The sequence below is a fragment of the Oryctolagus cuniculus genome, chromosome 1 (assembly GCF_051225735.1).
Source record: "Oryctolagus cuniculus isolate XC-2025 breed Fujian yellow rabbit chromosome 1, ASM5122573v1, whole genome shotgun sequence".
NCBI lineage: Eukaryota > Metazoa > Chordata > Mammalia > Lagomorpha > Leporidae > Oryctolagus > Oryctolagus cuniculus.
Window position 1 is genome coordinate 114,302,851 of NC_142867.1, and position 72,089 is coordinate 114,374,939.

The 72,089-nt window shown below is 43.2% G+C and overlaps 1 pseudogene; it reads right to left on the reverse strand.

The window, feature by feature from the left end:
* Positions 1 to 2,163: 2,163 nt before the first annotated feature.
* LOC100338874 (THO complex subunit 1-like) lies at positions 2,164 to 58,153 on the reverse strand (annotated as a pseudogene).
* Between the last annotated feature and the right edge of the window lie 13,936 nt (positions 58,154 to 72,089).

Sequence of the window (72,089 nt, forward strand, 5' to 3'; positions counted from 1 at the left end):
CCAGTAGCCAGGAGACAATCAAGCACCTGGGATGGAAGAAGATGGGGCGTCGCCGTAGAAATTCTCCACGGATATAGCAATGGGGTTGGGGGGGAAGGAAGGAAGTGCATTAATACAGGAAAGGGCGGGGAAAGTGTCAGATATCCTCTTCTTCCTTGCCTTCCACCTTTCTTGGACAAAGTAGGCAGGCATTTACCCCATATCTTCAACAAACACAACAGAAGGATGCAAGCAAAACAAAACTTTATTTTGTTTCCCAATCAAAATGCATTCAGTAGGGGTAGTTTCCCAGCCTTGAGTAGAGCTGAGTCCTATAACTTTAAAAATCTTTTTATTAAAGTGTGGTTTATATAGAGGGTCTTCAAAATGCATGGGAAATGCAAATGATGGAAAATTATGCATGGATTTCAAATTTTTTTACCTAAACAAACTTACCTTTTTGTTATTTTAAAGAATGTATTCATTTGATTTATTTGAAAAGCAGAAAGACAGAGAGGGAGAGAGGCAGACAGTGCCCCCATGCTCTGGTTCACGCCCTCAAAAGCCTGCAACCGTTAGTGCTGAGCCAGGCTGAAACCAGGTCTGAGCCTCCCAGGTGGCTGGCACCTGCTGCCTCCCAGACTGCACATTACCTGGACGCTGGAATTGGGAGAGGAGCTGGGACTTGAACCTCGGTACCCTGATAAGGAATGTGAGCATCCCAGGTGGTGTCTTGGCTGCCAGATCAAATACCCAATGCCCACCCCTAACCTTACCTTTGAATTCCCCTTCCACAAGTTTTTAAAACTCCCTCCTACATGGACACACTGATCTTCAGTGTTGAGTGTGTTGAGCTCAATAGTTGTATACACCTGTGAAACTGTCGTCCAAAAGAAGCTATGAAGCATTTCCATTACCCCAGAAAGCAGCATCACTACTCTTTCCATTATTTCACTTTCACACCAACTGTAAGCTCCTCTCCATCGCCTGCCAGACATAACCACTCTTCTGACTTTTCTCACATCACGCTCATTTTGTCTGCTCCAGAATTCAAATAAAAGGAATTGTACAATGTGTGCTCTTTTGTGTCTGCATTATTTTGCTCCACATAATGTTTTCAAGATCCACCGTCATGATTTGTATTCAGTAGTAGTTTGTTGCTTTTTTATCTCTAAACAGTATTCTATTTTATGACTATGCCACAATCTGTTTATCCATTTACCTATTAATTAACATTTGGGTTGTCTCCAGGTTTTATGAATAAGCCTGCTATAAATACATTCATGTACGTCTTTTTGAGAAACGGGTTTTCATTTATTTTGGGTGAGCACCTACGAGTAGAATTGTGGGATCAGAGAGGAGTTGTATAGGTGATGAAAAATACACCATTAGGAAGTTGATCCTCAGAGCATTAGAACCATTTGATCAAATGTACTCATGTCATTGGTGCTCCATGCGAGCATCAGCTTCCTGTGAACTCTTTGCTAACAGGATTGTTGTAACCTAAATCCTCACGTCACCAGCCATTTGTCTGCTTTTATTCACAGAGACTCTGAGAAGGATCTGGGTGATTAATAAACTTGACACTGTTTCTTACTTATCCATGCAGGTGTCTTTAAAAGGTGTTGAGGGAGAGTGGATGTTTGGTGCGGCAGTGGATTTGTCGCTCTGGATGCCTATGTTTCATATTGGAGTGGTTGGGTTCAAGTGTCAGCTCCACCCCTGTTTCTAGCTAGCTGCCTTTGGGCATCCTGGGAGGTAGCAGGCGATGGCTTTAAGTAGTTGGGTCTTTGCCACCAATGTGAGCAAACCAGAAGGAGTTCTGGGCTCCTGGCTTCTGCCTGCCCCAGCCCTGGCTGTTTAAGTCATCTGGGGAATGAACCAGTAAGTGGAAGATCTGTCTTTGTGTCTTTCCAACGTATAAAGATGTTGAGATGCTGTAGACATCAGTACACTTTGTAAGACCTCCATGAGCCCGAGACAGATACAAAGTGCCCACTTCACAGCTGGAGACCTGGAGGTAATTTTTTTTTTTTTACTGTTACAAAAATGTTTATTGGTTACCAAAACCAGTGGACCTCATCAAATGCTGCTTGGTAACAAAATCTTATCCCAATTTTAACAAAAAGAGAAAAAAGAAAGAAGCTACCTCTTTGTCTCATTGTCATTAGACTTTCTGCAAGGTCACGGTCCAGACTTGCTCAGAGCATTAATCAGGTGTTGCATGCACCCCATCTTGATCTTGCCAGGCAGCTAGGAGCTGCTGCCTCGCTCTCCTCTTCACATCGTCACTGTCACACCCAATCTGTCTAATTCTTGAGTCTTTCATTTCCAAGTGGGGAGCTAGAATCTTCCGCGGTTCACCCAGCTGGTTGGCGAATGTCCCTGTTTGTTCCCCTGTTACAGGTTTGTCTCACTAAACGTCAGGACTTTGGTTTTCCTTCAGTAAAGCATCATTATCTTCCTGGCCTTCGTCTTCACCTCTTTTTATTTCTTCAGAAGGAGGTGGCAATTCCTTGATTGCCATGTTTTCGAGATATTCTGGTGAGCTTTTAAACTGCTGGTTGCCTGGAAGAAGCGAGGGCTTTTCCTTGCTGACCGTCTCAGGCTTTTCAACTGTAATTTGAATGGTCCACAGCCTTGTCCTCATTTTCAACCACGTTTTCAGGGTCTGCCTGTTTAGTAACTTTTTCCAAGGATTCCTCCAAAGTCGGCGTGTATTCTCTTGTCTCAGATTTACAGGCTTCCATATGATCAGGACAGCGATTCCAAAGCCTTGTTAACGCCTCACTTCCCGTAAGAATTTTTTTGTTGGGTCCTCTTGCTAGGAAGTCCCCTGGAGTTGTTCTCATCCATACTGCTTTTGTGGGCTTGGTTTTCGATGTTCTTGCTTTCACAAATCTTGGGCAGCCTTAGTTTTTCCATGAGTTCCAGTTTTATTCTTCAGTGTTTGATATATGTTCTACCATCTTTGAAAATCTTCCGTCATCCACCAGGGAGTTTTCAGATAGTAGTTGATAGCCCGGTTTTGTAGTATCTTCAACCCAGAGTGATTGCTCCTCAGTTAAAACATAGTTTGAACTTCTGAATCTGCCATGCCCCTGGAGATATTGGAATAAAATGAGATACTGTATCAGGATGTGTCAACAAAAGTTACCGTCACTCAGTGGTAAATCCATCAACTTTTCACAGGTTAAAAATTTTGGAAAATACACATGTTCTCTTCCTGTTTTCAATTCTTCCATCTTTTTCCTTGAGGCCTGAATATCATCTCATTTATAACTTCTAAAAATTGCTAAAATTTCTTCAGAACACTTAAGAAAAATTTTCCATGAAATCTTTTCACAGCATTGCCCAGGGTTCCTGATGGAATCCTGAGGTGACCAGAATCTTTGATTCAGGTTGTAATCAATTAGAATGGAGCAAGTGGTTGGAGCTTCACCATCTCCCATTTCACCTTCTATATCCGTTCCCTCTTCTCTATCCTCTGAGTGCTTTTGATCCAGGGTGCTTTTCTGTTCATTGATATTGAAAACAGTAACATTTTCCAGGTTAAACTGACTCTGCAGGTTAAGACCTGATTTCTCAGAGGAAAAAGCCTGGCTAGTAAGAGTTGAACTTGTCCCAGAATACTGTATTCTGAGAGTTAGATAATCTTCTTGGGAGATCATTATACATAAGCAGTATACCTGTAGGTCTACACAGTAAATCGATACAGAAGTTGTTGTATATGCAGGGAAAGAATTAATTGCCCTATGGAATAGAATCATAGGCAAAAAATTCAGTGTCAATAAATTTTAAAGAAAGAGATTGCAAAGCATTTTCTTTGAATACAATAAGATGAAATTAAAAATCAATAATAGAAGAAGAACTGGAAAATTCAGATTTGTGGCAATTAAACCATACATTCTTTTTGTTTTTAAAAAAAGATTTATTTGAAAGAGTTACAGAGAGAGGTAGAGACACAGAGAGAGAGAGAGGTCATCCATCCACTGGTTCACTCCCCAGATGGCCGGAGCTGCGCCAATCCGAAGCCAGGAGCCAGGAGCTTCTTCTGGGTCTCCCACACGGGTGCAGGGGCCCAAGGACTTGGGCCATCTTCTACTGCTTTCCCAGGCCACAGCAGAGAGCTGGATCGGAAGTGGAGCAGCAGGGACTCGAACCGGTGCCCATAAAGGATGCCAGCGCTTCAGGCCAGGGCATTAACCTGCTGCGCCACAGCGCCTGCCCCTAAACCACACACTCTTAAACAAGTGGATAAAAGAATAAATCACTTAGAAAATCTCTTGGAGTAAATGAAAATGAAAACACAATACACCGAAACTTTATAGGGAAATTTATATTTATGTAAGCATTTACATTAAAAGGGCAGAAAGATCTCAAATCAACAACCTAAGAAGAACAACTTAAACCTAGAACTAGAAGAAATAAATACTCAGGATTCAAGATAAATGAAATAGAGAATAGAAAAATAGAGAAAATTAACAAAGCCAAAAGTTAGTCCCTTAAAATTATAAACAAAAGTGACAAAGCTTTAGCTATATTGAATTAAAAACAGGAGATTCAAATCACTAAAATCAGAAATTTTAGTGGGCACATTGTTATCAATATGAGAAAAATATTATGAGAGTCCCATAAACAGTTTGTGCCTTCAAATTAAGTAGTCTAGACAAAATGGAGAAATTCTGAGAAACACAAAATGTACAAGGACTAATTTATGAGGAAATTGAAATACAGATTAGAACTATATCTAGTAAAATGATTGAATCGATAATCAAAAACCTCTCAACAAAGAAAAATACTGGGCCTCATGACTTCATCAGTGAGTTCTACCAAACACTAAAGGAAAAACTGACACCAACCCTTCTCAAATAGTTCCACATAACTGGAGAGAAATGAATGCTGTCCAGCTCATTCTTTATTTATTTATTTATTTATTTATTTATTTTTTTGACAGGCAGAGTGGACAGTGAGAGAGAGAGACAGAGAGAAAGGTCTTCCTTTGCCGTTGGTTCACCCTCCAATGGCCGCCGCGGCCGGCGCGCTGCGGCTAGCACACCGCGCTGATCCGATGGCAGGAGCCAGGAGCCAGGTGCTTTTCCTGGTCTCCCATGGGGTGCAGGGCCCAAGCACCTGGGCCATCCTCCACTGCACTCCCTGGCCACAGCAGAGAGCTGGCTTGGAAGAGGGGCAACCGAGACAGAATCCGGCACCCGAACTGGGACTAGAACCCGGTGTGCCGGCGCCGCTAAGCGGAGGATTAGCCTAGTGAGCCACGGCGCCGGCCCCAGCTCATTCTTGAATGGTGGTATCGCCCAGATACCAGAGCTAGACAAAGAGCTACAAACAACAGAATATTACAGACCAATATCCCTAACCAACACTGAAACAAAAATCCTCAACAAAATGTGAACTAAATTTAGCAGGTTATTAAAAGGATTATGCACCATGACCAAGTAGGATTTATTCCTGGAATGAAGAATAATTCAAGCTATGAAAACTGATCATTGTAATAAAACATATTAACAGAATGAAGGGAGAAATGTTTTAAAAATCATATAACCATTTAAAATAATGAATAACATAATTTTACAAAATTCAGTATCTGATTTACAATCAAAACAAACTAGTACTAACAGAAAACTATTTCAACATAAGAAAAGCTGTTTATGAAAAACCTACAGTGAACATTACGCCTAACAGAAAAGCTAAGAGATTTTCCCCTAAGATCAAGAACAAGACAAAAACACCCACTTTTGCCAATTTTATTCAATAAAGTACTGGAAGTTCTAGATAATTAGTCAAGAAAATGAAATAAAAGTCATTCAGATTGAAAAATAAGAAGTAAAATGATCTGTTTGCAGATGATACGATCTTATTTGGAGAAAATCCTAAAAATTTCAACCACACACAAACACACACATCCACACACAAATGTTAGAACTAATAAACATATTCAGCAAAATAGCAGAATATAAAGCCAACACACAAAACTCTGTGCATTTATATACATTAACAACAAGTCATCTGAAAAGGAAATTAAGAAAAACATTTGTAATAGCACCAGAAGAATAAAATATTTAGGAATTACCTTAGCCATGGAGATGAATGGATTACACAATGGAAAGTATAAAACATGGCTGAAAGAATTTGAAGAAGACATAAGTGAAAAAAGATACTATTTTCAATGATTAGAAGACATATTATAGTTAAGATGTCAATATTATCCAAAATGATCTATAAATTCCTATAAAAATTTCAACAATGTTGTACCAGTAATAGAAAAATTCTCCATTGCAAACCATTAACTGTACTTTGAAAATTTATATTTACTAAATAAAAAATTAAAAAAAAAGAAAAATTCTTCTTAAAATTCATATGGAATCTCAAGTGACCCCAAAAAGCCAAAACAATCTTGAAAAATTTCAACAATGTTGTACCAGTAATAGAAAAATTCTTCTTAAAATTCATATGGAATCTCAAGTGACCCCAAACAGCCAAAACAATCTTGAAAAAGAGAGCAGTGGAGGCCTGCGCCATGGCTCACTTGGTTAATCCTCTGCCTGTGGCGCCGGATCCCATATGGGTGCTGGGTTCTAGTACCGATTGCTCCTCTTCCAGTCCAGCTCTCTGCTGTGGCCCAGGAGGGCAGTGGAGGATGGCCCAAGAGACCAGGAAGAATCACCTGGCTCCTGGCTTCGGATTGGCGCAGTGCAGGCCGTAGTGGCCATTTGGGGAGTGAACCAACAGAAGGAAGACCTTTCTTTCTGTCTCTCTCACTGTCTATGACTTTACCTGTCAAATAAATAAAAATTAAAAAAAAAAAGAAAAATAGAGCAATGGTAGAAGACTTACACATTTTGATTTAAAAACTTCTCTCAAACTACAGATAATCAAAATAGTTTGATACAAGCATAAAGATTTATTTCAAGCAATAATATTCATAGGACTAAAGATGTATATTTAGGCCAATAGAAAAGACTGTAGAACCCAGAAATAAACCCACATATATTTGACCAAATGATGTTCAGAATTGCTAATGCCACCCAATGTGAGGAAAGATGGTTTTCAACAAAAGTGCTGGAAAAACTAGATAAAAAATGTAAAAGAATAAAGTTGTACATTGCCTAACATTCAACACAAAAATTAACTCAAAATTTATCAAAGCCTAAATGTAAAAGCTAAAACTGTAAAACTTAGAAGAAAACATAGGACAAAGGCTTTCCAACATTGGGTTTGGTAATAGTTTCCTGGATATAACACTAGAGGCACATGAAATAAAATAAAAACAGACAAATTAGATTTCATGAAAATTAAAAACTTTTGTGCATCAAAGACACTATTAACAATAAACAGCAACCCATAGAATGAGAAGAATAAATTGAAATCATAAATATGATAATAGATTAATATCCAGAATATATGGAGAACTCCTAAAATTCAATGACAACAAAACCTAATTCAAAAATGGGTAAAAGAATTGAGTGGACTTTGCTCCAAAGATATACAAATGTCCAGTAAACACAAGAAAAGATATTCAACATTGCTAATCCTTGGGGATATGCAAATCAAAATTACAATGATATACCACTTCACATCCAATAGGATGACTGTCGTTCACAAACAACATAAAATAAGTGCTGTTGAGGATATGGAGAAGAGGAAATGCTTGCACACTGTTGGTGTGAATATAGATGGGTGCAGCCATTACAAAACAACACAGAGAGTCCTTAAAACATTAAAAATTCTGTTACCATATGATTCAGCAATTCCACTTTTGGGTATATAGAACAAAAAAAAAAAAATGAAAACAGGATGTCGGAGAGATTTTTACACCTGAGCTCACAGCAGCATTATTCACAAAAGCTATAATACTCAATCCAAGTATCCACTGACCGTTGAACAAATACATACAATGAATAATTATCTGTTTTTAAAAGGAAGGGAATTACAATATATGTTAAAATATGGATGAACTTGGAGTATCTTATGCTAAGTGAAAGGCACAAAAAAAAGCCAAGTGCTTTGTGACTGAGCTTTTGTGAAGCACCTCAAGTAGGAAAATTCTTTCAGACAGAAAATAGAATGATGGGTTGTCTGGATTGGGGGAGGGGAGAATGAGTGGCTCTTATCTAGTGGCTATATAGTTTTAGTTTCACAAGGTCAAAAGAGTTCTAGAGATGGATGGTGACAATGGTTTCACAATGGCATAAATATATATATATATACACACATATATATTATCATTGAACTGTACACTTAAAGGACCAAAATGGCCATTTTATGTTATATATGTATTTTTACCTCCTTCCCCCCTCTCTCCCACAATGCTCCTCCTTCCTTCCTTTCACATTTTTTTTTAATTTTTGCAAAAGCATAATTTCAATCCACTCTATATCATAGGCTTACTTCACCACTAACCATAATACTCAACAAGTAAAATGTGTGAAGAAAACCATTGCACTGGTGCATAAACAAGGGCTAAAAACTACAATCCTATCTTAGGATGCTTGTTTCAATACTATATTTTTTTGCATTCTATATTAACTGCCACATATCAGAGAAAACATATGATATTTGTCTTTTTGGGACTGGCTTATTTTCATTGTGATAAAATGTTATATGTATTTTATCACAATGAAAAATTGTTATTAGAAATAAACAAGTAATAAAAACTTAGTGGATGAGTTCAAGAGAATAGAGGAAGCAGAGGGAAGAAAAGAGTGAACTGGAAGACAGAATAGAAATTACCCAATCTGAGCATGGAGAAAAGAGATGGAGAGAAACCAAACAGAGCTACAGGAACTTGTGAGACAGTATAAAGGTAATATTTCTAGCATCTCAGTCCTAGAAAGAGAGGAAAAACAGAGTGGAGCTTAAAATGTACTCAAAGAAATAATGTTTGGGAGGTATATGACACGGTGGTTAAGACACCACTGGGGGTGACCATGTCCCGTACTGGAGTTCCTGGTTCCAACTTCCTACTGCTGAACCCCCTGGGAGGCAGCAGCTGACAGCTCAAGTGGCTGGGGCCCTGCCACCCATGTGTGTAAGACTGATTGAGCTCCTAGCTCCTGGCTTCAGCTTGGCCTAACCGCAGCTATTATAGGCATTTGAGGCATTATACCCATCAGATGAGATCAACCTCTTTCTCTCTCTCTCTCTCTCTCTCTCTCTCTCTCTCCCCCCACACCCCCCCCCCCTTCAGATAAGTATAAAAATTTTTTTTTGAAGTCATGGCTAAAATTCTCCAAGTTTGTCAAGAAACAAATTCAAGAAGCTGAAAGAGTCAAGAAGCTAAAAAAAAAAATCCAGATAGGGAAAATCCAAATAAAATCAAAGACATATCATAGTCAAATTGAAAAAAAAAAAAAGAGAAAAAAATCTTGAAAAGCAGTGAGACTGAAATGACATTGCATCAATAGAAGAAATACTATTTGAATGGCAGTATACTTCTTACCAGAAACCAGAGACTAGGAGGAAGTGGCACATTTTCAAATGCTGAAAGGAAAGAATTGCTATGTCAAAATTCTATACCCAGTGAAAAGGTCCTTCGGGGATGAAAGAGAACACGATATGCTCAGATGAAAGACATTTAAGAGCATAAAGAGCACCCACAACCAACCAGATCCAGCTTCCTAGAAAAAATTCATGAAGAATCACGTGTACCTCCAATCATGAAGTAAACTGAAAATAGACATTTGTAAAAATTAAGAGTGGGAATGGGGGAGGGAGGAGGCAGAAGGGTTGGAGCTTGGGTGGGAGGGAGGGTAGGGTGAGATGTATCATTGTGTTTCTAGATCTGTATATATGAAATGCATGAAACTTGTATCGCTTAAATAAATTTTTTTTAAAAAATCATGTCTGCCTCAACCATTCAGGCATAGCTACCATTTAATGCTCAGGCATATACATCCAAAGTTTGAAAAATCTTTCTGAGCATGAATGATTTCAATAGAAGTGACCTTATACTTTATCTTCTCTCTAGGTAAATTATTGTACTTTAGAAATCCCTTCTAGAATGTTCTGATGCCATTTTTGCTCCACATCAGAATCACCAAGCCTCCTTCCTCAAAAATTGTATCAATTTCCTCAAATATTCCTCATCTAAATGTGGAAAAGACAAAAATTCTGCCTTTTTTTTTTTTGGAAGCAGTGAAATCATATAAGTGAGGCGAAGCTGTAGTTCTTGTCTATAGTCCAAAGGTACTTCAAAAAGTTCATCAAAAAATAGAATTAAAAGACAAGCTTATTTTGGTGCAATATTTTTTTGCAGCATGTATGTTCCATGAATTTGTTGAACACCCGACATATTTTTCAACCAAACGCTCTATATCTGGAATATACCACAAGAACATTACTAAGTGGCAGCACCAAGGTGACCCTCAAGGACATAGCATGCCAGTTCTGTGTTGTCCAAGGTGAGTGATGAGGTAGGGCAGGAAAGTGACAGTGCATGCACATGTAGTCAGACATGGTGCTTAAGTGGTTGTTAACTTGCTTTTGTGATGAACATCTCAGTCTGGGTGATACAGACTGGTATCAAATGGGATGCCAGCACCACAGGCGGAGGCTTAGCCTACTACACCACAGTGCCAGCCCCAGGAGTTTTTATTTTGGTGCCGGTGCTGTGGCATAGCGGGTAAAGCCGCCACCTACAGTGCCAGTATCCCATAAGGGCATGGGTTCTAGTCCTGAATGCTCCACTTCCGATCCAGCTCTCTACTGTAACCTGGGAAAGCAGTGGAAGACGGCCCCAAATCCTTGGGCCCCTGCACCTTCATGGGAGACCTGGAAGAAGCTCCTGTGTCCTGGTTTCAGATCAACCCAGCTCCAGTCACTGTGGCCATTTGGGGAGTGAACAAGAGGATGGAAGCCCTCTCTCTCTCTCTCTCTCTCTCTCTCTCTCTCTCCCTCTCTGTAACTCTGCCTTTCAGACAAATAAATAAATCTGTAGGGAAAAAAGAGTTTTTATTTTAATTATTTCATTTTCAGCCCTGAAATTTCCTTTTGGTTCTTTTATATGTCTTCTATTCTTTGCTGAGGCTTTCTTCATTCATTTAAATTATGTTTGTAGTTGTTTGTTGAAGCATTTTTATCATGGCTCCTTTAAATCCTTGTCATATAATGCTAACATTTCTATCATTTTGATGTTGGTGTTGACACTGACTGCTTTTTTCTTCATTCAGTTTGAAATCCTTCTGGGTCTATCATGAAGACACATTTTCTATTGAAACCTGTATAATTCTTGTGTTATGTTATGGTATACTGATATTATTTAAACATTCTGTTTTAGCTGGCTTCTTCTGCCACTTCTCTAATAGGGGGCACAGGGGACCTCTTTTTATCCTGCCTGGCGGAGGAAGCTGGCCTGGTTCTTCTCTGAGCTTCCGTTGACAGCAAGGGGGGCTTCTCGTGACGGCTGGGTGTGGATGGGATGTTGGCTCGTCCCAGAGCGCCACAGGTGCTTCCCAGGCTGCGAGGGGTGCGAGCCCCTTGCCGCTGCTCCCCATGCGCCGGCACTGACACCGTGAGGTAGAGGTGTTCTTGGTGAAGTTGGGTGCCGGGGAAAGTTCTGGTATTCCTCTGGTCCTCTCTGGTATTACCCAGTGAGGAGAGGGAGCAGTGCCTCACAGCTGGCTGGGTGGGAGTGGAAATCTGGTTTCGGCATGGGGTCACCACTGACACTGTGGGAACAGGGTGGCTACTGCAACTATGAAGTTCAAGCTGCTTACCTGGCCTCCTCTGACCCCACCTGCTGGGAATTTTGTGGTTGCTCATTACAGCTTGGCCAGCGTAGAAATGTAGGCTCCTCCTTTGCCTTTGCTGGCGTGGGTGGGGCAGGGACCCAGTGTTTTCTGTGTTTTTGAGTGGAAACAGAATGGTTATCATCTAGGTTTTCAGCTTGCTAGGATACTGCTTTTGTGGTCCTGTAAGAGAGATTTGTTGAGGCTACTTTTAATCTGTGCCCACTGACTTCTCCAGGTTGCTGGCTTCTTACGCTCCAAGTGTTGTATAGATGAAGCAAAAACAAGATACAGGGAGCTCAATGCTGTTATTTGGAATCTGAGATCCTTACACTTAGTAGACAGACTAGGGAAAGTTATGTTGACTCTTCTTCCTGGAAGCAGAAGTAGATCCATGCATTACATTTATCATTAGAAAAACAACCCATAGGTATCTTAGTAAAAGAAAACGCAAGGAGACAAATTGCAGCTCAAAGTACATGGGTAAATCAAGAGGTACTTGTCCGAGGAGATCCAGAGAGTGTGAGTTTGTGACCACAGCAGCCGTGCTGAGCACATGCTGTGGTTTGCGTATGTATCCATTTGTATTAGTCACAGCAAACTCGTGGGGCCCCCCATGGTTCCCATTTTACAGCGAAGTTAACTGAGGTACAGATAGTGAGAAAGCTTTTCCATGTTATACTCTAATCAGTGAGTCCTCAGGGGCTCAGACCCCAGCCTCTGTTAATCTAGAACCCACGCTGTTCATCCCTATGTTTCTCTACCTCTGTGGACTTCCTCTTGAACAGCGAAGACTGAACGTGTTTAATGTCCTCCTGCAGAGAACAGGAAAGACAGAATGCGACCGAGCAGCCTCCCTTTCCCTGGTTATGTAGCAAACATTTAGAGTCCCCTTGAAGGAAGCTATTTCTGCCTAGACTCCCGATGACATTTCTGTAGCGTGTGCATTTTACATCACTTCCTTACAAGAACCTTGAGGTGTAGGTGGAAGCCAGACTCCCTGTGGAACAGACGGGGAAGCTGTAGCCCAGAGAGGTGGAGGGACTTGCCTAAGACCATATGGTGTGGAAGGCTGGAAGCAGCCTCCAGCCAGGAGCCAGCGAACCTTCCAGCGGCCCCCAGAGCTGCCCGCGGCTCGCTCTCTTCACCATTGCTTTGTTCTTAGCAAGCAGAGTTGTGGTTTCGGCAGAGCAGGGCCTCTACTGCTGTGGCCTCCCGACTTGCGCCGGTTTGCAGGCTGTCTCTGATGGAAACCTTATGTGGAACAAGAAACAAACCTGGAAACCGGGCCCATCTCCGTATCTCCGTCCGCTGGATAAACATCTCCAAGACCGACGCACAGGGAGGCCAGCTTCCCTTTGCCAAGTGTTTAACCTAAAGGTTGGAAGCGGCTTTCATTTTCCATAGAGCAGTAAACTATTTTCATTCCTTTTCCAGTGAATGACTCCTTATGGGGTGATAATTTACTTTTAACCTCTCTTTCAGGAACTCAGGGTTTTGCCTTCTTGCCTGAAAGGAGTTGTAGGTTAAAAGAAAAGACCCACTTCTGGAAGTTTGCTTTTTTTCCCATCTTTCCTTTCGCCGCTTTTGAAAGCCTGCTATGTTTGTGTCGGGGCTTTGGGAGTCTTTGGAGCCTTGCCTCTTTATTCGGCGAGAACTTGGCTCCCTCATGGTGCCCCCATTCCTCTGCTGAATCTAATCTGACTGTTCTATTTATAATTCTTGAACAAGATGAATCTAGTCTTTGTGTTTCTTTCTGAGCAACCGCGTCCCCTCCCTAGGACTTGAGCCATTTAACCTCTGCAAGAATCTCTTTAATTTCTCTGCAAATTGCCAGAAAGCAGGCAGCTGAAATTCTATCAGGTCCTGGATCATATCAGACCTGCTTTAAACTGGCACCCTCCTCCATCCCCCAATCTCCTGGGACTTGATTTAGGAACAGGGCTGCGTAGAGAAATTCCCAGCAGCACTCTGGCGACGCCAGCGCTGTCTGGGAAGTCTGACAGGGAGGGGCCCGCTCTCTGGAGGCTCTGAGATAGAAACCCTACCCACTCCGAGTCGTGCCTCGGCTCCTCCCAAGTCCCTCAAGGCTTATATATACATTATGTACTGTTTCCCCTTAAACTGAGATTCATCTAGTTATTTTGCCTGGAAATCAAAATATTATTTTGCCTGGAAATCTGGCCTCAGCGTCTCATTTCACAGAGAAGAAGATGGAGATGAAGAGAAGGAACTGATTCATAGTCACACACGCTTGCCCAAGAGTCCTTGCTAGTGTGCACTCTCCCACCTTATACGTCCATGAACTTGTGGAGCTATTCTTCTGATTTCACACACAAGAAACTGCTTTGATTCAATGCTTTCTTTTTATGTGTTTCTTCCTTCTTCTCTTGATTCCTGTCTTTCATTCACATTTTCCCAGTCCCTTCTCCTAAGCCCAGGACAACTCTGGGTGTTCTCAGGGGTCTTGATAATCTCATGAGAATGCAACTTGTACAGCTATTGTTTGTGAGTTGGTGATGAGCCCCAGAATTGCACGACAGAGTGCAGAGTGGACAGATAATTAAGTCCACGATGACGTCTAGAGCTATGGAGCGGCTTTCTCGGGTTGCACAGCAAGTTAGTGACCAAGTGGATTTAGAGCTGGGGAATTTTTTTTTTTTCCCATCCAGTGTGTCCGTTTTACACAAAACTGCTTTCTTTGCATGGAGCCTGACTCTGATCTGGGTCTGGAATGCCTGCATAGAGCACGCCTTTCAGTTAGGGCTCACTCTGACCCTCCTGGCTTCTACCCTTCCATTCGCTTTTAGTGGGAGCGTGTTCTGTCATACCTTCAAATCCAATCACACTTAACCTCCTTTGCCATGAGTGTCCTTGTGAGATTAAATAAGAGTCAACATATTTACTTGGACCTCCATAACATAATGGTCTATTTTGCTAGAAAAACAAAACAAGATGATCTTTAATTTTTTTAAGATTTTATTTATTTATATGAGAAGCAGAGTCACAGAGACAGAGAAAGGTCTTCCACTGTTGGTTCATTCCTTAAATGACCACAACAGCCGGTGTTGGGCCAGTCTGAAGCCAGGAGCCAGGAGCTTCTTCTGGGTCTCTTACATGCATGCAGGGGCCCAAGCACTTGGGTCATCTTCTATTGCTTTCCCAAGCCATTAGGAGAGAACTGGATCAGAAGAGGAGCAGCTGGGACACGAAGCAGTGCCCTTTACGGGATGCCGGCGCTGCAGGTGGAAGCTTAGCCTACCATGCCACAGCGCTGGCCCTGATGATCTTTACATTTCTAAGGATCCAGAATCAGTGTGTTCTTCTGCACATATAAATACACATTTACCCTTTAAAGCTACAGAGGCCCATTTCAATATAACACAGATGCTGCTTTATTCATTTTTAAGAAAATCTATTATTTATTTGTTTTTATTTGAAGGAGGAAAGAGAAATGGGGAGACACACACACACACACTCACACACACACAGATCTTCCATCCATTGGTTCATTTCCCCAATGCCCACAATAACTAAAGCTAGGCCAGGCTGTAGTCAAGAACCCTGGAATTCCACCCAGGTCTCCAGGTGGAAGGAAGGGATCCAAGTACTTGAACCATCACCTGCTGCTTCCCAGGGTGTGCATAAGCAGGAAGCTGGATCAGAGCTTCCTGAACACGGGCACTACTGTGTTCAGGCACTCTAGTAGGGGATGTGGGCATCCCAAACCATGGCACCGAGTGCCCATCTGTTTATTTTTAAATTTTTGACACATGGTAATTGTACATTTATGGGATCTGGTGGGGCAGTTCAATATATGCATACAAGGTGTAATTATCAAATTAGGCTAAGTGGTTCATCTATCACCTCAGAAATTTACCATTGCTTTATGTTGGGGATATTCAAACTTCTCTTTACTAGCTATTTTGAAGTATACAATTAATTAATGTCAATCATAGTGATCATACTGTGCCCTAGAACTTCAGAAGTTATTCCTCCAATGCAACTGCAGCTCTGTACCGGTTAGCCGTCCTCTCCCTCACCCTCATCCCAGTCTCCAATTTACTCTCCACTTCTGGGAGATCAACTTCTTAGCTTCTATGTATAAGTAAGTACATGGGGTATTTGCTTTTCTGTGCCTAACTTATTTCATTTAACATCATGTCCTCCAATTTCATCTATACCGCTGTAAATGACAGGATTCCATACTTGTCTGTGACTGATTAATATTCTGTTATGTGTATATATATAGCATATTCTCTTTATCTACTCATTGGTCAATGGACACTTTGGTTGACTCCACTTCTTATCTATTGTCAATAAAGCTCCATTGTGCATGTGAGTGTAGATATTTCTTCAATAGATTGATTTCATTTCATTTGGATATATACCCCAGTGGCACAACTGGATGATATGGTAGTTCTATTTCTATTTTTTGGAGGAATATTCATACCACTTTCCATAGTTGTATACCCACCAGTAGGGTATGAAGAGTTTGCTTTTCTCCACATCCTGGCCAGCAATTGTTGTTTTTGCCTTTTTAAAAATAGCCATTGTAACTGGGATGAGATGATATTTCATTGTGGCTTTGATTTGCATTTCTTTGATGAGTAGCGATGTTAAGCGATTTTTTTGTATACCTGTTGGCTATTTTGTATACCTGTTGAGAATTGCTGTGTGGCTGGAGCAAGACTTGACCCTCAAATTCATATTAGCCGGCGCCATGGCTCAATAGGCTAATCCTCCGCCTGCGGCGCTGGCACACCAGGTTCTAGTCCCAGTTGGGGCGCCGGATTCTGTCCCGGTTGCCCCTCTTCCAGTCCAGCTCTCTGCTGTGGCCTGGGAGGGCAGTGGAGGATGGCCCAAGTGCTTGGGCCCTGTACCCATATGGGAGACCAGGAGAAGCACCTGGCTCCTGGCTTTGGATCAGAGTAGTGCGCTGGCTCCAGTGGCCACTGGGGGGTGAACCAACCAAAAAAGGAAGACCTTTCTCTCTGTCTCTCTCTCTCTCACTGTCCACTCTGTCTGTCAAAAAACAAACAAACAAACAAAAAACCTCCAAAGTCATATTTAAAAGTACCAAGAGGGCAGAAACAAGCCAATCAAGGTGATTAGAGGTGGGCCACAGTATAACAGGTCCTCGGGGCTGGGAGAAGCTTGGGGCAGGCCCTGCAGCCCTCTGCTTCCTGGCTTGCTGTGTGTTTGTTCCTCGGCACAAACTCTGCCATTACCATCCTCTGGGCGCATATGTTCTGGATATTAAATGCCTCGTTGCCTGAATAGTTCACAAATCTTTCTCTCATTCTGTGGGAAACAGAAACACCTTGTTGGTTGTGTTCTTCATTGAGCAGGAACTCTTTAGTTTGATACAATCCCATTGATTGTTTTTTTCTTTGATTGCCTGTGCTTTTGGAGTCATCCCAAAAAAACTTTGCCCAGATCAACGTCCTGAGGAGTTTTGTAGTTAAAGCCATTTTTTTTTAAAGATCTATTTATTTATTTGAAAGTCAGAGTTACAGACAGAGAAGGAGAAGCAGAGAGAGAGAGAGAGGGCTTCCATCCACTAGTTCACTCCCCAGTTGGCCATAACGGCCGGAGCTGCACCAATCTGAAGCCAGGAGCTTCTTCTAGGTCTCTCACATGGGTGCAGGGCCCCAAGGACTAGAGCCATCTTCCACTGCCTTACCAGGCCATAGCAGAGAGCTGGATGGGAAGTGGAGCAACCGGGACTCGATCTGGCATCCATGTAGGATGCCGGCGCTGCAGGTGGTGGCTTTACCTGCTATGCCACAGTGCTGGCCCCAGTTGAAAGTCTTGCATTTAGGTTTTTGCCCCACAGATGCTACTTGCTTAGCTTAAACCAAATACTGTTCTATGTAACTCACATTGAGACCCAGGTGGAAGACAGGCTGTCAAAATGGCTTCTAAGCTTGTAGTTGTCTTGGGAACCTTGCCTCCTCCCTCTTTCCATGACATAACTTTTGCTTCTGGTTCAAACTTTTTTGGACTGTGTGTTTGGGGAGGGTGGCTTAGTGGATATTTTGGAGAGCCCCAGATGAAGGGGAACAGAGAGACACAACTGCCTTCATTGTAGGCTCCAGGCTTGATTAAAATCAAGGAACTACGTTCAGCCAGTTTAGGAAATGATCATTCGTTTAGTACACAGAGACAGGGAATAATGTGCCATGCTACCTTTTTCACAAACATGTTTGTTTGTTTATTCATAGGTGGACAGGTATTGTTATGCCCATTTCAATAGTGGGGCAATTAAAACACAGAGAGATTTAAATAATTGTTCTTAAGTCAGCTCAGAGAACAGGTGGTTTGGTCAGGTCTTTGACTCCAGAATCAGCTAACCTTTGTATTTGTTTTCCCATGGATATTGTAGGTGTGAGAATTTCATGGGTAGAAATGGCATGGCTGGGGCCTGAAGAGTGTACATCTTCAACGTTGTGAAATATTGCCACATTGTTCTCTAGTGATTGTATTCATGCATACTTTCCTCAGAAGTATTTAAGAATTCTTGTTATTGGGCCTGGCATTGTGGCGCAGTGGATTAAGCTGCCCCTTGCAACACCAGCATCCCTTGTTAGAGTGCCGACTGCAGTCCCAGACGCTCCTCTTCCAACCTTACTTCCTGCTAATGCATCTGTGAAAGCAGCAGAAGATGGCCCAAGTAGTTGGATCCTTGCCACTCATGTAGAAGACCTGAACGGAATTTCTGCCTCCTGGCTTCAGCCTGGCTTACCTCTGACAGTTGTGGTCATTTGGGGAGTGAACCAACAGATGCTTTTCCAGGCACATTAGCAAGACGTTGAATCAGAAGTGAGCAGCTGGGACTTGAATTGGTGCTCTGAGATGGCAACCTGGCATTGCAGACAGCCGCTTAGCTCGCTGCACCACCATGCCAGCCCCTTGTTCATAATTGTTGTCACCTCAACTTCTTTAAAATTTGTCACTTCCCCTATTTCTGATTGACTTGTTAAGAGTGTGTGTTTTTATTCACAAACATATGCATTCTGGATCTTAATCCCATGATTAAATAAATTCCAAGTATCTTTTCCCAATCTGTAACTTGACTTTTAACTTTTTCAATGATGCTTTAAAAGAAAATACAACAAAATCAGCTTTATTGAGGTATAATTTGCATACCAAAATTCTCCTCATAGTAAGTAACAGATTGGTATTTTTTACGAGTTTACGTGACAATGACAACTGTCATTGTTTGAATGCCTACTCCAAAACTCCTGTTGAAATGTGCTTGCTGTCATGATGGAATTGGGAAGTGTGGCCTTTAAGCAGGGATTAGGTCACAGAGGGCTGCACCCCTATGAATGGATTCATGCCTGACTGTGGAGTGGGCTAGTTATCACAGGAGTGGCTTTGTTATAAAAGCATGCTCTCTGCTTCCTGCAGACTCATTTGCTTTTCCATCTTGGAGGACACAGCACCTAGGCCTTCATCAGAGGCTGACACCTTGATCTTGGAATCTGCTAGAAATAGATGCCTTGTCTTTATAAACTACCCAGCCCCAGGTATTCTGTCATAGCATCATACAACAGATGGAGATAGCGCTCATTGTCACAATTCAATTTTAGGATATTGTTATTATCACTAGAGGCTCCCTCTTGCCTATTTTCAGTCCATTTCTGCTCCTATTTCCATCTGTAGCCAACCACTGGACTGCTTTGCCTTTTCTAGAAATGCCTTATAAACAGGCATACAATATGTAGTCTTTTGTGTCTGTTTTCTTTCATTCAGCATAGTATTTTATCGGTTCTTCCATGATGTTCCATGAGACAATTTGTGCCTTATGACAGGGTGGCATGGTTGTAACACATTCTGTTTATCTACTCACAAGTTGATGGCCATTTGCTTTTTTTCTAGCTTTTAATTATTAAGAATAATGTTGCTATGAGCACTTATGTGCATGTTTTTGGAATTATACATGTTTTGATGCTTTTTGGGTGGAGGTATGGAGCAGAATTGCTGGGCAGTGTGCTAATTCTATGCCTAACTTTTAAAGAAACTACCAAGTTACTTTTCAAAATGATTGTACCATTTTTCATTTCTACCAGCAGTATGCACATTTTTTAAAATAGGCAAATGATTGGAATGGACATTTTACTAATGAAGAAATAGGGAAATATGAATGGCTAGTAAGAACATGGAAAAGTGCCCACCATCATTAGTCAATAAGGAATGTATATTAAGGCTACAATGTCATAACACTAAATGTCCACCAAAATATGGCTATAATAAAATGGGTTAACAATATGAAGCACTGGTGTTGATGTAGAGAAACTGTTTCCCCTAAGATGTTTAGACACTATCTACTCAAGTTTTAACTTTTGTTCTTTCTTATTAAGGGTCACCCCAGTGTCTCCACAGCTTAGTGGTCAGACAATGACTTGGGTGGGGTTTGCATTTACTTTGATAAGGCTTTTACTCTGAGTTGATTGATCTGTGTGTGAACTTCAAGGTCATTCAGCCTTCCTCAGCTTTCTTGGGTCTCCCCAGTATACATCTATTTTCCAGTCACCAATGTACATATGGAAAGTTATTTTAGCTCTCCTATAGTTTTTGTATTTCTAGAGCTTCCCCATTAAATTTATTATGGCTGGTGTATCATCACAAATGGGGTTGCAATCTTGGACTAGCAGGTGGTTGGAGTTTTACCCCATTTATTTCATATAGAATCGACCACTTTTTTGAAGAAAAGATTTATTCATTTATTTTAAAGGCAGATTGACACATAGGGAGAGCCAGAGAAATGGGGGCGGGGGTAGAGAGAGAGAGACCTTCCCTCCACTGCTCACTCCCCACATGGCTGCACCAGTCAGTTCTGCTCCAGGCTGAAGCCAAGAACTAGGAACTCCATCCTGATCACCCATGTGAGTGGCAGGGGCCAAGTATCTGAACTATCATTCACTACCTTCCCAGGTGCATTAGCAGGGAGCTGGATTGGAAGTGGAGCTGCCGGGACTCAAATCGGCCCTCCGCTAAGAGCTGCCAGAGTCATGCTTAACCTGCTGCACCACGATGCTGGCCCCCAAACTTCACCACTGTTAGCTAGAAAAGCCCTGGGTTGTTGCTTGTCATTCCAGTCTCCATGATGCATTGAGTTGGTCCCTTTTGGTAGCATAGCTCCTGATGTTGCAGCTAGCTCAGCCCTGACAAAAATAAAGTTCTACTAATGGAACTGAGGCAAGGAATGAAAGCTGCTTCAGGCAAACAGACCAGAGACCCCCTGCTGTTCTTTCCCAAAGCTCTAACAATTTCAGAACAAATGCTTCCAAATTTGGTGTTGGCCTTTGATTTTCAGAGCCTTGGAATGGTTGATTTTGACAGTTTCATCCCTTGTGATAGCTATTTTTAAGGAGCTGATTTCTCTATCCTGCCCAAACTCAAAGTCCCTTTAATGATGTCTTTCAGTACACAGACCACTTTCATTTTAATGTTGCTAAATATATCAACTTTCTCTTTTATGGTGCTATGGTTTGAGTGTTTTTGTCCTCTAAAATTCATGTTGAAACTTCACTCCCAAGGTAACAGTATGGAAAGGTGTGGTCTTCGGAGCTGGTTGAATCATGAGGGATACACCCCCATGAGTGGAATTAGATGCCCTAATACCAAAGCTTGACAGACAGTTCACCCCCTTTCCCTTCCACCTTCTGCCATGTGAGCATTCTTCACCTGCAGAGAACATAGAATTCAAGGCATCATCATGTAGGCAGAAAGACTGCGTCTTCACAAGCTGGTGCTTTGATCTTGACCATCTTAGCTTTCAGAACTGTAAGAAACAAATTTCTGTTCTTTATAAATTACTCCATCTGTGGTATTTTGTAGTAGAGCACAAACAGACCAAGACATGTGGTTTTTATGTTTTGATTCTTTAAGAAATCCTTCTTCATCTCAAAGTCATAAATAAATTCTGTAATTACTCCCAAACTTTAAAAGATTTTGCTTATTTATTTGAGAGTCAGAGAGGGAGAGGGAGAGGGAGAGAGAGAGGACTCCCATCTACTAGTCCACTCCTCAGACACCCACAATGGCCAGGGCTAGACTGGGTCACAGTCAAGAACTGGGAAATGAATCCAGGTCCCACATGTGGATGGTAGGAACCCAATTACTTGTGTTATTGGCACTTCCCACTGGGGTGTGAGAAACTGGAGTTTGATCTTGGGCCCAGGTTCTCTGATGTGGGATGATAAGTGTCTTAACCACAAGGTTAAATGCTCACCCCTAATTCCAAAAATTTTAATGTTTCTAAGTTTGCTTCTTTGAGATTGATTTTTTTAAAAAATACTTATTTATTTATTTGAGAGGCAGAGCTACAGAGAGAGAAGGAGAGGCAGAGAGAGAGAGAGAGATCCATTTGCTGGTTTACTCCCCAAATGCTGGCAACAGCTGGGGATGGGCCAGGCTAAAACCACGAGACCAGAACTCATTCCAGGTGTCCCTAGTGGATGACTCAAGTACTTGAACCAATATCTGTGCCTTCCCAAGATGAGCATTATCAGGAAGCTGGACTGGAGGCAGAAGTGGGACTCGATTCCAGGCTCTCTGATACTGGATTTGGGCATCCCAAACAACAACCTGCTTGCTGTACCGTAACTTTGCTCTGTAGCCTTTTTCTCCTTTGCCCATCTCCTTTCTAAGTCCACAGTGCTGTTAGTATTGAAGTCTTGTGGAGCAATTCTTTTCCAGTGTTTTGGACTTTCCTTGGCCCTTTGCTTTTTCATATCATTATAGAATTTGGCTACTTAAGTTCCATGAAAAATTCTATCAGGAATTTGGTTTGAATTGCTTTGATTGTATGGGTTAATTTGAGAACAATGAGCATAGATAAGATATTGAATCTTCTAATCCATGAACATGGTAATCTTTCTATCTGTTTAGGTGTTTTTAATATTTTTCAACAATATTTTATCATCTTATCCTTAAAGGTTTTGTGTATTGTCTGTGAGATTAATTACTTGGTACTGTTATGGTTTGGATAGTTTGGGTATCCTCCAAAGGCCCAGGCTTTAAGGGCTTGATCCCAAGAATCTTATGGCACTATACTCAGGATGGAACCTAATCTAATTATGGTGTCTGAAGGTGAGGACTGGAAGGAGTCTAGATTGGATGAGTTTGGGAGGGTGAAAGCCCCATACTTGAATCATGGCTGTTTTATACGAAGAGGGCACACAGAGGGGGTAGACAGTAAGCATGTTCCTTGTCCTTCCCAACTCGCTATATGATCTTCGTCTACGTACCTTCCACTCTCCATTACCCTCACCAAATGCCAGACTACTGGGGCTGCCTAAGATTTGAACTATGACCCTCCAAAATCAAGAACTGAAATAAGCTTTCTTCCTTCATAAGCAGCTTTTCTCAGGTATTTCAGGTATTTTAGTTAAAGTAACACAAAGCTAATTAATACCATACCTTATATTGCGTGTTCTAAGTGCCATTTTAAAAATTACATGTAACTTTTTATTTGATTTAAACGAGAATGCAGCTGAGTTTTGTCTTTATGCTCTATCCAACCCTCTTAGTCAATGTTCTTACTAATTCTATTTTTTTCTGCAGATGAATCTGTTTTATTGTTCCAGCTAGGAAATTGTATGAACTTTAAAATGAATAATTTTGTTCTTCTTTTAACTCTTAAACGTGTTGTTTTGTTGACTCGTTTTTACTGTCCTCTTAGGACCTCTGTTATAAAATCAGAACTGCCTCTTTCCTATTGAGCTTTTCACATGGATTGTAAAAATGAAGCCTAAGGAATGGTTTTGGCAGATGTAAGAAGTACGCTTCTATTTGTAGATTGCTAATTTGTTTTTACATTTTAAATCACAAATGGGTGCTGAGTTTTATCTTGTGTTTGTGGATGTATGACTTTCCTTATTTAGTGCAATAAATTACTATACATTAATCATATTTCTAATGTTAAACCATATATGAATTCATGACATAAACCCAGCCCAATCAGAATGTATTTTTAATGTGTGAATTTCTTTTCCAATATTTCATTTAATATTGCTTTATCTATGTATAAAAGTGAGTTTTTCCTGTATATTTTTTCATACTATTGCCTGTTTCAACTTTCAGAATAGTGATATAAGTTTTTTTTTGTTTTAAGATTTATTTTACTTGAAAGTCAGAGTTACAGAATGGCAGAGACAAACAGAGAGAGAGAGAGAGAGAGAGAGACAGAAATCTTCCTTCCGCAGGTTCACTCAGCAAATGGCGACAATCACCTGAGATGAGCCAACCTGAAGCCAGGAGCCTCCTTCAGGCCTCTCCACGGAGGTGCAGGGGCCTAAGGACCTGGGCCATCCTCCACTGCTTTCCCAGGCCAGAGCAGACAGCTGGATCGAAGTGGAGCCGCAGGGACTTGAACTGGCACCCACATGGGTTGCTGGCGCTACAGGTGGTGGCTTTACCCACTATGCCACAGCACCGGCCCCATGATATAAGTTTTGTTGATATTTGAATAGGCAATTCTCTCCAAAACTTCTTTTTAGGGTGGAAGCAGTGGGAATGGGGTTTATATTGAAGACAGTGAAAAGGAAGAAGAAATAATTTAGCGAATATTCAAACTCAGGAAACAAGCATTTGAATATGAGTGCTTCCCCAAACAGAAGAATGAGCTTCAAGAACTATTTAAGTTAAATACAGTTGCTAAAGAACAAGTGCAGGTCCATTTAGACATGCCTTTGAGATATTGAACTAGCTAAGGAAACTGCCTAGTTGGCAATTAGGAATTTTGATTTAGAAATTGAGAAGATGTGGCCAGAGATACTCCTACAGGCCATCTGCTCATCATTAAAGCTGTGTAGGTGGATGGGATGATCATCTGGGTTGGATACCCAGGGAAGAGTAGAGAATGGAATCTTGGGAGGTGATCACAATGAGAGAGGAGCTAGGAGGGAATAGAGAGAAGGAAGCAAACACCTCAGTTTTCTGAGCTGAATCACAGTAGTGTTTCAAATTATGCATCTGAGACAGGACTAGTACCCAGAATACATAAGGAACTAAAAAGCTTCAGCATCAGCAAAACCAACTACCCACTTAAGAAATGGGCCAAAGATCTAAACAGACATTTTTCAAAAGAAGAAATACACGTGGCTACCAAACTCATTCTCAGCATCTCTAGTGAGCAAGGAAATGCAAATAGAAATCACAACGAGAGGGCAAATATTCGGAACAAGCGATTAAGACACTGCTGGGACACCCAAGCCCATATCAGATTGCCTGGTTAAAGTCTTGACACCTCTGCTTCTGATCTAGTTTCCTGCTAATGCACACCCTGGGAGACAGTGACGATCCTCAAGTACTTGAGTCCCTTCCATCCATGTGGGAGGCCCAGACTGAGTTCTGGGATCCTGGCTTTGGCCTGACTCAACCCTGACTGCTATATGCATCTGGGGAGTGGGAAGAAAGATGGAAGATCTCTCTTTCTACTCCCTTTCAAATAAAATTAAAATAAATAAATTATTACCAAAAATACAAAATATAACAGATACCGTTGAGGATGTTAAGAAAAGGGAGCCCTATTATACTGTTGGTGAGAATGCAAATTAGTACAGCCATTTATGCAGATTGACACAGAGGTTCCTCAAAAAAAATCTAAAAGATCTGCCATATGACCCAGCTATCCCACTTCTGGAAATATAGACAGTGTAAACGAAATCAGTATGTGAGATAACTGCTCTGCCATGTTCAAGCATCACTATTCACAATGGCCAAGAAATGGAACCAACCTAGATGACTATCAGTGGATGAATAGGGAAAGCAAATGTTGTATATGTACACAATGGAATTTTGCTCATCCATAAAAAAGAATGAAATCCTGACATTTGAAAAAAAAAAAAAAAAGGAAATGGAACCAGAGATGAGTGAGGGAAGTAAATCAGGCACAGAAAGAGAAAATACAACACTTTTTCCTCATACGTAGAAGTTAAAACCTGTATACATATAGTTGATATGAGTCTAAGATAGTGATTCCTAGAGGGTGGGAAAGGTGGAGGGATGAAATGAGACTTGATAATGAACACCAAAATGCAGTTTGGTGAAGGTAATGGCTTCTGAAGTCCCACAGAAGGGTAGAGTAATGATAGCCTGTATTGAAGGAGATGGAAGGGCTAACTTCCTGGGGTGATTGGGTTATGCTGTGTGTATCTGTTGAAATCTCTCACTCTACCCAATAAAATATACAGGTATTTCATGTTCAAATTTAAGAACTAAATGAATAAAAAGTGACAGCAGGTGAGGTCTAGTACTTCCCCGTTTAATTCATACACTTGAGAAAAAGAGTCTCATTGCGTTGCTAAAAAACACCACTTGTCAAGATCCAGATAAGCAAAATCTTATCCCCCATATCAAAGAAGGATATAATGTTATCCATTGGCTTCATTTGCCTTTCAGTTATTAATCCTATCTCCTAATTCCAGTTTAAGCGTGACTTTGAACTCAGACAGTCAAATTGGTAATCCAATGTAAGTTTTCCACTTTTTACCACAACTGTCCTGCGGGTTAAGAGTTGTTAGCTTTATCCTCTATATAGTTGGTGGTGTTGTCTGTGTTATCTTCTTTGACATCAGTGTATCACCAATGTACATCAACCAGCCAATGCAGGCATATAGAATTTCAAAGCTAAGAGGAGTCATAGCAAGCACCTTTCTCAATTCACAGGTGAAAACACTTTAGGACCAGAGTGGAGAAGTGACTTGACCTAAGTCCCTTGATGACTTAGCAGCCAACCTTGGACTGGAACCTGGATTTCCTGACTTAAAGCCATGGTGACCCAGAGCCCTACAAGGATCAACATAAATCACTCTTGTCTATGAAAACATTTTGTCCTATTTTAATAAAGAAAATATTTATTTATTATTTTTGAAAGGCAAAGTTACCTAGAGAAAGAGATAGACAGAAAGAGATACTCCAGCCTCTTGTTCACTGTCTTTCTGTGCCTGATTTGCTTCCCTTACTCATCTCTGGTTCCATTCCTTTTTTTTTTTTTTTTTGCAAATGTCAGGATTTCATTCTTTTTTATGGATGAGCAATATTCCATTGTGTACATATACAACATTTGCTTTCCCTATTCATTCACTGATAGACATCTAGGTTGGTTCCATTTCTTGGCCATTGTGAATAGTGATGCTTGAACATGGCAGAGCAGTTATCTCACATACTGATTTCGTTTGGCCACAACAGCTGGGGTGGGGTAGGCCTAGGCTGGGGGTGCCTGGAACTCTATCTGGGTCTCCCACATGGGGTGGCAGGGGCCCAAGTACCTGGGCCATCTTCTGCTGATGGCTGGATTGGAAATGGAGCAGCTGGGACTTAAACCAGCATTTATATGGGTTGCCAGTGTCACAGGTGAGGGCTTCACCTGCTTCACCACAACACTGGCCCCTATACTTTGTCCTTGAACTGCGAATCTATTCATTTTATTTGTTCCTGCTTTCTTAGTGACCAGCTCTGCCTTTATCCAAATGGTATTTCCCGTTGCCCATGGACACAGTGTGATTGTATTCATTTTGTTTTTATTTTAAAGTTGCTATTTTTCATGTTTAAAATACTCTGTGGATATATTGAGGGCCTTTAATGGAAACAGTTAAATAAACATGCATTTGTTTGCAAACATAAATGTCAACCAAGGCAGGATCCTTTAATGTGTTGATAAGTGATTCACTGGAGTCCTACTGCTTATTTACCAACTAACTTTAACTTGTATCTTCTGAAGTACATTTTGCATTCTTAAAAAAATTATACAAGAAATTAGAATATCAGTTGTCTATAGGATGAAAATTAATTTGAGGTCATGAAAGGAAACTTTCTGGGATGATGAATATGTTTTACATCTTGATCAGAGTAGCAATTGTCTGAAGGTATACATTTTCCAGAACTTATGCATTTCATCATATGTAAATTTTACTTCATTAAATAGTTTTAGAATTCATTGATTTATATACACATTTATGTGCTTCATTGTTATAATAAAAACACTTTAAAAGAAAAAACCACACAAATTAACATTTATACAGATCATTGTATCTACTCAACTGGGAGCTCTTTTTTTATTGTTAAAAAAGATTTATTTAGGGCCGGCGCCGCGGCTCACTAGGCTAATCCTCTGCCTTGCAGCGCTGGCACACCGGGTTCTAGTCCCAGTCGGGGCGCCAGATTCTGTCCCGGTTGCCCCTCTTCCAGGCCAGCTCTCTGCTGTGGCCAGGGAGTGCAGTGGAGGATGGCCCAAGTGCTTGGGCCCTGCACCCCATGGGAGACCAGGAGAAGTACTTGGCTCCTGCCATCGGATCAGCGTGGTGCGCTGGTCGCAGCACGCCGGCTGCGGCGGCCATTGGAGGGTGAACCAACGGCAAAGGAAGACCTTTCTCTCTGTCTCTCTCTCTCACTGTCCACTCTGCCTGTCAAAAAAAAAAAAAAAAAAAAAAAAAAAAAAAAAAAGATTTATTTAGGAGCTGGCACTGTGGCACAGCAGGTTAACGCCCTGGCCTGAAGTGCTGGCATCTCATATGGGTGCCAGTTCTAGTCCCAGCTGCTCCTCTTCCAACCCAGCTCTCTGCTATGGCCTGGGAAAGCAGTAAGAAGATGGCCCAAGTCCTTGGGCCCCTGCACCCACGTGGGAGACCCAGAAGAAGCTCCTGGCTCCTGGCTTCGGATCGGCGCAGCTCTGGCTGTTGCGGCCAATTGGGGAGTGAACCATCAGATGGAAGACCTCTCTCTCTCTGCCTCTTCTCTCTGTGTAACTCTGACTTTCAAATAAATAGATGTATTTATTTATTTGAAAAGGAGTTACACAGAGAGAGGGAGAAACAGAGTAAGAGGTCTTCTATTCAGTGGTTCACTCCTCAAATGCCTGCAACAGCCAGGGCTGGGGTAGGCTGAAGCCAGGAGTCTAGAACTCCATATGGGTCTCCCACATGAGTGGCAGGAGCCCAAGCACTTGGGCCATCTTCCGTTGCTTTCCCAGGTGCATTGTCAGGGAGCTGGGTTGAAAGTGGAGCACTTGGGACCCAAACCTGGGCCCATATGGGAGGTTGGTATCATAGGCAACAACATAACCCACTGTGTCAAAACGTGGAACCCATCTTGGAGCTCTTAACATCCATTGTTCTTTTTATTTCATAAGTATTTAGTGAGTACGTAATACGTGCCAGGCCCTAGAATCTCTTCCCTCATGGAACACGAGGCACATACTAAACATGTAAATAAATAAATCATACAGATAGTGACAAGAGCAATGGGCTGCAGAGTGACCAGAGGAGAGATGGTTTTGTATTATCTGGGGTGGCCAGGAAGGGTCTCCATTGAAGATCAGGTTCCCTGGAAACCCGACTCTGAGATGGAGGATAACATGGAGGGTTTGTGTGGAACCCTTTCTTTATCTTTTTGTTTTTGTTTTTAATATTTATTTTATTTGAAATGCAGAGTCACACACACACACACATACACACACACACACACAGAGAGAGAGAGAGAGAGAGAGAGAGAGAGAGGAAAGGATCTTCCATCTGCCTACTCACTCCCTAAATGGCCACAATGACCAGAGCTGGGCTGATCTGAAGCCAGGAGCCAGGCACCTCTTCTGGTTCTGCCACATGGGTGCAGGGTATCAAGGACTTGGGCCATCATTTGCTGCTTTCCCAGGTGCATTAGCAGGGAACTGGGTCAGAAGTGGAGAGTTTGGGACTCACAGGTACCCATATGGAATGTTGGTGCCACAAGCCAGGGCTTTACCTGCTGTGCCACAGCGCTGGCCCCTGGACCTCTTTCTTTAGGGAAGAATAGGAAAAGGGATTGGGCAGAAGAGAAACCGAGCTGTTATGCGGCCACAGCAAATCCTCAGACTCCAAAGGCCTAACGACCCTGTGTTGGGGTCATGGATAGGACCTTTACAGATTGTCTTATTGGCCAATATTGCATGCAGGCTGCTTTGGGGGTACAGCGGGGTGAGGTGGACAGCTGAGGCAAATCTCTGAAGGGAGCCCAGCGGTGACTTGACAGTTGTCAATGCTCTCAGCAAACAGGGGGATGATTCTCTGTGCTCCCATCTTGAAAGTGGACATCTCTAACCAGGTAGTACTGGAGCTGAAACCTTGATGATGGAATCCCCTTTAATTATGGGATAGATTTTATGTTTATTCTCATTTTGTATCCCCGTTTACCTCTGGGATATTCAGAGCTAAGTGGCTTATTCCAAGTCTCACAGCTGCCAGGAAGCAACACTTTGGTTCTCTTAGCCCAAGGCTTCTTGTAGTATGAGTTGCCTATAGCTTGTTGCATTTATGTCTACACTCATGAAGGTTCCAAGGGCATGCCTTCCAGTAAACACTTTCCTAGAGGATTTGGGCACAATGCCAACAGAATATAGGGTGAGGCTCTTTGCCTTTCACTGAACAGTACAATGACAGAGCAAAGTCTACAAAGCCACATTTTCATCTTGGTTCAGATAGATGGTCAGATCTCTTTCTGCAAAAACCAAGGTCTAGAATGGAAAAGGTTTTCAAGTAACATGCTGGCAACTTAGTTAAAAGAGAAACAAATGGAACAAATAGCTCTAGATGTTACTTGTTCCAAAAGTCAAAAGGCTAAGTATGGCTATGCCAAACAATTGCAAATATTTTCAGCTTTCTAATCCCTAGTCTTTCTTTGATTTCAGGTGTAAGTACTGGGTATGGGAGTGCAATGGTTATAATAGTCAGTTGCTCAAAATATTTTCTGTCTCTGTCTTTCAATCTTTAACCCATTTGGCCAATCTGCTGTCTAGGCTGGGCTTCAGTGAGACAATGACTTATGTCTCAAGTTCATTTGTTAATTTCAAAGTGGATTTGCATGAGTTATTTCATGCAGTCCTTGCAGAAACATTGGCAAGCATGAATACTTGTTACCCTTTTATTGGTAAAAGAAGGAAACCCCTGAGACATTAAGAAACTCAGGTGCATCCCCTGAGCTCAAGTTCTTTGTTGATGAAATCATATATGGTTTCCATGGCCTCTCCACTCACAGAGCTCTGAGCTAGACTTCTTGGGGTGAGGGTGAGAAGTGTTTGAGAACAAGGAAGACATGGGAATGGGCAGAGAGTAGATTACTGCTTTCTACTATTGGTGCAAGTCTGAACAGAACTGAAGTGGGTTGCTTTCTGGGACTTTCCTCAGCTCCAAGATTCTCTGGTTTTTAAGGAAACAGCAAAGAAAAAAAAAATGACAAATCAGAACAACGAGACAGCAGTAAGAACAAAGAATTAGCACAGTGTCCCCAGTCTGTAGCCGTCATGACCCTCTTCTTCGGATTTTCACCAGTGACTGGAGTGCCTTCATTTTGAACAGTCACTGCTCAGGTGGGTGCTGGTTTCCTTGCTGCTAATACCACTGTTTCACACATAATAGCAAACAGACTGAAGAGATCAAATTAAATCCATTTCCACTTTAGGATGGGAAATCTGTTTGGAGCAATCAAGCAGGCTTGGAGCAGCAAGCATGGGTTTTCAATTGCCATCAAATGGTAAATTGCTTAACGTCAATTGGCATTAAGTGGGCCGATTTGTACCCAATTAATATACCGTGGTTGGAAAGGAAGAAACCCATTTCATTTAGCCAGATTGTGCTTCTCCAGGTTCCTCCTGCATGGAGCTCCAAGCAGTGTGCAGACATTCTTAGTCCATTAACCCCTACCATTGTGAGCCACACCCTCCCTGGTTGGGAGCGACAGGCTTGGAGATGTTCGCTTCACTGTCTCTCATGCTTCAGAGTCCCATTTAAGGGATGATTACCGCAGGGCCCCAGTGAAACACATCAGTGGCGTGAACGAGTTAGTGCAGCTTCCAGAAGCATTTCATTTCTAATGAGAGCTCAGCTTTGGCCCTGAAGAAAGCTGACTACTATTAGCCATGAGGCTAAATTATTAGACCAATCCACTCCCCGAATTTGCCTAGAAGACTCCTGCTGCGGATGCTAATGGATCAAAATAGTGCTGGGGTGGCAAGTTGTACTTGTAAAGACCTAAGTGGCTCTGTGAGATCTAGAAAATCCTTTGACAATGATAAACAATCACAGTGGAGACATAGGTCATACAGCCGCTGCCTGCCAACACTCTGGCATCCAGGGGCTCAGCTAAATCCATGCTCGAGAGACTTCCCAGTTGAAAGAACGTTGTGTGAGCCCGTGCTGACCAACAGGAGGTAGAGGAGAAAAGACAGTAGCCTAATTTTCACATCCATGGATTTTATGCTCCCTTTAGTTGATGATTTATATTTGTATAGACGCCTTCAAATTCTGGATTCTTAATGGCTTTGCAGGTTTATTTGTACAGGTACTTCTTCCTAGAAGCAGTTGGCTCCATACTTGTAAACACAACCTGACCGTCTGCATTCAAATGAAAGCATGTCACTCACTTCTGACTTGGTCATGTTAAGCCATAGCATACTTGAATGACTTTTCCATTTTTTAAGGGTACAAAAATGTGGCATATAATATTCCCAGATGAATCCTTTAATCTGAATCAATTTTGATGCAAGATGGCTCTGTAGCTGCATTTACTCCACAGTTTGTTTGGGAACAGAGACACATGAGGTTAGACTAATACAAACACAGGTGATGCTGCTTTCTCTCTTTCAATTTAAATCTAAAATGTCTTTTCCCTATCTTACCATGTGTTCGCTCAAGGAAATTTCTGAGGAGTGAAAGAGGTGCATGAAATCATTTTGTAAATTGCTAAGCTCCATAAGGGTGTAGGCATCTATCGTTCCCATGGAGAGGAGTGGCTTCCTAAAGCAGAACAGATTCTGTGTCTGGGGTCAGAAGGCCTGGGTTTGAATCAGCATGCTGCAAGGTAGAGGCAGTGAGATCTTAGACATGTCACTACACCTCAGTTTCTCAATCTAAAATGGAGACGCAACTCTTGTTTGCTTAAGATAGCTGGTTAAAGAGGATGGACATTTGTCCAGGGTATCTATCATCCCTGATTGCTGGGGTCAGTTTGGCTGCCTTGGTTGGCAAGGCTGAGGTCCCTGCCTCCCAGCTGGAGACAGTGGTCTTTCCAAGTGCAGAGTTCTGTCACAGTTATGTGCCTAGATGGAAGACCATGGTCAGGATTGTTGTAAGGGTCGCACACGACAGTGCATGCAAAACAGCCTTCGTACCTCCGAGAGGTCAGACTAATGCATATAAATATCCATGCAGGAACTTGCTGGAATTTTGTTCTCTCCAACATGTAATTCCCAGGACTGCATGAAGCTGGTGCTAGTGGGATCTAGTTACTGAACCTAAGATGCTGTTTCCCATCTTGGAGGATCTGCAGAAATATGAACTGCTTCTATCTCACCCACCCTGGTGTTAGAGTTATTTGTACACAGGCTGTACTATGCCTTAGACCAGAGTCTCTCAGTGTTGGTGCTGTTGTCATTTTGAACCTAATATTTCTTTCTGTTGGAGATAGGCCTATGCATTATAAGATGTTCAGCAACACCCCTGGCCATGACCCACTCGATACCAGGGCAACCTCCCTTAATGGTTACGATCAAAAATGTCTCCAGACATTGCCAAATGTGCTCTGAGGGGCAAAACCATCCTTGGTTGAGAGCAACTGGCTTAGACTGTAAGCCCTGCGAGATCAAGTTCTATTTATTACCAGGTTATATCCTGGCAACAACTTAGCATGGTATCCAGCCCTCCTATGCATTTGATGAATTTTGGCTGGGTGAAACTGAACTAAACATCCGCATTTCACTTCAGTGTGAGAGCCACCTCCTGCCAAGTTTTAAATCTCAGTTAAAGAGGCCAGATTGAAAAGCAGACGAAGCATGATGTCGCTGTTGCGACTCAATGGGGAGACACTTGTCAGCAAAGAATATAAGTTCCCAGCACTACCTGATGCAGATTTTAAAGAGGTAATTGAATCTGTCCCAGACTGCTGCGGGATGCCCAGGCACTCTGGGATTTAAGAGCAGGGAATTCATTTGCACCTGTCTGTCCCTTTTCATGCCACCCCACTCTTCTTTTTTGCCATCTTTTTTAGCCACAGATTTGCTTGCAATATAATTTTCCATTTGGTTTTCGGTTCTTGACCTTGTCACGTCTCAGATTTCTTGCAGGTTTTCTGACAACTCTATGGGAGTTGTCATTGTGCTGGTAGCCAGAGACTCCCTGGATCCCTGCAGATCCAGGCAGGAAGAACAGGAAGGGTGCTGGGGGTGTCTAATCATCCTCATGAAAGAGGGGCTACTGACTCAGAACTGTACCCCCTGTGATTTTAGTGGGTAGATGGACCGGTGGTTCCCAGAGGTGCCAGGTCAGGGGCACGTCCCCTGAGTGTGTCCAGTCAGCCTGTGGAGCTCCTTGCCACCCTGTATGAAAGGCGACACTCTCAGAGGCAGGGAGTTCTCTCCAGGGGGTGTTTCCTCTGAAGCACAAAGGTGTTTGCTTTTCCAAGCCCTCACGCCTTTCTCTATCCTCCTTCGCAGTAAAATGCCCTGAGAGAGTTGATTGAGATTAGTTGCCCCAGTTCCCAGGTCTCACTTTCCTCGAACCCACCCTAATCAGAATCTCACCCACTTCACTTGGCAGAAAATTGCTCTTGTCAAGGTCACCATGACCTGCCAGTTGCTAAATGCATGGTCAATTTGCATCCCCATCTCGCTTGATCTATCAGCAGCACTTAACTTGGGTGATCATCTGTCTTCCCGGAGACACTTTCTGCACTTGACTCTAAGGACGCCATGCTCTTTGTTTCTCCTCCTCCCTCCCAAGGCCGTTCCTCCTTCGTGACCACTGCTGGTTCTCCCTCAGAGTCTCGCACCTTGCCAGTACTCTACGACTTCCCTCTGCATTGCCCCTCACCCCACATGCCTCTCCTCTCTTCTAGGCAGTGGTCTCATGGCTTTAACTACAACTTGTTGGCAACTCATATTTATTCAGCCTGAACAGCTTTCCTGAATGCCAGTATCCCATGTCTAACTGCCTATCTCTACTTGGATGACTAATAGGATCCTAAAAATTGCCTGTGTAACAACTCTATTTGGGTGACATTTAGGATCCTAAAAACTAAAAACTTAACATCTCCAAAACAGAATTCCTGATCTCCTTTGCCTCAAAACTTACCCCCCATGTTCTACTCCATGAACAAATAGCAAATCTTTTCTTCCAGCTTCCCAGGCTTAGGACTCATTCGAGTTCTTTCTGTCAGATCCACATCTCATCCTTCAGCAAAGCCTGTAGCCTCTCTGGGTCTACCTTCAAAGAAACACGCAGGACCCAACCATTCCTTCCGACCATCACCACTCACCACCTCAGCTCAAGTCACCAGCGTCCTAGAAGATTGCACTAAGCAGACCTCTGGTTTTGGCATTCCATCCTCGCTTTTTACTCTGGCCATCTTAATCCATTTTCCATATGGCAACTAGGATGATGCCTTCAATCCATAGGCCAGATCCCATCACACTTCAGGTCCACGTCCTCCAAAGGCACCCTTGTGACTCAAAGCAAAGCCCGAAGGTCTACCCATACCCTACAATTCCTACCTCAGGGCCACTGCTATCGCTGCAAACTCCTCTCTTGCCACTGAGCTCAACCCATCCCTGCCCACTGCCTTCCTGCTCCATTTTCCTCCTTGTTACTCTTGCCCTCAAATGCACCAAGCATTGTCCTGTCTCAGAGCTTTTGTATAGACTGTTCCTTTTGCCAGAGTTGCTTTGCATGAATCACTTATTCACCTCCTTCGGGTCAGTCATCCTCCTCCCCATAACATTCCCTGACAATCCTATCTAAAATGCTGATTTCCCCGACTTTTGATAGCATCACCCTGATTTCTTTACATTGTTGAAACCATATTTGATCCTTTTTTTATCCTTCTTAAATGGTGACCTCCTATACAATAGAACCTCCATAAGTTGATGAACTTTGTCTTTTCTCCACTGTAGCATCCGTGAAATTTTAACACCTCATAATATTATAACAATATGGGAGTTCAATATCTACTGAATGAATGAGTGAATGTACTCCTATAGCTATAAAGATTCGACATAACAAAGTGACCTTTGTCAACAAATTCCTGAAATATTAGAGGGTGGTGATGCTACTTTTGTTGTTTTGTTTAATTTTAGAGGAAAAAAGACAGTGATAAAAACAGAGAGAGAGAGAGAGAGCAAGAAAAGAGAGAAAGAGAGAGATCCTATCTGCTAGTTTCACTCCCAAATGCCTGCAATGACCAGCGGACCAAAGTCGGGGCACTGGGGCCTCAATCCAGGCCTTCCATGTGAGTGACAGGAACTCAATACTACAGTCATCGCTGCTGCCGTCCAGGGTCAGCATTAGCAGGAAGCTGGAGTCAGGACCCACATCTGAGAATCAAACCCAGGGACGCAGAAGCGGGATGCTGGTGTTCTAACCTGTGGATAACATGAATAACGGCTAGGCTAAACCTGCCCAAGTGATACTTCTTTACTAAAATAAACTATCTGAGTTTGAAAACAAGACTGCATATACTGTTATCTCTCTTTCCAATGTAAAATGTGATTATTTTTAGTTGAAAATTAGAGATTTAAATTTGGTGAACACTTCCAACTCCAGCATTCTGCTAATGTGTTGATGAACCAAGGTGTCTTTTATTATGTCCAGGCTAACTCAACGATGATTGATTTCTCTTCACTACATGCCAGGCTTTCTGCTGGGAAACAGAATTGCACGTTGCTAGGATAAGATCCTGACTTTAAGATGCTTGCAGACATTTAGGGACAGGGAATTCAGGCTATAATCTGCTTTCCAAATTTAAAAAATGTTGATAAATGGTAAAATGCTCTAATTGCTATTGAGAGAGTTAGTCCAGACGAGAACACTAAAGTGCCCAGGTAGATTGTGTGTCAACCCTGCTTCAAAGGACAGTGCCAGGACAAGACACACTCATACGGTTCAAAGAGTGCAATTTTTAAAAAAGATTTATTTATTTATTTGAAAGTCAGAGTTACACAGAGAGAGAAGGAGAGAGAGAGGAGAGAGAGGTGAGAGAGAGAGAGAGAGAGGTCTTCTATCCACAGGTTCACTCCCCAATTGGCCTCAATGGCCTGAGCTGTGCTGATCTGAAGCCAGGAGCCAGGAGTTTCTTCTGGGTCTCCCACTTGGGTACAAGGGCCCAAGAATTTGGGCCATCTTCCACTGCTTTCCTAGGCCACAGCAGAGAGCTGGATTGGAAGTGGAGCAGCCAGGACTTGAACTGGCACCCACATGGGATGCCGGCACTGCAGGTAACTTTACCCACTATGCCACAGTGCAGCTCCAGTAAATTATGTCTTTAAAAAAAGATTTGTGTATGTAGGTATATTGATAAAAATTCTTCCAGAATTCTTTTTTTTTAAATTTTATTTATTTATTTTGAAAGTCAGAATTACAGAGACAGAGACAGAGAGAGAGAGAGAAAGAGAGAGAGAGAGAAAGGTTTTTCATCTACTGGTTCACTCTTCGGATAGCCACAATGAAACCAGGAGTCAGGAGTTTTTCCCAGGTCTCCCACATGGGTGGCAGAGGCTGTACCAGGCACATTGACAGAGGGGATTGGGAGTGGAGCATCTGGCTCTCAAACTGGTGCCCACACAGGATGCTGGCATTGCAGGTGGTGACTTCACTTGCTACATTATAACGCTAGCCCAAAGAGTGCCATGTGGTTCCATGCTCTAAGTGAGATGGAGACAAAGTGCAGTGGGAATTCTGAAACTGGAACAATCATTGTGTTTGGTTTATTGCTCCATGAAAGAACCTGGAAGGTAGGGGAGTAGGGCAGTGAGAACAAAGGGTCTTCTAGACAGAGGGAAGAAGCACATGAGCTCAGCTGTGCAGTCTTTTCCTAGAAATGCCCTGGCCGAGCATGAGTAGAATATGGAGCAGGGAGAGGGCGGAAGTTGGAAATTGGGCTTGAAGGGGAAGCCAAAGCACGGAGGGCAATATTACTATTATTGCTGCTGCTGCTGCTGCTGCTGCTGTTTGTTTTTCCAAAGTGAGAGGATTGATTAACAGGTGCCCAGTAGTTTTCGTAATGAACAGCAAAAGCGATATTCCAAATCTTGCAATTCTCACTTGCTATGCATGCCTGCACAAAGGATTTTGGAATTCTGGAAGAGGATTGGTTTATTTATAGCAACTTTTCTGGTGTATTTCCATGTTTCCTTCAATGTTTGAAAATTGATAATCCACGCGGCATCTATAGAAGCTCTCTATTAGCTGCCTACCAGAACAAGCTATGGCTCTCCCCTGATGGATAACAGGGTTTACTGTAAGTGCCTGTTCATGATCATGATGGAATTTCTCCCGCTCTTTCACTTTTCCCATCAAGCTCACATCTGCTGACCTCCAGGGTTTGATAAAAGGTCTCTCTCATTAGCTCAAGCAGCTCGAGCTCCGTCTGAACAGGATTCCAGGAAGGATGGCTGCGGACTGAATAACAGTCTGTCTTTCTAAATAACAGGAGACTCGAGTGCTTAAAGGAACCCTGCGTGCTGGTAGTCAGACACAGCGATCTACTAGGGTTGGTACAGCCCACAGTGCAGACTGTTATGACAAAAACTCGTCGTTCAATTCTGGGCTCCTGCAGGAAAAATACAGCTGACACGTGCCTGTATCTACAGCCTCTTTTAATACCGTTTCAGCACGAGGGCAGTTGCAAAGCCAAGGTCATTGAAGGAGTTACAGATGCAGAGAATCTCGGAGCAGGGTGACATTATTTAAGGGGTTGCAGGCTAACAAAGGTCAGTGGCAGGCAGACCTTGAACTTCTATGTGGGAAGGTAATCACCTCCCAGTGATCTGCACTGAATCTCCTGATTGTCTGGGATTTGGCTCTTGGGCTCCTTAATAACCTCGGAAACTCGGACCCTTAGAAAAACCTCTAACTGCCTCAGTAGGCCTGAGCTTGACCTGCCAGGCTACGGAGGAGTTTCTGTGTCTGTATTCTGGACTTTTGCACCCCGCCTAACTGCCTTGTTGGGGCTCAATGTATCTTAGTTCTTTTCCGTCCCATTGAAAAACACACTAGCTTAGCTGAACTGCTGTGGTTTGGTAAAGAGGTTGGATATTTGATTCAGGGAGTTTGCAAATAGTCGCATAACTCCCCAAGTGTTGGAGAGTTGGAGAAAGAAGTATCAAGAAGAGATGGGAGAGTAACTGGAAAAAAAGACAATAGGTAGGGGAAAAGTCAGGGTAAGATCATATTTAAAGGCACAAAATGAGTTCCTGTTTAAATGCAACCATGAATCCAGACTGTTTCACATGTGTGCAACCTGTGTGAGTGATTATGCAAATTCACTCAAAAGAGGGAAGGGAGGGAGCGGGGGAGGCATGGCTGAAATGGAAGTGTTCTGAAAGATTCCTTACAGACTTTCCTTCCCCATCGGAGTGTGAATGCTATGGATCCCATTTGTGCTAGTGCCCTAGGAGAGAGGAGACATTAGGCCTGAGGAGTCGCAGGGAGGCCGCTCCCACCGCAGCAGCAGATGGGGATTTAGCTCCCGCCCTAAACAGGTGGAGTCAAATCCCGTGATATCTGCTCAGCCAGAGAGCAAGTATCAGGGGGAATCAGTTCACTATTGTGCCTTCATTTTCCTGTGAAAATCTTTCGAAAGTAGTAATTCCATTGTCAACCAAGCCAGAGACTCGTGGGGAGCCCAGACACCTCACCTGCTTCCCGGGGTCCCTGGCGGCTCCAGCAAACAGAGCAGTCGGCAGTATGACTTCCCTTCCAGCACTGGTGCCCCAGAGGGAGGCAGAAAGCAGATCCTCTTGGGTACCAGCTGATAGGGCTGCTGGGGCCCCTCTGCTCGGGCTTTGTCCCTGCTCCCCAAGCTGGCCCTGTGCAACCTGGACAAGTTGGGGCTGGGGCTCAGACACCAGGATGCCTGGGGGCTACACCCGTTAGAGTCTCTGGCGCCATGCCAAGCCAGAGCGGCCTGCTGCGTGCAGGAAATATTGAACATTCTAAGTCTTAAAGAGGGAACCTGGAACGGTTCCAAGATTACACTTAATACATCTGCTGGAGCTACAGAGGAGGGAGCCTGGGGATCTGCAGAAATAACCCTTGCAGGGCCGGCAGCACACACAGCATCCCCACGGCACAGGTAACCAGTGAGAAGAAAAGCACCCCTTATCTCGGGGAGCACAGACAATTTCCTCAGCCCATTTGTATGCGCGATCTCTTTGTTCTCCAAGATTCTGAAGGGTAGGGGGGAATGTTATTTGGGCAAGTTACTAGATTAAGCCTCTGTATGTTTCCCACAGCACCTCCCTTAGCCAGTTGTCCAGTGAATGGCAAATGAGTAGATGCAGGAGTGAATGGTCAAACTTCCCTTTTTACAGGGATAGAAAATGACTCAGTTGTTACGTTCATTGAAAAGCACTGAACTGCTGTATGGAGTACTTGGGACATTCTAGGCACCAGGTTAGAGCCTGGCAAGACAAGGTCCCCTCCACTGCAGCGCTCATTGTGTGGAAGCTGAGATGGCCAGAAACATGGAACTAATAAGCAATTGTGCAATACAATACAAGCTCGATTTGGGGTGACTACAAAGGCTTCCACAGACAAAAGAGAGACTGACCCCAAGCAAGAGGACAAGAAAGGGACTTGCCGATGTCCTAAGAAGTTGTACTGGAACCACTGTCTCGTGCTGACTCATCCTTTGTTTTGCCTCTCTGCTGACCAGGAAAGCGAATGGTCTCTCTGCTGCATCTCTGTCCCCCAAGTCTACCCCTTGACGGTACCAGTTTGTTCCTGAAGCTCTTCTATTGGAAGCATTTGCTCTTTTGGCTGTAGGCCGAATAAGACGGATAAATAAATGGCTATCTTCCAGGGCAAGGACGCTGATGTGAGTTAGCGATACAGGGTAGAGAGGGGATGCAGGTGGACCTGAGGACTTCAAACTCCTTGGAGGTTTGTGTGGAGTGAGAAGGTGCCTGGGGGAGAGAGAAATAAGAAGAAATTAAATAGGTGATTGGTGACTGCTGAAAAGAAACATTCCTTCCTCCGAGACATCACTGTATCAACATAAAAGCCTATATGTATATATATGCATGCCTGTATGTATATATGCACATATGTAAATTGTGTGTGTATGTTCCCATATACATATGCATCAGCATAGCCTTTAAACCTGTCACCAGAATGGGATGCAAAGTTTTTAAGTTTTTTTTTTACACATTTATTTTCATCTTATGTAAAAGGTAGAGATAGAGACAGAGAAGGATCCTCCACCCCCAGTTCACTCCCTGAATGCTCACAAAGGCCAAGGCTAAGCCAGGCTAAAGCCGGGATCCTGGGACTCTGGCTGGGTCTGCCACATGGGTGGCAGGGACCCAAGGACTTGAGGCATCGTTTGCTGCCTCGCAGGCTGCACGTCAGCAGGAAGCTGGAAATGGAAGCTGAATAACCAGGGCTGGAACTAGGTCCTTCGATAGGGGATGCGGGCATCTCAAACAGTGACTTCAGTGCTGCACCAAAGCCTGCTCGCCTTTCACACAATGTTATCTATTTAGTTTAATATTAGTTGAAAGAGAGGCAGAGAGAGACAGACGGAGAAAGACCGGATGCGAAGTGTTCACTAAAATCTGTAGTGATGCTTGCCTGATATTTGTGAACATGAGGCTTCATGGAGCTTGACAGCTGTGGGTTTCAAATTTTATTAAACTTCTGCCTTGTTCACAGTCTGATTTCTTTAAGGCCTTATCTAATTGCCTTGGGCCACAGGGGCTACCACCCTGGCCATGGGCAAAGATATAAATTTCACCACATAATTGAGGGAAAGTAATAAACTAATGTACAATAAATAGCAAAGGACTTTGATGATCTGTGTCCTTGAGGAAAAAGAATGGCTCATAAAAATAATTATTACATGATACATGCTTGCATTATTTATGAGGTACATGGATGCACTCCTCTCTACAAATGCTATTGGGCATTTGGATGTAATCACTGGAAATGCAGGCATTTCTAACAGTCTACATATGTGCTGATATGTCACCTCAACATCTGTCCACAGAAAAATGTGATTTTCAGCAGATTACTGAGTTCGAGGTGCTCACAACCTAAGCGTGACAGTCACCTCCTCTGGGAAGGCTTCCACAGAACTGCTGTCCATCTCATCTGTCACTCCTCCTTGTCTCCAGAGTACAGGACGTGGGGTTTTACCTGTCCAACTCCTCCTCCCTTGAGGGGAGTGATAGGGCACTAACTCACTTTTTTACCCCCAGATATTTCTTGAAGGAGTGAATGAATGAAGGGCCCACCATGCTCTCCCATACTCGTCAATCCCGGTGCCTTGCACAGAGAAAATAACACAGTAAATAATGAGCGGACAGCTACACGTGAGCCAAGAGATTCAGATCAGCTGTGTTGCATTACAAAACCTTTTGCTTGATTCTTAACACCTCCAGAGTCACTTTCACACTGCTTTTCCTACTGCAAGGGGAAAACATAGGTAAGGACCTCAAGGCACCAGGAGAATGGGTGTGAACTCCCCGGGTCCCCCTGGGGGATGAGGCACAGAGCCTGGAGCTTGGGTGTCTTTCCCCACCTAAGGCTTCCCTTGGCCTTTCTGTGTTGGAAGTCAACTGAGTGTTCACGTGTTCCAGGGCCTATGTAAATCCACATTCCAGAAACCCCAAAGCTTTTCTTCTGTTTCAGACGAAGAAGCTGAAAAAGATGGATGCATTTTTATTTTATTTTATTTTGGTAACAAGCAAAATGTTTTTTATCGATCTCCCTCCTGTAACAGCAGGTTTGTCCTGCAGACTCGTGGAATCTGTGGCCTCTCTCTCTCAACCCCTTCCCTCCAAGTTCAGAGAGAGAGTGTTTATCCTCCTCCTCTGTCTTCCTGCTCATTTATCTGATCACAGCTCTGTTCAGAAACCATCAGTTTTTCCATAGTCTTGTATTTCCTGCCTGCTATGCTTAGAATGTTATCGTGCTATTCCGATTTTGCTGTTTTCCCTCACACCATGTCCCTTTCACCGTCCATGGAGCCCCCTGACCCTCATCCCCCACCCTCACCTTCATGGTGCATAGGCCTATTAAATGGGGTCCAGTCCGACTTCTGGCACCCAATAAATCTAAATTTTCAAGCTTGGGAAGCCAGGCTCACCCACCGGCACCCAGATAAATGAGTCCTCCGTGAGAAACCTACACTGATCATTACTCAAGGCTCGGCTGCCACCCCACCACACGGCTTCCTGCCCAGGACAGTCACAGCCCTGCTCTGCTCCCTCACCCTCTGCACACAGAAATGCGCCCATGGCACGGGGACTTAAGCCTTCGTCTCCACTCTCCAATCTCCATGCAGAGGCTCGCAGAGGTGGGAGCCGGGACTCCAGCACCCAGCTGGCTCCCACGTCCTGCGCCTAGGCAGCATTTTGAAAGGAGACTTAATACCCAGCACACGCACATGCACGGCTCAGCTCGCCCACGGCCGAACAAAGAACCTCCGTGCAGAGGTTTCATTGTTTGCGACAAGCAACACCAAGGAGGGCTTCTCTCCCTAGCCAGCCAGCAGCGACGTCTTTCTGGGGGTGCTGTTTCAACACCCCAAACCCAGCTCTTCCGTCGGATTGACAGCTGTCCCCAAATGGTCCACGTCAGGGGAAAGGAGGGTTGGTGGGGTTGGGGGCATTTGAAATCAAATTAGCTTTCTGGAAAACTGGTGGGAAGCCAGGGTGGCAGCGAGGGAATGGGGGGGGGGGTGGTCAGAGTGTGACTTCTTTCAGAGCTGGGCACACCTGCAGACCCGGAGCTGCCCGGGGAGGTTGGGGACTATTTGTATTTACTTGTTTGCTATTTTGACTTGTGAAATTACCCCCTTTCACTGTGCCAGCCTTCTGCTTCTGCACAATCAAAATTAATTACAATGAATTAGAACCTTTATAAGCCACCCTTTGCCAGTACAAGGACTCCAAGACAGCCCCTCCTCTGGCCCCTTGCTGGTCCACAGCTTCAAATCCGATCAGGAAACGCTTGCAGAAGACAAATATCTGTAAAAGAAAGCACCTGTTTTTGGTTTCTATGGAATGACTCTGGGAGTTAATAGGCTGCTTCATGTGTTAGCTTGGCTAGGATACATCACCCAGTTACATACCCACACACTAATCCAGGTGTTGCTGCGATGATGTTTTGTAAATCTGGTTAACAGTTGTGTCGGGTTGACTTTAAATAGATCGCCTTCTATGATGTGGGCGGGTCCTGTGTCATCAGTTAAAGGTCGTCCGAACAAAACCAGGTTTCTCCGAGGCGAAAACATTCTGTCTGGAGACCATGCTTCCATGCTTGTTGGAGTTTCCAAGCTCTGGCTGCCCTACCAGCCCCCACAATTGTGTGAGCCAACGCCGTGACAGCACTCTATGAATCGGGTCTATTTCAGTCTCTGTCTCTCCGCATCTGCGTGTTGCAGGTAGTTTCACTGGAGAATGTCGGGTAATACAGGTATGTAGAAATCTCATGCTGAGTTCCAAAGGTTCATGGTAAAGGACTTACAGGGCAGGATGACGGTTCTTTTTTAATTTCTTTTTTTTTTTTAAATTTCTTTATTTATTTGAAAGAGTTACAGAGAGAAAGGAAGGGAGAGAGAGAGAGAGAGAGAGAGAGAGAGAGAGAGAGAGAATCTTCCATCCATTGGTTCATTCCCCAAATGACTGCAATGGCCAGGGCAGGGCCAGGTTGAAGTCAGGAGCCAGAAGCTTCATTTGGGTCTCCCAAGTGGATGACAGGGACCCGAGCACTTAGGCCATCTTCCGCTGGCTTTCCCAGGCCGCTAGCAGGGATCTGGGTTGGAATTAGAGCAGCTGGGACTTGAACCGGCATCCACGTGGGTTGCCAGCGTCACAGGCAGCAGCTTTACCCGCTACACCACAGTGTCAGCCCTGCCCTCTTCAGTTTCTAAGCACGAGACATTGTGCTTTGCGCATGGCAGGAACAGAATGTGTCCATGGAAGTGACTAGAAACCCAAAGAAGCCCCTTGCCACTTCTCAACCTCTGCCGCTGCACCTTCAACTCAGGGGAGACCGTTTGCCCCCTCCCACTGACACATGACCCATCAGCCCAACCTGGCCATCCAGCTCTCCTGAGCACCTTCCTACCCCACTGCCAAGTACTGATGTCCCCAGAGGCAGGAGATCCAGGCAGGTAACTTACCTCCTTAACGCTTGTCCCTGGAATTCTTCAGGACTGTGGGAATTGTGCCATTCTTCTCTGGCCTCTTAGGATGGTGTTCTCCTTTTCCCCTTACGCAGTGGACCCTCTGTGGGAGTTCTAGGCTCTGATACTGTGCAGCATTTATGGTTTGGGGAATTAGACCCTGTTCGGGTCCTGATTTGCATATATGCTTTGAGAACCTGTTGAAGTCATGTAAATTTTCTGAGCCTCCGTTTCCTCATTAGTAAAATAGGGATACAATGACTCAAAGGGACAATGAGGTTTACATAAAGCAAATATATAGTTATCTGTTTATGTTTCAATTAGCAACAAAACACTCTGTTTTGCATTGCTCTACCAGACTGTCCCTGCCAACCTGGAAGCAAAATAGAATAGCCCCTGTGTTTCAGTCAACCAAGCCATCCAACCAGCCTCTGTCAGGCCATGTTCTTCCATGGTTACCATCCCCTTCTTGTCTTCTTTAAAGCAAAAACTCAGAGTTGTCAATACATCCAGCTTCCAGTGTCTCTCTCCCTGAACCCATTTTTCCTCTATTTTCCTGAACCCACGGTTCTCACAGCACCACAACAATCCTGGTGGAGGTTCACGCTGCCAGAAGGTGCAGCCGATTCTCATTCATCATCCTGCTTGGTCTTGCTGCAGCGTTAGCTCCAGCTGATCTCCGCTTCACCTTGAAGCAGTTTCTTCTCGTCCCTGGGGCAGGAAGCCCCTCTTCGTTCTCACACCTCACTGATAGGTCCTCTTCCGTGTTTTCTGTGTCGCGTTTTCCTCGTCCTTGACCTCTAAATTTTGGAGTGCTCCAGGGCTCAGTTCTCAATTTCTAAGTTTGGCAGGCGGGGTTCATCTAATGGTTTCGGTACCATCCACACATTGGTAACTATTTAATTTATCCATCAGGGCCCTCTGTCCTGAAACCTAGAGTCCTGTAGCCACCTGCCTACTTCACATCTATGATTGGATTTCTAGAAGACACCTGAAATTCACCATGTCCAAAAATAAACTGATATTTCCCAGAAAACTGTTATTTTGAAGTTGTCCCTGTATCCAAAAATGGCTACTTTATTCTACAATTTACTCTAAAATCTCAGGATCAACTTTTCCACCTCTTTTGTTATCTCATCCTATTTCCAATCCAAGGGCAAATGCTGCAGGTTCTATTTTCAAAACATACCCAGGATCTGACCACTTCTTGCTATTTCCACTGCCACAAGTATCTGGTCCAAATCATCACTTTCCAGTGTGCCTCCCCACTGCCTCCCTACTTCCCTCTCTACTGTAGTGTATTCTCAACACAGTATCCTAAGTGATCCTCTGAAATCATTGGTCCTATCATGTCTTTCCTCTATTTGAAACCTTCCAGTAGTACCTCATTCCACTCAGAGTACAAAATAAAGTAGTTCGAATAGCCTAATCGACTTCCTATGAAGTTTCTAAGCTTGACTTCTACCACTTTCCTTATCTACCCTTGCGATGAACATCCAGCCTTAGTCGCAGTTTTCTTCTTGCTAGTTTTCAAACAGTGAAATGTGTGCCTACCGCGGGGCCTTTGAAGGTGGTGTTTCTTTCATGTGGAATTTTTTAAAATCCTGGATACTCACACGAATCTCTTCAGATATCCTTATGGTTCATTGTATCTCTTCAGAGAAGAGACCACGGAAATCTACACCCGACCATCCTATGCCAAAGCAGGCATTGTTCCCCATCTTTCTATAGCTTCTCTACTCACGTTTCAATTTTTATCAGACCCTGGAATATCATATGCTTTCTTGTTTGCTCATGTATTGTCTGTTACCAGAAAAGTGTAAGCTGCTTGAGAGCAGGGCTTTTCTCTTTTGTTCGTGGCTGTACTCACTAGCATTGAGTTATAGTGCTTGCCACATAACAGATTACTAATAACTATTTGTTAAATAAGAAAGGGAATGAATGAAGTGAGGTCAACAGGACAAGAGCTCATTTGCTGTAATTCCTGGCTTGGAGTCCATACTCCTGAGCACCAGGGGTGGTTTTCCTCCTAGGAGAAACCTCTTCCCTTTAGGCCTGTGCTTCTTCGTGGTAATCATCTCTGCTCCTCACCACAGTTCTTAAATAAAAGGGTGGCTTTGACAGGCCACGATCTATGATGTGGTTTGTCTGCAGTTAAGCACTTGAACTTCAAACTGCTTTGTTGCTTGCTGACCCCTTTCTTGTTGTCCCATCGGCTCCAGCTCTGCCATAGTCATCTTGGTTCTACACACCGCTGTCTGAAGAGCAGTCTCCTTGCCAGAGAGCAGGAAGTGTGAGCTGGGATACAGACGCAGGGTGGATTTAAATCTCAGACTGTCAGTTTCCTAGCTGTGAGTTATGCCGGACCCATAATGTCCTGTGGCTTGTACCTGACACACCGAAGACTCTTAGCGAATGCTGATGTTCCCGCAGCCTTCTTTGTCTTAGGTCAGCCTCCCACCTTTGCTTTCAAGCAGGGATCTACTTTCTCTGGCTTGCTCTTGCTCCATGTGAAGCTTTGGCAAAGTTCTTCTTGTTTATGCCCCACACATGCTAGGCCTGTTGAGAAAAATAAATGACTTTTCCAAAGCACCTGTATATACAAGGTCTGAAATTGAAACAAGAGAGATTTGGCAGTAGAACTAAAGTAAGTCCAAATGGCAAAAATGACTTAAAAGCTTCAAGATGGCATATTCTACACTTTGGGTCACTTATCATTATGCTTAAAGATTAGGATGAATTAAGTGTGTGGAGGATGTAAGTATACTTGTGCTTTGATTAGAAAGAGGAGAGGCTTAAGTTACTTTGATTAGGAGATGGATGATAAAGAAACCCTGTAGGAACAGTCAGCTTATCACCCACAGAGCAGTTTAGAACTTACGTACGTGACAGATGCATAGGTGTCTCCCGTAAAGCCTACTGAAAACTTAATGTAGATGGCAGTCAGGGGCAGAAGACAGAGCACTATCACCTGTGACCACGGAGGAGAATTTCATGAAGGAGCTTTTTAGAGGGCTGTTGGACAGATTATGAGAATCTGGTCAGAAGCAGCAATTGAGGGGAAGGCAAAGGTGAGAACTGTGACCATATAGGCCTGAAGGTACACAAAGAGGCTGTTCCGAGTCCTGAGAGAGGGCTGGATGAAGGAGAAGGCTGCAGTTAGCTCAGGCAACCCAAGAGCAAGTGCCCGAGAACAGTACTTCCTCCTACCTCGTGGGTTACCCTCCCATCCAGAGCTGGTGCCTACGAGGGAGCAAAGAGGCCACTGAGACCACTCACAAAGGCCACTTTCCACAGATTCAGGGCGGGTGCACATGGAAACAAAGGATTGGAAGACACCAACAGAGAATATTCAGCAGAATTCACCTTGTAATGAGAAACTTCTGTAAGTTTTCTGTAATGTTTCAGATACCTCATAATATGTACAAGAGTACTTCAGAAAGTTTGAGGAAAATATACTTAAAAGACAAGTTTATTTTGGTGCAAAATATTTTGACATCCATGCATAGTTTCTCATACTATGTATCTTCTGTGGACTTTTTGAAGATTCCCTCATATGCATGGATTTCAAAATGTTTTGCTTCAAAATAAACTTATTTTTTTAAATATTTTTTATTTGAAAGGCAGAGTTTAGAGAGAGAGAGAGAGGGAGAGGGAGGGAAAGACACACACACACAGATCCTCTATCCACTGGCTCACTCCCCAAAAGGCTACAACGGCCAGAACTGTGATGGTCTGAAGCCAGGAGCCAGAAGCTTCTCCCTAGTCTTCCATGTGGGTGGCAGGGGCCTATGCACTTGGGACATCTTCAGCTGCCTTCCCAGGTGCATTAGCAGGAAGCTGGATCAGAAGCGGAGAAGCCAGGACTTGATGTCCTTATGGAATGTTGGCATCACACGCAGCAGCTTTACCCACTACCCCATAACTGCAGTCCCCAAATAAATGTATCTTTTAATTCCCTCATCCATAAACTTTGTGAAATATCCTCACATGTATTATTTTTATTAATTGCTTTAATCTAGAGGTTATTTTTTGTGGTGCTAGGATTATGGACTCTTCCTTTTGTTGTGCTTTACTGTATTAGAAAGACTGTGCTATTCCTTAAAGGTTAATATGGGAGAGCATGATTCCATTTGTATGAAATTTGGAGCATACTAAACCAGTGAATGTGATTGAATTCAGAAGACTGATTACCTCTTGGGAGGGGGTATGTACTGATTGGGAAGGGGCACAAAGCAAGTTTTTAGAAAATACTGTGTATCCTGAGCTATGTTGTGCTTACATAGTCACCTAAACAGGTAAAATCCATGGAGCTGTACTCATATAATTTATACATGTTGTTGTATGTAAATTATATCACAACAAAGAAGGAAGAACTAGTATGGTTATGCCCATGGAAGTGTGCTATTTTTACAGTATGTGTGTCATATTTTACATGTTTATATTATCTGTAGGTGCTTTCGTATACCATATCTGCATTGTCTTATCTGTCTTCTCTAAACTTGTTACCAGCACTCAGTTTTTCAAGGAGCAAAGACAGGGGAGGGGTGCAGACTAGTCTCTGAAAAAGCTACAGACAATTACCCTCAGTTGAAAATAAACATAATAAAACTATAGAAGTCTAATTTTTGCAACTTGAGATGGTTTTTCTGCAGCTATTCACTTCTAATCACTCTCACCTAATAAATGAATAGAATACCTAATGTGATTAGACTAATTCACTATTCATCAAGAATATTAAATGAATAGAATATTTTGCATTTTTCTAGTCACACATCTTGAGTATTTACCTGATATTACAATCAGACATGTGCTAGATTTTCTCTCTGCTTCTGGGCCACAGCTCATGGGTAATTATAGTGTTTAATTAGCCCCACACAGCACTTGGCTCTCCGGTATGGATGGAAATTACAGGATGTAGAAAGAAGAAATCAAAGACTCACAAGGAAAGTAGCCCTTTGCTATATTCTTCTGGAAGTACTAGCTGGGGCCATGGGCAGCACAGGGTGAATTGTGTTATTCCACTTGAATAGAGAAGTTGCTTTTCATCATGATTTTAAAAGCACATTTTTTGAAACTCAGCTAGTGAGCATGAAACAGAAAATAGGTAGAAAATTTAATCTACTTATAAAGCACATCTTTTTCCTTTGACCATTCCTGATTGCTCCCTACATTTGGTGATGTCATAGAACCATTAGTTGTTCAGGAGCTTCCCCTAAGTAAGCTGGACAGACTGTGGTCTCAGAGAGGCCATTGAGCCAATTTACAGAGGCCCAGGCCACAGGCAACTGATTCTGAGTCCCTTTGGCCTGAAAGCACAATAAATCAGTGCACTAGCAAAATGCCTAATTTCCTAGTTAAATGCAATACTTTGAATCAATCCAATCCCATTACACAAGTATAAATGAGCATTTTCTCTGGGTAAGACATGGTGCTAAATGCTACAGATGATAGAAAAATAATGGTGCACCTTCTAAGCTTGGAAAATACAGGAGGTGGAGGGGATAACAGTCCAATGACTGCTCTATTAGTGGGGCACCTGGGAAAGTCTGAAGCAGTAGTAGTCATGCCTCATAGAGGGCATCACTTGGTTATGAGGATGGTTTCTTGAAAGATGGACAGGATTTGGGGAAATTGAGGTGAGGGCATCCGGGATGAGAGCCATAGGAACCAGGAAGTGGAAGTGAGAATCTAATCTTGGGGAAAAGTGGGTAGGGAGGCAAAATATTGTCTAGTTTCCATCCATGCCAACTCTATGAGACACAAACTTATTCTCTAGCCCTTGAGATGAAAGGACCTAAACTGCCTATTTGAATGTCTTTCTTCCATGAAAACCTTCCTCTGTCCTCACCTTGTTGTCTTATAAGTTGAATTTGTTTCAGGGTTAGAAGGTTAAACTAACTCTATTTTTTTTGCCATGGCATTTTCTACTGCAAGCTATCATGTGAAGAAAATCTGCCTTTGGATAAGCTTCACACATTGAGCAATGGATCATTGACTGTTTTTAATTATTTATTTTAATTTACAAAAATATTTTTACTTATTTATTTGCTTCACAGGCAGGGTGACACCTCCCCCCCCCCCCCAACAGATGGGGAGAGAAAGAGAGAGAGAAAGAGAAAGAGAGAGAGAGAGAGAGAGAGAGAGAGAGAGATTGATTTTTCTTTCCCCAAATGGCCACAATGGCTGGGTCTTATCCAGGCTGAAGCTAGGTGCCCAGAACACCTAAGTCTCCCAAGTGGGTGGCAGGGGCCCAAGCACTCGGGCCATCTTCTATAACTTTCCCTGATGCACTAGCAGGGAGCTGGCTTAGAAGCAAGCAGTCAGGATTCCAACTGGTGCTCTGCTATGGGATGTCAGCACCACAAGTGGTGATTGAACCCACTGTGCCACAACGCTGACCCCTCACTGAAAGTTTATGATGTTGCTGACACTACTCCTTGAAGCTCTGGGACACAGCTATGAGCTAACCAAGTCCTTTCTATTATGCAGCTTACATTAAAAATGGTTATTAGAGCCAGCGCCACGGCTCAATAGGCTAATCCTCCACCTAGCGCCGCCGCCGGCACACCAGGTTCTAGTCCCGGTCGGGGCGCCGGATTCTGTTCCGGTTGCCCCTCTTCCAGGCCAGCTCTCTGCTGTGGCCCGGGAGTGCAGTGGAGGATGGCCCAGGTGCTTGGGCCCTGCACCCCATGGGAGACCAGGAGAAGCACCTGGCTCCTGCCATCGGATCAGTGCGGTGCGCCAACCGCAGCGTGCCGGCTGTGGTGGCCATTGGAGGGTGAACCAATGGAAAAAGGAAGACCTTTCTCTCTGTCTCTCTCTCTCACTATCCACTCTGCCTGTCAAAAAAAAATGGTGATTAGAAATAAACACATACATTGAATTATTTCCTAGATCAGGAAGTGTTAGTGCCATGATGAAATGGGAGAGAGGAGAAAGGAGATACAGCATCCCCAGGATGGTGCTTTTATATGTAATATTGTCAGAGAAATTCTCTCTGATACTACTTGAGCAAAGGCAGGGAAAGAGTGGGGAAATAAACCTGGTGGGTATCTGGAAAATGACACGTAAATCCCTGGGGAAAGCAGGTGCCTGTGTGGGGGAGGAGCATTGTGGAGAGTGTTGTGGAAGGCAGAGAGAAGAACAGGGTGAGCACATGATATGGAAGGCGATGAGAGAAAGCAAGAAGGCACGTGATGAAGTAAGGACGTTGGTATTTTGTTCTGAATGAAATAGACGCTGTTGTAGACATTTTAGCAGAGGAGCGGCATCATATATTTTGTTTTAAAAGGATCACTGTAGCTGCTGTGTAGAGAACAGACTGGAATGGGGAGTGAAAGAAGGTAGTTAAGTGTGTACTATGAAAATCCAAACAAGGGATGAAGACATCTTGTTAGTACTGGAGATATGCAATTGTCAGATTCTGCATATATTTTGAAGGTAGAGTCAATGAACTTTGATAATGAATTGTATCTGGGGTAGTGAGAAACAGAGGAGTTAAAGAAGACTATAGGGGTGGGTTCTTGGCTCAGTGATTAAGGTATGACCACATCCTAGATCAGAGTGCCTGGTATGAGTCCTAGCTACTCTGTTTCTGATCCAGCTTCCACTAACGTGCATCCTGGGAGGCAGCTAATGATGGCTCAAGTGTTTGAGTGGCAGACCTGGCCTGACCCAGCCTGGGTGCTGTGTGCATCTGGGAAGTGAGCCAGTATATGGAAGATCTTTCCTTGTCTTTCTTTTTGCCTTTCAAATGCATTTAAAATAAATACAAAATTGAAAAAATATTAATTAATTAATTTGAAAGGTAGAGTGACAGAGAGAAAGATCTTTCATCTGCTGGTTAACCTTCTAAATAGCCACAATAGCCAGGACTAGACCAGACCAAAGCCAAGAGCCGAGAACTCCAATTGGGTTTCCCAACATGGGTGGCAGGGGCTCAAACACTTGATTCATTCTTTTCTGCTTTTCCAAGTGCATTAGCGGGGAGCTGGGTCAGAAATGTAACATTTGGGACTTGAATAATTGCTCCAATATTGGATGCTGTCATCCTAGACAGCAGGTTAGCCCATGGCACCACACACTGGCTCCAAATAAATAAAAAATAAAATAAAAAAAAAGGACTCCAGGATTTGGGCCTGAAAAAAGTGGTAGAATAGAGGAATTTGCTAAGATGAGGATTTGGGGAGGAGCAGTTTGGGAATCAGATTTATTTTCAGAAATGTTAAGATTGACTTTCTTATTGGACAGGAAGTGGAGATGTTGAGAAAGCAATTGGGTATGTGTGACTGGAGTTCAAAGGAGAGGACTGAGCTACAGAAATAAATTAGGAGGACATTCAAAAGAAGATTCCTGAAAGCCTGGGGTGATACGAAGTCTCTCAGGAATATTTTAGATGAAGAGGAGAGGTTGGTGTTTTGAGGAACTCCAGCACTGAGAGGCAGGAGGATGAGGAGGAGCCAGCATGGCAGCCTAAGGAGGAGCGGCCAGAGAGCCAGGAGAGATCCAAGAAAGAGAGGCATCTGAGAAGCCTAGTAAAGGGTGATGCAAGTAGGAGGGCCTGGGCATCTCAGGGGGGAACAGAATGTGTTTTGTTGTTCATATGACATCCCGACGGATGGAGTTGTCACTGTGTGGTAGGCAGAATTCTAAGATCATCCCCCAGATTTCCCAGTCCCTTGTATACACATCCTGCTCCGTGACATGCATTATGAGTTTTGCTCCAGTGAGTGGGTTATGCTGTATGGCAGCTAATCTTAAGACAGGAGATGATTCTGGTGGGCCTGGCTTAATCACATGAGTCCTTTAAGGGCAGTGAGTTTTCTCCAGTTGGTTGTGGAAGAGGAAGTCAGAGACATGTTCCAGCTGTCTGGGATAAACAAACATTCCCAGTGTGAACTGTCTTTGGGAGCCCATGGCAAGAAACTGGTCAAACTCTGGGAATTGGGAACAGTCCCTGGCCAAAACCTAGCAGGAAAGTGGGCATTTTCCATTCCATGGCCATAAGGATTTGAATTCTAACAACCAGTGAGCTTGTAGGAGGACCCAGATGAGAACTGAAGCCTGGCTGGCACCATGATTTCACCCCAATGAGACCCTAAGCAGAGAACTCAGCCATGGTATGCCCAGAGTTTTTAACTACAAAACCCGAGATACCATGTTTGCATTGTTTTAGGATGCTAATTTTGTGATGCCTTGTAACAGAAGGTGATAGAAAAGTAATACTCTGGGCAAGCCTGTGTATTTAAAACCCTCTGATAAAGAGAAAGACAGTGAAATGGGGAAGAAAGGGGACACAGGAGATGATAGGAGAAGGAGAGATGGGGGAGCGGGCAAGTATGGATAAAGAGAGAAGTGATTAAGAAATGCATCCATGTGGATATTTTCAGGGAACTGTCAATCATAAAGTGGATGACTCTCCTGATAACAGAAAGGGAGGTTAAAAAGGAAACAGTGTGCATGGCTTCAGAGTAATGCATAACCACATTGGACATCCCACCACCACGGAAGATTCATTTGGGACTTCTGCTTCTCTCTGTTCATCATAGGATCCAGAACTTTCTCTCAATAATCACTAACCTGTGTTGGATATCCAGGGACACAATTTCCATATTTGCTTTTACCGTGAACTGTGTCCACAAATTCTTAATTTTCTTGATGAACTCCCACCCTTTAACTTGTTATTGACATGGCGATCCAGAAATTCAAGTCCAAAGGGGAAAGCTGGCAGCCTACAGTGCAGCCTCAGCTTTTCTGAGCTATTTGGAATAAGTAGAGGAGGGCATAGGAGCTAAAAGATTTGGGCTTTAGTTTTGGCTGTGCCATCACTAACTGTGTGATGACAACACATTGTTGATCTTGGAGTCTCAAGTCTCATTTGTAATGTGGGCTAGATGTTTGGACTCCCTAATACAGAGGTGGTGAAGTTAAAGTGAGAAATATGGAGTCATACAAAGCATTTTGCTATTTCAGCTTTGACTGTGAACTCAGTAGCTTACAGCTTAATTCCAAATGTTCTGCATTAAAGTCTATTAACATCCCAGTCACATAGGCCCTACCCTTAAATATCACAATGTTAGGATGTTTCTCCAAGTAATTAGAGACACGAAGAATTGGGAAATGAGATTGGCTGCCACTATAGATAATATTATCATAAAGGTAAAATTCCATTGCAATGAGTATTATTACAGTATCGTGCATCTATGTTATCTTGAAAGCAGTACTTTCTCAAAACTAATTATCTAAAACAGAAAGAGCCTTATAAGATAGGACTGGGCTTCTCTTCCAGGAAAAGTGTTTGATTGTGAGCTATCTTCAGTAGACATGGGAAACTTGACTGGAGCTGTTTAGATCTCTTTTGTCCTGCCATGAAGTAAACATTAGCTCTAAGAGTTTGCTCTTTTCTTTCTTCCACTATCATAGAGGCTGAAACATTAGTTTGTCTCCCCTCCAGACCACTACCAAAATCAAGCAGTCAAGTAGAGGAAGGATGAGGTGGAGAGAAAGTCATAACACCTTCCTTTTATGGGTGGAAAACTCACCTTTGACCCTTTGAGAGCCCAGAGGAGAGAATGGACACAGCTGGACTTTCTCCCCAGCTCCTTCAGACAGGGAAAGTGGCAACATATCATCCTAACCAAACCCCACCGTATGTACACACACACACACACATACACACATACAACATGAGAGGAAGGATGAGAAAAAGAAGGGGCAAACTCAAAGTGTTTTATGTTTCTAGAACATAGCACTATTTTGAATGATTGATCATTATTTGAATTTTCAGGCAAAATGAGAATTGCATTCTATGAACATGCTTACTAGCCGAGTTCACCAGTCAAGTTCAATCATTCCAGAGATATTAATTGAGTGCCCATGACATTGGGGAGACAGTGGAGCACAATCCAGCAGTGTCTGCTCTCACAAAGTTATGTCCTGGCAGAGGAGATAGTGCAAGTGAATTAAACACACACACACACACACACACTTCAGGAGGTGGTAAGTGCTATGAAAAATACAGCAGGGTAAGCACATAGAGGTAGTGGTTGGAGGAGTAGTTGTCACAGAGGGTGGCCAGTGGGATCCCAATGATGAGAAACTTAGGAGGAGAACGAAGAAAGCGTTCAGGAATCAAGGCATGGAACAATTTTGGGGAAAACTGTTCTGTACAGAAGGAAAAGTAAATACACATTGCTTGAGATTAGAGCTCATTTGACTTTCATTCACACGTTTATTTATATACACATACATTCTCCATCATTGATTCATGTGTTCTATTCATTGTTTTCAAAAATAATTGCATAAAGCCAATTACATACTTCTAGGGAACACATTTTTGCTAAATGTGTACCTCATTTTGGTTGTGAACTGCATATTTATTAACCACCTGACATATATTAAGCACAGGAGGAAAATATAAATGAGTCAGACAAGAGTCTTACTCTTAAAAAGAGGTAAAACCAGGACTGGCCAGTTGTGGCACAACAGGTTAAGCTGCTGCCTGTGATGTTGGCATTTCATATCAGAGTGTTTGTATGAGTCCCAGTTGCTTTGCTTCCAATCCAGCTTCCTGCTAGGGAGGCAGCAGATCATGGCCCAGATACTTGGGCCCCTGCCATCCACATGGGAGACTAGGATGGAGCTCCTGACTCCTGGCTTTGGCCTGGTACACACACCACTGTGGCAGCCATTTTGGGGAGTGACCTAGTATATTAAAATCTTTGTGTCACACTGCCTTTCAAATAAATAAATAAATTTTTAAAAGGAGTATAAACTAACCTAAAGGACAGAAACATAAACAAATAAATGTAGCACTCCCTGAAGCCTAATGGTATAAAGAAAATAACCTGGGGTTTGGAGATACATCTTAGTTAGCCAACTAGGGGTATTATACCTAACTTTCTGCAAACCAATTTTTCTTCTTTGAGTCACAGAGCAGGGGGCAAGTGAGATATGCCTTGTAAAACTCTTGTGAAGGCAAATGAGCTATAGATGTATAAAGTATACCTCAACTAGGAATCATTCCACTCATGCAACTTGTCTCCCCCTCTCCTATAACAGTGGCATAGTAAAATTAACTAGTTGAACATATTATATGAATGAACAATATGTTCATAGTCCTAACACTAGGCACACGTATTATGGTTAGTTGATTCTAGGCCTATCTCCCATACTTCTTGAAGATAAGCAACATGTATCAATGAACCATTGTTTCCGCAGGGCCCAGCTCAACATCTGAGTCAAGTAGGGCAGTCAGTAAATGTTTATCATATGTACAGAATCATCAAGTGCTCAGGACAGAAGTGGTCAGTATCATTTTCTACCATAGAAAATTATGTGAAAGCATGGAAAGGTTAAGGAATTTACAGTTGATAATATAGCAATAGTCAGAGATCAGATTTTCTATACCTTATGGTCTGTTCAGGATCAGGCCCCACCTAAAATATTTCTGAATGTGCTATATTTCAGAGACCCTTATATGTATCCCTTCTATAATGTGTTTAAAGAATTAGGAAGCCATTGTAATCCATAAGTCGTACTTTGGAAATTTATATTCATTAAATAAAAGTTTAAAAAAAAAAGAATTAGGAAGTGATATACTCTTTCTCCTTAATGACAGTAGAAACATAATGTAATCCCACAGATGATTTCAACTTCTCTGAAGTGAACATAGTTATTTCATCAAGATCTCAACAACCTCGATCTCTTTATCTACCTGCTTTACTGCTTCTATGTCCCTGGCCATATCTGATACGTGACCACCTTCATCATTGCACCTCTTGTTAAGTTCCCCTGACCTGCTGTGGCGTCCACCACAACGGAGTCAGTCCGATTCTGCTCCTAGGTGGCCTAGCATCACTGGAGAGGGTCTCAAGATGCTGATGACTTGATCATCCCATATTCTGGCAGTGGCCCTTGCTGGTGATCTCGTTACTTATATTGCTCATTTTCTTGGCATTGTTGTTCCAACATCATCCAAATTTTCTCTCTGTTCTTCAAGCCACTTTTATTTTCTCCCAGACACTTGTGTCAGGAGATAATTTCATTTGCCCCTGAACTAGGAGTCTAGAAGCCAGCAGTATCCATCTCAGCACAAGTCAGATCAGAACAGTCACATGTGCTGTCTAACCCATCTGCCGACTTATATATTTCTTAGTATATGCCCCTCCCTGATACCCCTGGGCTTTCTGTGCACTGCAACTCTTCCGTTTTCTGCTGAGTGCTTCAGAAGTTGTCACGTCCTTGTCTCTGTTCCACGCCATGGTTCCAATCATCTATTGCTGCATATCAAGCCACCTTCAGTGCAACAGGTTTTAAATAACTCTATCATTTCATATCACATGTTTTGCCAGGTATTCAGTCAGGGCTTGGTGGCTTGGTATCAGTGGGGGTCACTTGGTGGTTTTCAGCCAGTGGTCTGTCTTCACTTACATGCCTGGAACTTTCATGATCACAGTTGGAAGATGGGTTCACATAGGTTCCTCTCCATCTCCAAGTAGTCCAAGTGCTTCCCTGTGTGATCCCTCCAGCAGGGTAGTTGGGCTTATTTAACAGCTCAGTGCTCCCAGAGGCAAAGTTATCTTAAAGGCTGAGTCTGGAAATAGCATAGTGTCTCTCCTGACATCCCCCAGAGATCAAAACGGCAACAGGCAAGCCCAGATTCAAGGGAGGGAGAAATAGACTCCACCTCCTGATGAGAGGTGTGTCGAAGAATTTTCCACTATTTAAAATGTATTACACCTACACATATTATAACTGAGCATTTCTTTTCTGTGGACTCACTAGATACCAACTTGAATCCAGACGCTCTCTGCTCAGCTTTGCTGCTCCCATGCTGGCACTGACAAAGTGAAGGGACCGCATTCTGCTTCATGGCCAGGGTTTGACTTTTGACATAACTTTTCCATCTACTCTGGTATGATAAACATGGAGCTGCACCATCTAGATCCCTCTTTTAGATGCACCATCTAACTGCTTGGTTATGAGGAATGCAGACAGCAGCTTCCAGCAGTCAGCCTTCAACTGTCGAGGGTAGTCTGTGTCTAGTGAGTGAGGCAGACTATGAAGGCCTGACCACATTGGTCCAGGCATTTCTACCTGACACAAGGCAAGTCTGACTCGTGACACTTACTCCAGAGCTTTCCACTGGATTGATGCAGGCTTTGCCAGGTCTGCATTGCAGTTTTACCCCGTCCATGTCAGGTATGTTTTCTTTTATCTTCCTTTGGCAGGTACTGATCCACAATGAATATATTCACAACAAACCATCTCAGCATCTGCTTCCAGAGTACCTCGCCTGTGACATACACACCTATATACATGAGTAAGGATGTTTGTGTGTATGTATATATACATGTATATACACCTACGCATATATATTATGTATGATGGGTCTTAACGATGGAAAATGTATTATGATGGGTCTTATATGATGGAAAATGTATATTATGAAAAAACTAGACATTAATTGCATGAATTTCAAAAACTTTTGCACCAAAATAAACTTACTTTTTAATTCTATTTTTCTTTAAATTTTTGTAGCACTCTCATATAATCACACACATGTAACACACACACACACACACACACACACACACTCCATTCCAATGTCAGAGAGTAACTGTTCCTACCTAAGACTAAAACCTAGTTGACATTGGTTGCAAATGTACATCACTTCTCCCTGGTCTTTTGGTCAAAGTAGTCTACATTTTGTGGGCAAATGAAGAGGAGCTCCTCCATCCATTTTTCAAAGAGGGATTTATCAATCAGAATATTCTGTCTTCTCCCTCTCTTTCCTACCTTAGGGTTGGGCACAAAACAGACTGGGCCAAATCAGAGTCCTCATGGCTTTTAACTGGAGTTAACTGGGGAGAAATCCTTTCTTTTCTGATGAAAAAGCTGGAAAGATTGTGCAGGAGTAGCTTATGGAATGGGTCTTTTGTTGTCATAGAAAAGAAAATGGAAGATACACAGAGAGAAGCAGAGATGAGCCAGTGATCCTGGAAGAATCACTGGGTATAGACAGTGGTTAGTCTCTGGGTATAGCAAGTTCTAACTGCATTCCTACTCTTGCTGGTTATATGAGCCAATATAGTTCTATTTCAATCTGTTAGTTGATGAGGTGTCATTTCTCTTGCAACCAAGAGCAATGTTGAATAGGTTCATCAAGTTTTGTTCTACTATAGGACTTTTCCCTTCACTCATCCTATCTTCCAGTGTCTTTAACTTAGCTCTCTTCGGAGATGCTTTCCCTTTGTATAGAGCAAAGACCTCACTGATGGCAGGAGGAAGTCTGATCACTGTCCACAGCCTTTTGAGATATCGTTCTACTCTCTTTTTTTGCCACATGGCTAAATTTTTTTTTTGTAGTAGTGAGCCATGCATGCCCTTATACCCTTTACATTATTATCTTAACCTCAAATAATCTGTTTTCTTTCCTCACCTCTCTACTGAAACCAGTTATCTACTAATGGCCACAAGAAAACAGTCTTCAGTCTCATCTGGGATCTATTTCTGACACATGACACTATTAATCACTCGCAATCTCGCCCACTCTCTGCAAGACATGGTCTTGAACTTCTCTTCCTAGAGTCCCTACATTCCACTGGCATTCCTGAGGATCAGCATTCTGACGGGGTCATGAGGTAGGAGAGTCAGAGTATAAGAAATGAGGAAGTTCATTTCGACTTCACAATCAGAAAGAGCAGCTATAGAGATTGGAAAGCTGCAGGTGGAAAGTGAGGGAACTCATATGGGTGATTTTGTTCTTTTAAAAAAAGTAAGAGTGAAGGCCATCTTTCTTAAATCTATAAAGCTGGGTGAGAAATGCTAGTTTTAAGAAAGTGAATAAATGTTGGGAATATTATGAAGAACAAGTTAGAGAATCCAAAATAAACAAATAATGCAAGTATGAACCATCAGCAAGGGCCAGAAAAGATAAATAGCTTGTATTCAGTCAGCACGATTTCATAGTTTTTGCCAAAAAGTCCAAGTTTAGGGGCAACCAGTTAAGTGGCAATTGCAGCCTTAGTGGAATTATGCAAATAGCTGAGCAGGGAACAAACTGGGTGGAAGAGTCTTGACTTCCAGGCCATGAAAAATATTATATTAGCCAATGTGAGGAAACAGAAAAAGTGATTGCAAGGAAGTTATGCTGAGAGATCTTAGAGTAGACCCAACTGATAAAGACCCACAGTACAGTCATACTTAACACTAATGGTTTGCAAATGTTGGAACATCAGAATCATCTGCAGAGCCTACTAAAGCTCATGTTTCCGGGATTGCTGGGGATTCGGATTTGACTGGTCTAGGGTGTAGCCTGAGAATTTGCATTTCTAGCAAGTTTCTAGAAGATGCTCCTGGTCCAATCAACATGATTTGAGAACCATGGCCTTTGTTAGGAGAAACAGAGGAAGGCTGACATTCTTGCTGTTAAGGAGGTCATTAATCATCCACATGAGCTGATCTGTTGATGAAGTCTGAGGTGCACCAGTACTCAAGGCTCCAAGGATCAGAAGACTGCATCAAGGAGTGAGGGCAGAGAGTTGCAAAGGAGACAGGTTCTTGTGCCATTGCTGCAGAACAGAGCTCAGCAAGAGAATTTGAGAGGAAGTGTAATCAGCCATGAGCTGGGGAAGAAAAAATAGTTTCTTTGTGAAAGGAGTTTGAGAGCTGTTGTATAATTAAGGGAAATCCATGTTTCCACTTAGACAGTGAGGTGGGAAGAATGCTTATGTAAGGAATTGAGGCATCTGGGATTTATTCATTAAACAGAGTAGGATTCCATGGGGTACTAAAGAAAGGGCTAGTTGAGAAGATGGGATGGATATGAAGGATGGTGATGGAAACTTGGTTTGAATGCAAGTGGGGCTAAATGAATGAGAAAGAAGGGGGAAGAAGCCAAGGTGTGTAAGGTCTGTGTTGAGGCTGGGAGTAGGGATACGGGGGCTGAGGAAGATTGAGTCTGACGTTGAAGTTGAAGATGAAGACCTGTGTTTGTCATCAGGTAAGGAGACTGCTGCCTAGTCATTCTACCTTACAGAGGGAATCTGGATCACCTCTCTGTGTAATGACTATGTCTGTTTTTGTTCTGATAACGTCTTCTCAGCATCTGAAATGGCAGAGAGGGTTGTGGGCACAGACCTGCATTTTTTTTTTTTTCCCCTGAGGACTGTTTAGGATAGTAAGCACAAGTAAATATTTGTTAAGATAATTGATCAGTACACTGATTTCCTTGTATGTCTTGTTGCATGGTGTAACTTTTATCTGATTGTATATGGTATGGCTTGGGGTTAAGAAGTGGAACAGGAACACTAGACTCATAAGTCTAATGGGTAGACTAATGGACACAACGCTGGTCAATTTGCTATGACCAAAAATGACTGAGCTAAGAATAAACATTCTTTTTTCTTTGTGATTTTGGTGGCATTTGATTCTATAGTTTCTAAAGACCGTTGCAATTGGAGATGGTGTGTGGAGTAGAAAGAAAGTGGCTTTAAAATTAGGTACATTGTGAGCCTAGTCCCAGTTTAGCTACTTAGACCTTGAAAAGGTTATTGAACTCATCTGGTCCTTAATGTCTTCATCTGTACATGAAAGAAAAATAAAAAAAGGAAAGAAAAAGGATAATTGATCTCATAGGACGGTTGCAAAGTGTGAATGAGACAACACATATGAGGATACTTCAAACAGAGAAATATAATTAAAAGATAATTCTATTTTCATACAAAGCATTTGGGCATTCATGCATACGAAGAGTCTTCAAAAGTTCATGGAAAATTCATACCTTGAAAAACCAGTATACGGATTTCAAAACTTTTTGAACCAAAACAATCTTATCTTTCAGTTCCATTTTTTTGTAAACCTTTATCATTCTACACTTTTCTAGGGGTCACACAGCTCCCTCCTTGTGTAGAGCACAGGGTGTAGTTGTGGTCCCTCCTGAATTGCTCACCTCAAACACTTTACTTCTAACTGCTGAAGAAACAATTTCCTTGTTTGGCAAGAAAGTTTCCTCCATATAATTAGCCCCCCCCCTTTTTTTATGCTGTACGTGCTTGTAAAACAGGACTTGAATGTTCCGGAAAGGGAAAGCTTCTCAGAAAAAACGGATTACATTTCCCCATACATATGCGTGAGTTTGAAATTAAGAGGAAAAGCCTTGTGCCAAGACTGCATCGTGCTTGGACGCTTGTTCTGAACCTGAAAGTTCTTGGCAGCTCCCTTAATCTGCCCCTCGATGGGATGTACATTGGAAATGTATGGTTTATTTCCCCATCGCTTCATCTTTGTGCATTTCCCTGATGGTGTCAATTATAGTTATAAAAAAGTGAAAGACCCTTATTTCCAATGCTCGCCTCTCCTTGATAAAGACAAGCAGGCAATAACTCCCTCTGACAGTGTGAATACTTTAAAATATTGTTTCAAAACAGTATGAAGAAAATCCCATTTATAATAAACTGTGTACACTTTGAGTCCCCCCCCCCCCCGCCCCAACCAAAAAGAGAAAAAACACAACTTAAGAAAAACTCACTGAAATGGAATGAGGAGGTAGGGAAGATCATAGTCATGCTTCGCATGTATTTTTTTTTTTTTTTCCTATCTTGGGACTTGGAGGAGGGGGGAGTGTTATTCCTGTAGAGTAAAAACTCCTTGTGGAAGGTGTACTAAGGTTTTTATCATATGAATTGCTACAGTTTTGACTCAAGAAAAAAACCTTTCACTTCAGTTGAAAATAAAATTAGAAGCCAGTGAGCTGACATCCCTTCACTTAATATGTAAATGCTGGTGCTGTCAACGCATGATTTACTTAGGCCTGTCTTATTTTGTTTCTGTCACCGAATGTTTCTCTCTTAGATTCCTTGAAGTAGATGCTGCGAGTCAGGAAAATACAGTTACAGAGTAGGAGCATGAGGGCGCCGCCGTGATGGCTTCCCCTCTTAGAACAGCGTGTGTGTGTGCATTTTCAGAGGCTGGAGCCCTGATTCTGCGCTTATTTTTATGCATTCATGGGAGCAAGGGGGAGCAACACGGTGGGCTTTGCTATCTGAAGGGGGCACACCCCTCTGCTCATTCTGCACAGGGGTCGTTCGGCCGCGATGCACTCTTGCAACGGGCAACTAGTTCTCTTGTCTTCGCCGTGACGCCCACACTATGCTTTTAAGGGGCAAAACTCACAGGAACAACACCATCAATCCCCCCAAAACCTACTGGGGCGAGGCCTAAGGGATCTGAGATGTTAGGTTCCACTGTGACAGGGGAACAAAGGCTGGGAAGAGCTGTCTGGGCTGTGCGGGGCTGGCTGCTCCTTCTCCATCCTGGGGCTGGCCTTGTCCTTGCTACTCTGCTTCTGATCAGTTTGGGGTGGGGGTGGGGGTGAAGGGGTCTCTGCACTCACTGGTCCCACAGACGGAGGCGAAACTGCATGGTGCATGGCGTCCTCTAGTCCTGGGGCCTCCATTCAGGAGCACCCGGGGAATACGCATGTCCACTCCAACGTCGCGGAAGCCTCTAGTGGTTCCGGGTCGAGCTTCCTGCGCTGACCGCCGTGCTTAGTCTCATGGACTTGGTGCACAGTCTCATGGACTTGGGTCGGGCGGCCGTTCTTGCCCTACTGTTTGGAGCCGCAGTGTGTGTGTGTGTGTGTGTGTGTGTGTGTGTGTAGGGGGGGAAATGTCATGAATATTTAATCGGGGAAAAGTAGGAGCACATTATTTGGATAAACTACTTAATAGCAGTGTTAGCCCCTCCTCGGACGGGGGTGGATGCCGTCTCGCCAGGCTCGCACCAGAGGCTGCGCGCTTTCATCTTTAATCGTCTCTTCTCGGTTTCCTTTGAGTGGGGATATAAGAAGGCTCGCGTCTCTCCATCAAACCGCATCTCTAATTTAAACAGCTGTTAATAAGGGTTAAATCTGCAGGCTGAGCTGGCCCTTCACTTGTTACTTGCAAAGGGGGGAAAAAATCAATGGAGCAGGAAGCCAGAGGGGCGTCCATTTTGAAAAGCCGTAATGAATTACGTTTCCTTAGCAAAGCTGGCAACCTCCAGTCCTGCTCCCACAGCCTGCCTTTCACATAGCCGAGCCCTCTGTGACACATCAAATTTAATGAGACTGCACAGATCTCAAATAAGGGAGGGGAACGCCGCTGCCGCTGCTGGGGAACTTTATTAAGGAGGAACAGAGAAAACTCGTGAGCTTTTTAAAACAGTCCCTTAAAGGCAAAGGATATTTTCGGGGTAGTAGAAGGAGGTCCCTGATTTCAATGTTTCAAGTCCCCCTCCTAGAGCATTTTAACAACTAAATTCAGTGGGAGCTTTTGGATCTCCTCATGAGCAAACAGGTCTGCAAACCTCAGGACCATGGAGGACGACCATGGAGGACCAAGGGGACTGTGGTAGGTAATTTGGGACATTTGGATTTAAGCCACCCTCTCCCCACTCCTCACCCCAAGCCCATTAGAAGCAAACAGAGGGAAGCTCCGGCGCTGTCTTCCATGTGATGAATCATCATGGTAACCATATTTTCCAGATCAATAATTAAATCACTTATCTGGCCAATAGGACAGCACTTAAGCAGACAATGGAGAAGAAATCTTGAAATCCAGAAAAGCCAGTGTATGTGTTGCCTATTGATTTAAGAGGCAGAGCATTATCTGGGCATTAAGAGACTATAGTTCAAGTAGCAGCTTTGTAGCTAGTTTACAAAGCTTCTGTAATAAAATACTATGAATTTGAGTCTTCAATTTACTTGTTTATGAAATGAGAGGGAGATGAGAATCTGTAATTCCACATTGAGATTTAGAGTTCTGGGTTTGTCTTGGGAAAACAAGCCATTGCTGCTAAACCAAGAAAACTGAGCCAGAAGCATCTCCAGGGAAAACAAAACAGTTCTTTCCCAAATCTCCTGGGCAATATTATTCTGGCATTCAGAGCTCCAGGTATTGCATTCCAGGCCCATCTTTTCCTCTCATCATCTTTATTGACAAGAAGATTTTTCTTATGTTCTGTGTAAGAAAAACTAATAAAACAACAGCTGATATTTACAACATTATTATTGTGCACCAATCCCTGGTTTGGGACTGGAGAGACACCATAGGTAAGAACTCAGACTGGGACGAAATCATCTCTGGGTTCAAATCACCCCTTTACCATGTCTAACTGTGTGGTCTTGGGCAAGTTGATTAGTTAGCAATGCCCAGTGCATGGTAGGTTTTACATAAGTGCTAATGCTATGATCTCATAGAATCCTGAAAACATTCCAGTGAGGTATATAGTGGTTACTCCCATTTGACAGACAGTATAGAAATCTTGAGGTCACCTACCTGGTGAGACACAACGCTGGAGATTCAAACCAGGACTGCCTGTCCCTAAGGCCCAAGCTTCTAACAAGTGTTCTGTGGTCTAGTTTAGATCTTTTAAATAGTCTTCTTTGTGCTTTAGAAGAAGTTAAATCAACTGTTGTTGTTGGAATTTTTATTCAGCCCTCTACCTCTTGATCTCAAAGCTCTTGTGCTTCTCTTTCCCTATCCCTTTCAGTCTCTGTTTTTATCCCATTTTGGGTAGGCTTGTATCACAGTTCTTGTTTCAATTTCTTTCCTCATTTGTATGGCCTTCAAGGCCATTGTCTCTTTTCCTTGGGCTTCATTTTGAAACCTGTTTTGGATGTCTCGCCTGGTGCCATTGATTGGATGAGGGGAGTGGACCATCAAGAGGGAAGGGGGTAGGTCCTGAGATCAAAAGGGAACTCACCTATTAGGTAAGTCTGGGGCAATTTGTAATCCAACGATCAGCTTTCTGGAACACAGAGGCCAAGGGAAAATGGCAGTTAAAAGGACAGATGACAAAGAAATCCCATGAGAATACTCAGCAAAAGTTCTGGCGGATAGGCAGGTGAGGTCAGAGAATGTAGCCTTGTAATGTTGTGATCCTACCAGGAGGATTCTCTGGAGAATAGGGAAACTATAATCTTAATGTCTTGGGGGTAGCATTTGGTTTGTTTTCTTCCCAGTGAAAAGGTGACTTGTTCAAAAAGTCCCGAATGGTAATGGAGTCAGCTGCTTGATCCAGCAGTCTCTCTGGCTTCATACTTTATTTTAACTCATCTCTGGGTAGACAGAAAAGTCAGCTTATTTAACAACTTACTTAATCAAAATCATGTTTTCTTTATGTCCTGTGTCTTTCTTGGTGATAAATCCTGTCTTTGTGTGCATGCCTGCCTCTTAGTCTTGAAGCTTCCTGTGTATTCCAGCCGCCTTATCTCCCCATTCTTCTGTGTCTGGCTCTTGTTCCAGTAACAGGCACTGTCTGTATTGACTGTTTTCTTGAAAAATATGGAAGTAACTGAGTGTGACAAAAGAGGCCTTTCCTTTTTCTTTCACCCTTGTTGGTTCTCAACATTCAACTCTGGTAGTTGGTAGACTCTGTCAATAAATGGAAACAGAGTTGCTTAGTTTGAGATGAACAAACTCAATAGCTCTGGATGAAACCAAGTTAACCACAGTAAGTTACAGCAAGAGCACTCATCTAATGTGGAGAGCTAGGTGTGCGGATTTTTCTGAGCTGGAGCTAGAAATGGGGCCAGGGATGGAAATATGAGACATTATTAAGGCATACCCTAGCAACTTCCAGCAAACTGGGATAGTATAGAGATTGTAATAGCAAGATTTCCTCCATTTAATCTGAAACACTGAAGAATTACGTTTTCTTTGGTCACATTGTTCTGCCTAGTGAAGTGGTGCGTGGAAAGAGATAGTAACTTCAGGGATAGAGACTAAATTCTAGAGAAATCTGGGTTTCTAGGTATAAGAAACCATCTAGGGGCTGGTGATGTGGTACAGTGGATTAAGCCTCTGCCTGCAGCACTGGCATCCCATATGGGTGCTAGTTCAAGTCCTGGCTTCCCCGCTTCTGATCCAGCTCCCTACTAATGCTCCTGGGAAAGCAGTGGAAGATGGCCCAAGTGCTTGGGCCCCCTGTGTTTACATGGGGACTGGGCTGAAGCTCCTGGCTTCAGGTTGGCCCAGCTGGAGCCTTTACAGCCATCTGGGGAATGAACAAGTAGATGGAAGATCTCTTTCTCTGCCTCTCCTTCCCTTTCGGTAACTCTGCCTTTCAGATAAATAAATAAATAAATCATAAAAATAAAAAAGAGAAGAAACCATCTAATTTGGAGCCAGTATGGGGGCCTTGGAACAAAGTAAATGCCCAGTGTTTGCCCAGCCCGGCTTCTGCAAATCTACCATCCCTATCCACACACTTTCGTTTCATATAGAGCAGAGAGGTTCATGATTTGAATCACAGAAAATTAACATTTTTGGATGGCAGAGAATGGTGAATATTTGTATTTATGCTTACATAGATGTGGGGTCATAGCCCCCCAACATGGCAATGAGATCTGAAGTGGACAATGAAGATCTGAAATCCATAGTTCACTTTTAGCTTCATGCAGAATTACCACCACTCTATCTAGGGTGAGAGTAAGTTGTGTGGCTCCAAAGATTTGGAAGGAATTATAACACACCCCTCCTTGATTCTATCTGGATCTTTGTTTTAAAATTTTCCCGCTGGGAAAAGGACATTCCTTGGTATTAATGCAGCATGCATGTTCTTGGAAAAAGTGAAATTAAAAGATAAGTTTATTTTGGTGCAACGAAGTTTGAAATTCATGCTTTGTAATGATATACATTCACCATGAACTCTTAGAAGACTCCCTTGTGTGCATGGATTTCAAAATAGTTTGCACCAAAACTTTTCTTTTAATTCCATTTTCCTTGAATGTTTTGAAATACTTTTGTATGTGCTTTGTGGTGGATAGAACAGTAGGGAAGAGAACATTCTGCTTATTACAAAATGCTGGGAGACATAGGTGACTAGTAATGGACATTAGGCAAGTGTCACAACCTATCTGGATGTCAGTTTCCTCATCTGAAAAGTTAATCAGCATAGTGCTTCATAGGAGCATTCAGAAAATTAAATAAGACAGTATGTACAAAACTCTTAGTGCCTTGCCTGATACGTAGCACATACCTAATAAGTGAAATCATAATTACTATCAGGATTGCACATAAAGGGCAGAATGTAGGGAGCTAGTCACAGATAAACCCCATGAAATAGCTTCTGACTGAAGATCTGGGAAGATCAACTTGGGGTTTCTGTTTCAACTCTAGCTTTATGATGGTAAAACCAAAATCACACACACACATGCACACACACACACAGAACCAATGGATTGATTCTATGACTTCATAACTAATTAGTTTTGTGAAAAATAGGTGTAAAGCCACACCTGCCCATTCAATCACACTGACTGATTCTATCTATCTTGAGTGAGATGTACCCTATATGTGTGCCCGGCCAAGTGCTTTCTATGGCTTTGCTCTTCACTAAGACTGTGAACTTTGGAAGAGCCACTGGGCTTTCTGGGGGAAATAAAACTGCAAGACAGTTAAAAAGTGGAGGCACAGCTATGGAAAACATTTAAACTTTAAAAAAACTAACACCAGTCCTAGCTGGCAGTCAACTAAGGAACTTGGCCATGCTAGAGACACCCAGGAGAAGATCTCCAAAAGGGCGCAAGGGGACAACTGGACAATAAAGCTTTTCTGCTACTCCATGGGAATGCTTGAAGACTATGTTCAGTGCCAAGGACTGGGACAACTCTCAACACAAGGATTAAATTCTGGCTTTCTGAAGCTACTTCAACAAATAGAGCAAAAGGCCACACCATGTTGGCCTTTGCGACACTGTGTCTGGGGGCTGCTCCACTGCTTTCTTGCTCTCTGCTGAAAAAAGTGGGAAAAAAAGCAAGCAAGCAAAAGTGATGGGAAAGAGAGAAAGGGAGGAAGAAAGGCAGGAAGGAGGAAAGGCGAGCAGGGGGAGGGGAGGAAGGCATTCAGGCTGTAAGGCATCCGTTTAAGCAACTATTGAGGTTGAAGCCAGGAAAGTGCAAGTTGAGGGTTAAACATCTAAGAAAACTGAATGCAAAACATCAAGACTCAATAGTGCCAAGAGGTTAGGACTATTGAAAAGCCAAGGACACTTGGCTAAGTGTGTGGTGTGGGGAAGTGGTATTAAATTCAGGCATTTCAACTCTGCGACTTTGGGTGAACTTCAAAATGAATCTGCTAAAACCCTAGCCATTTTTGCAGGGCAGCATGGTGTTGTATGTCCGACAATCCCCCGGGCCTGCCCGCCCCCTCTCCTGCGTCCCCCGTGACCCTCCCCAACAGGGCAGTGAAGGAATGTAGGTGGAATCCTCCCAAGCTGGGGCTCCACCAGGGATAACAGAATTCACAGTTGGCGTGCAGGAGTAGCCAGCTCCAGTAGCTCAGAAAGACAAAGGGCTTGCAAGGCAGGGAGGAGAATATTACCACCTTGTTTCTGGGATCCATACCTGACCCCCAAACTTCAAAATGTTCCATTGTTTCCCCTTGGGTTTCCAACTTCTTTCCTACCTTATCCACTTCCTGCTTTTAATTTGTGATTCTCTGTTTCTCTACTCAGTGAGGAAGACAGGTGTGGGGCAGGAGTGAGAGAGGGGAGAGGATCAACAAAGCCGGAAGGAACAACTCCACAACGCCACCGTCTTAGCTGCATGAAAATATTTCCAGATTTGAAAAGGCTTTGGTGAGATTTGTGGATGGATGGAGGGGTCTATGAGTCTGCCAAATGAGATCTTTTGTCTTTCTCTCCCCTCATGACTCGGTTTCTCAGTCCCCTGAGCTTTGCTCCTTTCAAAGAGTTAAGTCTGAGGGGAAACACAGTTTGGAAGGAGGTGCCTCACAAAGCAACAGAAGAAGCGCTTGAAATTTATGTCATCTGGCAAACGGGAGGTTGTGTCATGAGACAAAAGCCAGTGCTCGGAAGTGAGGAAAGAAAAAGAGTAAGAAAGAGGCTGGGAAGGAAGGAAGAAAGGCAGAGAGGGAAGGGAGGACGGAAAGAGAGAGCAAGAGAAATGGTGAGTGAACCATAGCTTCAGGTCCCAGGATAATAAGTGGGAAAAAGAAGTAGAAAAAGCTAATATAAATGCATATTTCAAAATCGCCCTCCAACGTCCATCTGTTAGAATCATTGAGCTCTGAACAAACAGCCCAGCATGGGCTTAGCATTAACTTTGAAAAACAGGTTGGAAGTTTATAGCATTTAAAACATTTTTTAAAACAACAACAACAACAACAACAAATTCCCCTTGCTTATGCATTGTGAGATTCCCCTGGGTGTGTGAGCTTCATCCTCCAAGCAACCAGAACTCAGTAGCACAATGGTGTGTCACTAAGAACAGATGAAAGCAACAGCCTCTGATTTAAATGAAAATAGGATACAGCAGGAACTGTTGTTTGCACCAGGACTTCTCATTCAATTATTCTCTTGAACTCAGCTCAGTCTACCTCATAAAAGCTTGAAACTCAGCTACATCATAAAAGGAAAACCTTTAGTCTCCAGTGCGGTCTTGAACTATGCTTTTAGAATATATGTGATTGATATTAGGAAAATACTCTGAAGCGTGCTTTATGTATGCACACATATAACTGCAGATGCGTGTGTAGCCCTGAGTACCTTCCTCCACAGGCTCAGGAACCCATACATTCATGCACCACACACGCACAAATGAGCACAGCCCCGGAAAGGGCTCAAGCTCCTCTGGGGAAAACGCACTTCCAGAATTCCAACCCTGCTGCCGTGAGGCGTGAGTAGAAGGTAGAAGACCGGAAGGAATGAAGGAAAACCTCTGCCTCTCCTCCAGCAAAGACCTGTACCGTATGGCATGCCTGGGGTCAACCACACCTTGATGTTTGTTCCATATCACGACGCGTTTCATTTCGTCGGCGCTTTTACAGTTGTGTTGTAGCACACGGTAAGATGGGAGCCATCTCTTCTGGGAAACTGTTTTAGAGAGAGGCCTTTTCTATGTGACAAGCCAGCTGTGAGGAGCTGGCAGGCACACAGCTGCCGGCAGCTGGAGGGCTGGTGCTGTACCAGGAGCCTGGGAGAAGTGCACTCTGCGGCAGCCCCGAGGCCTCCCGTGTGCGGGAAGACTTGTCAGCAGTCTGCCCCGCACTTGCTTCATCCAGGGCTGCCTTCGCTTTCTCATTTAGCTGGTGGAATCCAACTGACTCTGCGGCTTCCAGGACCAAATAACTAAAAACCAGAGCAGGTTTCGCCTCATCCTCACTCTGCTGTTTTACAATTCACATATTCCAC